Source organism: Mytilus galloprovincialis, chromosome 1, assembly GCF_965363235.1.
Source record: "Mytilus galloprovincialis chromosome 1, xbMytGall1.hap1.1, whole genome shotgun sequence".
NCBI classification, from domain to species: domain Eukaryota; kingdom Metazoa; phylum Mollusca; class Bivalvia; order Mytilida; family Mytilidae; genus Mytilus; species Mytilus galloprovincialis.
The window spans coordinates 70,490,192-70,562,280 of NC_134838.1; the positions used below are offsets into that span (position 1 = coordinate 70,490,192).

At 32.4% G+C, this 72,089-nt stretch overlaps 2 protein-coding genes across 2 annotated transcripts; one reads left to right on the forward strand and one right to left on the reverse strand.

The window, feature by feature from the left end:
• Positions 1-6,187: 6,187 nt before the first annotated feature.
• LOC143082834 (ataxin-10-like) lies at positions 6,188-36,737 on the reverse strand. The gene is made up of 9 exons (XM_076258724.1): positions 36,477-36,737; positions 34,370-34,726; positions 30,413-30,580; positions 28,308-28,385; positions 27,361-27,508; positions 22,337-22,445; positions 20,959-21,134; positions 9,254-9,317; positions 6,188-6,487 (listed from the first exon to the last, which is right to left on the reverse strand). The coding sequence occupies exons 1-9, from the start codon at positions 36,599-36,601 to the stop codon at positions 6,300-6,302; spliced, it is 1,413 nt and encodes a 470-aa protein (XP_076114839.1). The 5' UTR covers positions 36,602-36,737; the 3' UTR covers positions 6,188-6,299.
• A 9,895-nt stretch (positions 36,738-46,632) lies between these two features.
• Positions 46,633-57,286, forward strand: LOC143082835 (3-hydroxyacyl-CoA dehydrogenase type-2-like). Its single transcript, XM_076258739.1, has 5 exons — positions 46,633-46,754; positions 51,798-51,962; positions 52,269-52,433; positions 55,906-56,143; positions 57,013-57,286. The coding sequence occupies exons 1-5, from the start codon at positions 46,734-46,736 to the stop codon at positions 57,201-57,203; spliced, it is 780 nt and encodes a 259-aa protein (XP_076114854.1). The 5' UTR covers positions 46,633-46,733; the 3' UTR covers positions 57,204-57,286.
• The last annotated feature ends 14,803 nt before the right edge of the window (positions 57,287-72,089 follow it).

The following is a 72,089-nucleotide window of genomic DNA, read 5'->3' on the forward strand; positions in this document are numbered from 1 at the left end:
GACTGTATTTAGACTTGCAAAATAAAATTATCTGAGACAGCAAATTAAATTCTTTTAATATGATAAAGAATAGAAAAACAGCGTCTCAAATGAAAAAGATAATTATCAAACTTGTACATCTTTTGTTGGCTTTTATTATGTCAAGTCATGCCTCTTTAACTTTCATATATAAATCAAACGTTTTAATTCTTAAATCCCATAACTATAAAGACATTATGGTCATACAAAGTATTTTTTTATAAATTATGTTTATTATTCTATAGTGTAAAATCCTTGCAGTATCGTTTGAAATGTGTGTGGTATTTGTTTTTTTGCAAATAAAGGTCATGTTACTATCTGTACAACACCTCCGTAAAATCTCTCTAGTTTCTGATCGAGGTGTCTTTTCCTTGTCACATAAATGTCAATGGATATCACACATGTTCTAATTATACTTGCCAAAGTCATCAAATATAGATGGATATATCCTACCATGAAAATTGATATATTTAATCATATAATATCAAATATACTAATAAATATATCTAAATGATGACTTTTAAAACTACAACATTTATCAGAAAAGTGTTAAAACAGCACGGTCCTCTTAACATTTAAAAATGTTAATGCACTTTATAAAAGGATGAATTATTTAACTAGAAAAAAATAGCTAGCTTTTTCATGCAGGAAATATTCAAACCATTGTTAGAATAATGATTATAAGTAATAACCAAACGAATCTAATAGAAAGACGAAAATCTTACTTCTGATGTGTGAACGACAATTTTTTCAACTAGAGTTATCTTTCTTTTCTTCTTTTTACAGCTGTAATGTCCATTTTCTTTCAAAGACACCAAACACATAGACTTCAATTAACGTTTGGTCGACATTTCTCAGTTATTTCTTGGTAGTTAATTATTTGGTGTGTAATCTATCTAAGAAGTCGGATGTAAAATTCAAGTGGAAAATACATTAGGTTCGTGTTGCTTAGTCTTTAGTTTTCTATGTTGTGTCTTCTGTACTATTATTTGTCTGCTTGTCTTTTTATTTTTTAGCCATGGCGTTGTCAGTTATTATCTATCTATGAGTTTGGCTCTCCCTCTGGTATTTTTCGTCCCTCTTTTTTAAGATAGATTTATTTGTATAAAGATGATAATTTTACTTTGTTCAGCTCGGAATTTCGAGACGATTTCATTTATATTTATATGCAGCAATATTTCACTAGCACCTATACTTACCATTGATTCTTATTTCCAGAGCTTGCATTGCCTATCATTATTTCCTGGATTTATTGTTACTCCTATTATGAATGCATCAAATCAAGGGTTCCAGGACTTCAAATTGAAGTAATCCCTTCGAAAATATTACGGACGCGATCACGAGTTGGTTGACTGTCATTGAATATCTGTCTCACAGATGACAAACTGATATGGTCTATTTCCCGTCCTCTTTTTCCCAAATGCGACCTACAGATTTATATGTTTCACTGAGTTTTATTTACTTAAGCATCATGACTAGTGCCACATGTGGGGCAGCTTCTGAATTCCCTTCCGAATCACTTGCGATTACCCCGGTGTTTGATTGGGTTCGTATTTCTGCTTATTTGAGTTGGATTATATTGTTTACTTTCATTTTTAATATCATTGACGATCATTTTAAATTGGCGGTAGTGTCCCACCAACTTAATAACGTTTCTCAAGGGGAATCAAAACAAATATTTTCAATGTTAGAAGAACTTAATCCTTTACTTGATTTTTTGGAAGATACATATTATAGTTATATAAAACAAATAATGTTTTTTAAATGTGCTGTCCTATAAATCAACATATTTTGAATCTCTACCTGATTTTTGTGTAAATACTTTTAAGTCTAGTGATAATGGTAGTTTGACGACCGTGTGAGATAAACAACAATAACTCTTTACTAAATGACATCATTAATTCATCAATATATCATCAAACCTAGAGTCAAGATGTTATTGGCGTATAAAAAATAGACACAAAAAGATGCAGTTAAAATAAGTTTAAGTATAATTTTAACAGATAATGCAAAAGTCAAAAAGAACAATCAGACAGAAAATATCAGAGGACCCTCAAAACTCATGCGTCGAAGAAAAACTGCAAATGCTATAGCATTAAACGGAAAACGACGAAAGACGAACATATCCAGAAAACAACAGAAAATTAAAGATTTAGCAACACTTACCCATCAAAAACAGGGGTGAACTTGGTTGGTTCGGTCGAGTAAGCAGGTACTGCTGCAATTTCGGCACCAGTCCAGTTCATTATGCCGATAATGTCCCATTTTGGTGATGTAATAATGGAGGAAAAGAAAACAGGATCGTGTAAATGACAAATTAAACACATTCTTTGTCATTTGTCATACAGATATTCAATAACACTCAATGTGAACGTGGTTGTAAAACTTTGAGGGGACAATTTTAATTTAATCACTTGGAACGCTTGCTTCAACAGCTTCTCTACTAGTACCAAGATCTACCAACACTCCATATTAATGGACATCTTGTAAGTAAATAAAAGTTCTTGAATATCGTAATGAAAAGTTTCTGAATCAATTTCTTTTTTTCGTAAGGTTTGTTCTTAATCGACCTTCATTGCCAGTTTCTGGATGAAGTGAAGATACGAAGCAGACGTAACTGTATCTGTAGTATACAATATTTCAAGTTCAATGGAATAGATACGTTTAGCAAAGTCACCAAACTTTAGATTATTTTGTGATGGAACGTGAAATTACTACTCGCTTTTTTTTATTCTTCCTGAGAAGCTTCAGTACAAATTCGGTCTCATATGAATTAAGGATGTTCGCTTGTCATGTTTTGGAATTTTTGTCAGATTTTCGGAATCCTCTGGTTTTATCCATTTGAATGCCTTGAAAATTTTGCTCATAGACCCCCATTTTTCTTTTTATAAATCTTTTACAAGCCATTTGTTAGTCTTATAAAATTTTATATATTTTCTAATAGTTTTTGAGAACTTATACTTGTCATAAAGCTATGAAAAATCAAGAGAGAACATTTTCCCGCCAAAATTTCAATGGCTAATATCTCGAAAACGTTATATTTTTTTTTTTTTTGTTGCTTTTTTGCTTCCTTTATTTATCCCCTATAAATACTTACTAGTGTTATGGAAAGTTATTTATTTTAAAACTTAGCAGCGAACTTCCTTAAGGAAGTCAACAAAAAGAGGGTCACTTACTTCCCGTGAAATGTCGATTGTTGGTTGAAAAACACATCCTTCAAACGTGACAACGTATTGTACGAATAAAAGTATGAAGCATCTTGATGTTTGCAATTTTAGAGCCTTTTCTGTTTGAATCAGTGTTTTTTTATAAAGTGTTGTCCCTTCCAACAAGATATTTGAATCTAAGACGGTATTTTTTCTTCTTCATGATATTCGAAAGTTGGACTAATTCTTTCAACTTTCAACCTGTCTTAAAGTTGCGAATGGGGTGTATTAGTGTAAAGGGTCAATGTTTTATACTATAGCAAGGCAATAATATCCTACTGATTCACACCTCCCATAGAGTATGTCGTTTCAGTTCCTCTGAAACCTGGCTTTGATTGCTGATAAGATAGATGCTTTATAGTTTGAAAAAGGTTTTGTGGAGCACCTAGCAGACCAAGCAACATAACGTTGATTGTAAGAATAATTATGTAATGTTGGTATCCAGATCAAGCTTAGGATGAAATCCCAAAGAAACAAAGAAGAAAACTTATGACTGTTCAGGTTTAGTTCTGGTTAGTGGTTTGGGTGTAAATGTTGCATTTTCCAAATAAATTGTCAATGCCCATAGTTTCATCTTCAATATGATGTTAAACGGGGCTTTATCGGTGGGAAAACGACGAATATGAAACGTAACAATAACAAACATTACACAAGAATTAAACTAAAAATTAACCGATACCAATCGAATCAAAATCTAGGGTTCTCTCAATTGCCCCGAAAAGGTCAACACATGACAAATAAAATTGACACATGTCATGTTGAAATAGCAGTTGTCCGTTTCTATGAATGTTTGAGTTTGTTTATGTTGCATTTCAGTATTTCTATTGTTCCGATGTTTTGCTCTTATATTTGTTTTGTTTCTCACGATCTTGGTTTGTGACCCTCATTTATGTTATGCTCCCTCATGCTAAGCTCTCAAGAAAATTGGTGCCGTTAATTTTATTATTTCAATCGATTTATGACTATTAAACAGCAGTATACTACTTTTGCCTTTACTGTAGACTTTTTTTATAATACTCCTGTTAAAATGTTTAATTAAGGAATGACTGTAATATTTTTTCTGTCTATGAAGAAATAACATAAAAAATTTGGTGCACACTGAATAACGCGCGTTGCGGGTTATTTAACAGTGTGCACCACATTTTTTATGTTATTTCGAATAGACAGAAAAAATATTACAGTCATTTCTTATAATTTAATACTAAATTCCATTTCAAACCGTAGAAAACCATGAAAAAACGTTGATTACGTCACGGTCACATGACTAAATTATGTATATGGGCTCATAACAAAATAACGTCAGCCAATCAGAAGACGCGTTACATCCAAAATTAAATTATTGCCTGATGAATCGTATCTAACCCTAAGACAACAACAAGTTCCTAATTCCATAATATATGCAGTATCTCAAACCCTACAATATTGATTGATTGTCGAATACTAAATGGAACTACTGTTTAAATGGTGCAAAAGCAGTGACTATCTTTCAAGGAAACTATTATAGGAATTTCAAGCCCTGGAACATCGTATCATTTTGTGAAATACATTCTATGTACAGGCGTGCTGGAATCCTTTCGAATGCTGCCAACATTTTCGAAGACTTACATGTATACAATGTATTGGCATTGCCATGGAAACAGTAAATTCTATAACTAGTAGTCTAGCTAAACAGTTAGTGCGTTCAAGTGTTGATTTGAAAAGTTACATCAACATCAAAACAAAACAAAATGAAAAAAAAAAGTATAATGGATAGCGGAATATTGTGCTACAAGAAATTCTAGTATACCAGGTGTCATTTGTTGGAATTTTTATTTTTATTTATTTTTTTCGCTTTTTGACATTCATGCTGGAAATTTTAATAGAACTCAGCATGAATCTGGATTCGAGCGTCACTGATGAGTCTTTTGTATGCGAAACACGCGTCTGGCGTATATACAAAATTTAGTCCTGGTATCTATGATGAGTTTATTGATAATTATGATAAAAACAGGATTGTGTCCAAAGTACACGGATGCCCCACTCGCACTATCCTTTTCCATGTTCCATGGACCGTGAAATTGGGTAATTATCTAATTTGGCATTAAAATTAAAAAGATCATTTCATAAGCAACAAGTGTATTAAGTGTCAAGTTGATTGGACTTCAGCTTCATCAAAAACTACCTTGACCAAAAACTTTAACCTGAAACTCCCACTTTCATTTTCTATGTTCAGTGGACCGTGAAATTGGGGTCAAAAGTCTAATTTGGCTTAAAAATTAGAAAGATCATCTCATAAGCAACAAGTGTACTAAGTTTCAAGTTGATTGGACTTCAGCTTCATCAAAAACTACTTTGACCAAAAACTTTAACCTGGACGGACGAACGGAGCCACAGACCAGAAAACATAATGCCCCTCTACTATCGTAGGTGGGGCATAAAAATTAAGCCATATATGAACACGGATATCTTTCATTTATCGAAGTTACTATCCAAGGTTCAAGCCCTTGCCCACACATATCATTCAGACTTTGAATTTGCCATAAGCAAAATGACAAATAAATTGCAAACCTAATGACTTTTTGTAGTTTCTGAGTTGTGGACATAAAAAGTCGCTTTTTTAATTAGTAATATAGATTTGTTTTCTTTCGAAATGATGCACAATTTAGTTCAAAATGCTCTACCATATATGAATAATCTAAATGTAGTGAAATATGTCACTTTTTTCAAAATAAACTTGAAAAGGTTTTAAACAAATGGAACGATTTGGGGTTTTTGCTGTGTTATAGCAATGCTGTACATAGTTCTGAACATCTCTATCTCTGACTGACCTATATTTAAAGAAGGTAACGCGTTCATAATCTTCATCGCTGTTTGGTCGAGAGGTATGTATACTATGATGGACAATGCAACTAACAACGAAGGAAGGTGAATTTTAAAGACTGCTTCAATAATGAAAGGTGCTTTTCGAAGACATAAAATTTGCATTTTTCCCGTTTATATACAACTATTTAATTATAAAATATGTCAGCACAACATTACATTCTATTTCACATTAAAATGTCGAATGCTTATTTTTTAATGGCAATGAAACTTTCTTTACTCATTTTCAGGTGGTGGTTTGACAATTATCTTATTATCTTTTACTTCTGCTTTTATTCCATATTTCTTTAACATATCCGATTCTTCCGCTAAACCTTCAAATTTAAGGCCTGCTAAAATTCCTTTATTTTCATTGTTGTCTTTGCAAATGTTATGAATTGCTAGCACTGACCACTGCTGAATATCTGTAAATATTAAGGACAATAAAACCTTGAAAATTGTTACATCAAAAATATTTTATAAAATACATTGAGTTATTTCTTCTACCTACTTGGAAAACGAAATGATTTTCTTTAAATTTTTGACAATACACAAGAAATACTCATAACTAGTAATAAAACAAGAACGTGCCCATAGTACACGGATGCCCAACTCGCACTATCATTTCAATGTACAATGCACCATAAAATTAGGGTCAAAAGTTTCAAGTTGATTGGACTTCAGTTTCATCATAAACTACCTTGACCAAAAACTTGAACCAAAAACTTTAACCTGTAGCGGGACAGACAGGTGGACAAACGGACATGAAGCCCATTTATGGGACACAAAATCCATAACTTAGTAGTTGTCAGCAGATCTTTTGTTCAAATAAACGAAGACATCAAGATTTCAACCACAAAATATAAATTTGACAACGAATAACAAACATTTGAATAGTGAATACAATAATTTTGATTATTTTCTTCCTTCACCTATTAATTGACACAAAAATTACCAAACAGCCTAAAAGTAACAATCAACAGAGAAAAGGGTCACGACCTAATGTCCAACATTTCATTCCGTTTTCTTAAACATTCTAAAACGCCTTTTAAATATATTACACCATTGATACTATTGGATTTTGCTCATAATAAAGAAAGGCAATTATTTTTAATAAAAGTGTTTTGAATATGAAGCATTTTCAATAAAAGGTTCAATGTAAATCGAAATGGAATAATTTAAATGTCTCATTCAGTAGGATATAACAGTTTACCAAAGTTAAAATTGATAACACAATAATATCTGCAAATTGAATTTAACATGTACATGTAAATTTCGATTTTGTATCCTTTTTATTGTGTGAGAACCTTTTCATTAAAGTAAAAGCAATTACAACAGATATGGGAAAACGTATACGTATGAATTAAAGATGTCGCATTGAGGGGTAAACGTGAAATAGAAATCAAACTAAAAAGCACATAAACCCGTCACTAACAAAAATATGTGTCTAGAAGTTACGTCTTTAATGATAGATAAGAACAACATGCACACAAAACTCATCAAAGATATCAGACTTCTACTGTGGTAAGTTAAACGAGCTTTCCGTCTACACATGACTCGTATGTGGCGCTCGAATCAAAGTAGTTAAAATGTCAAATCAAATATAACGTTAAAGAGCATTAAAACAGAAAATTCCAATAATTCCAAATACGCCTAAGTTTAATCAAATCAGCAAACGTTGAAGAGATAAACAATATACAAGTTTTGAGACAACCAAGACAATGAACATTACCGAAAATTCATAATACACGCATACTCATCAGGTGTCAGAATTAACCGCTGATTGGACCAGACATTTCTAACAGGACAATGGGATTTATTTTATTACATTGTAACTTTAAGATAAATATATGAGCAGTACAACAAAAACTTTACATTAAGCAACTTATGTGAAGATTTCGTCAAAGCAAACAAAATGCGTCTGTAAAGTCCCAAGCGAAGATTGAGAAAGTCGAATCCGACTCGATATATATATATCACGGGTTATTGGGTGGATTTGTTCTGCACAATCTTTGATATTGCGAGTACCGTTTTGTTATTGTTATTTCTGTTCGTGTTTTTTTTTTTTGTTGCCATGATGTTGAAGTTTTATTGGACTTTAATTTGGGGTGCCCCGCTTCTCGGTTTTATAACTATTTTGATCTGAGCATCACTGAAGAGTCTTATGTAAACGAAACACTCGTCTCACGTACTAAATCATAAGCCTAGTACCTTTCTTAAAGACAATATAAACCAACACATTTGATGGCTGCTTTTCACGGTCCTATGTACATGTACTAATATCTTTAAACAGTCAGAGACGAAAGAGTTCTACTTATTCTTAACCTATTGTACTTCTGTAACTGATTATTACTATCCATTACCATTTATCTTTGTTTTGAATATAAAGACCAGTCAGGGGATGTTTTCACAAAATAATTTTCGTCAATAATTCACACTTAAATGTAAATGACTTATGTTTTTTCTTCAAAACATTGTTGGTGAAAAAAAGCTGGCCTGTATCTATTATTTACTGTTCGTGACCGAGGCTGATCAACAAGCCTTCCATTAAAACGTCCTTGATCAAATCCTTTAACCTTAAGTGGGACAGACGGGCGAACAAACGGACGGACGGACGAACGAACGGACCACAAATCGTAAAATACAATGTCCCTAGCTGAGATATAAATGGCTTTTAAAATTGTAAATACTGAACACGGTGGCTATCTTGTTTTCATTTGGAACCCATTGAGCTCACTATTATAAATACAGACGAAGACGAAAATAAATTTCATATTTCACAACTTAGTCCATTTTGTAAATCAATTATTATGCCCTTTTTAGTTCGCTCTGGTTGAAACTTATAAATGTATCTGTGGTGTACGTACCATATGTATTCCTAAAGATTTTCCAATTACTTTTACATGAATTAATCGAAGCCCGACTCAAAGCCTGTACAAAAATATTTGCTTGCAATATTTCTCATTTAGCATGTTTTTTTTTGTTTTTGTTTTTTTATCTTTTTTGAATTTAAATTTGCGTAATTTTTCACCTTTTGTATTTTTTGGAAATTTAATGACCACTCTTTTCGAAGACAAATTGTAGCCATAGATGTTGTTATTGCTGATAATATTATGTCTGAAGTAGCAATTTGTGTATTAACAAAAGTACTTGACTGTGTATGTCTTGAATCTATACTTTTAAAAGGATACATGGATTCCTTCCATCAATGCTTGTTTGGTCTAACACTAATGGTATACCATTCATTTCTCGAATCTGGAAAGAAAAGTATACACAAGAAATATAATAATTTATCGAACAAATGACGCCCCTAAGTCTTTGATCTATCTAGGAGAATACAGACCTACATCAAAACTATGTTTACACAATTATTAACAGCCAACTGTTAAAAAATCAAGAATAGATACTTGACAATTCTTAAATTTAATGACAGGTCTCATTGTAAATTTCAATTACAAAGTAGGGAATAAGTCCGTGATATTTGTATTTTGTCTCAAATGTAATCACGAAAGAAGCCTTATAAACTAATTATTTTAAACTTAACTTTGTTATCTTTTCAAATAACCAAAAAACACATTGTTGAAATGTCCCAAGACATATTGCAATGTTCAATCAAGAAATATTTATCCCTGACATGCAAGTCAAAGATTTCACCCCTTTTCTTTAATGAGATGACTTCGAACTGATCATTAAATGAATGTTGTTTTATTATATGCACAATCTGCTTTTATGGGCGTGTCTAGATGGGAGTTGTTTTTATTCTCAAAAGTACAGAGAAACCTCACATTGTGTTGGATTGAAGAGGAACATTTACAAGACACACCAATTTAATGACTTCAGACGTAATTCTGTTATTTCGTGTATAACAAAGTTTTGTTGATTGGGAGAAACTGGTAATTCGTCGATAATTAACTTCTTACTTTTGCAAATGCAATTAACACTTTATAAATTGTGTGCATCCGAAGCGCCTTTCAAAATTGACTTCTTCGGGAACCCTCAAACAAAATTATTTGAAGGCAATGGACAAACATGGCTACAAATTCAAAACACTAAATTTCTTATCCTTTTGGAACCCGAGTTCTCTTTACATGTCCTGTTTACTGTTATGTGTTACTACAAAGTGATTACCTATTTCAAAGATGAATTATTCGTTGTTATATTTGCATAAAAATACACAAAACATTTGATTGTCTGAATCGACATGTACAAGCAATACAAGCAATGCAATTTTTTTCATTAATGGTCTAGGAACAATCGAATCGACTGTATTGCTTAAATTTGCTTTAGATTATGAAGCGGTTGATAATGACATTTGCCTGCTGAAGGTAATATGAATTTACTTCTATTATTTATGATTACAATAGTTATCAAATGTACCAGGATTATAATTTAGTACGCCAGACGCACGTTTCGTCTACATTAGACTCATCACTGACGCTCCGAAAAACGTGAAAGAAGAAACAAAGGTTGAAATAAAAAAATATCAAACTTCTTTAAAAACATTATGTTAACACCATTGTCAAAAGAAAAAGGTTGGAAAGACAAACAACAGCAACAAATTTTTCAACAAAAATCTAAAGACTGGTCCCATCAAATAGAAGGGTATGCAATACTGTAACTTCCATATTGTTACTCTTGCTCAAACATATTGATGACCACTATCCATTTTAACTCATCTTCTAATAGAAGATTGGTGTATATTTCTTGTTTAACCCCCTAAGTCATCATGCAATACAAAAACCAGCGGTACTTGTATTTTTTTCAATTCTAACAGGATTTTCTTGAACGATTGCTTAACTATATATTAACCAGATGCTCTGCAGGGCGCAGCTTTATACGACCGCAGAGGTTGAACCCTGAACGGTTGGGGCAAGTATGGACACAACATTCAAGCTGGATTCAGCTCTAAATTTGGATTGTGATTAAATAGTTGACACAGCATAGGTTTCTGACACAGAATGAACGTGGTTTAATGAACTTATTTTTTTTTTTGCCTTTGAGCAATTCACTATGCTGTTGAATATTAATCCTCAGAAAGAAATTTTCTTTTTATTTATGAAATCTGAAATGAGAAAAATTGAACAACAATGATTTAAGTTGATTCAACTACTATTCTGGACAAAGAAAGATAACTCCAATTGTGCAATTAGATATTTCTTGCTATTGCGCAATACTGTGCAATTGAAAATACTTGCTATTGTACAATACTGTGCAATTGAAGATTTCTTGCTATTGCTGAATACTGTGCAATTGAAACTTTCTTGTTATTGCACAATACTTAATATAATAATTTTGGATCCTGATTTGGACCAACTTGAAAACTGGGCCCATAATCAAAAAGCTAGGTACATGCTTAGATTCAGCATATCACAAAAGCCGAAGAATTCAATTTTTGTTAAAATCAAACTTAGTTTAATTTTGGACCCTTTGGACTTTAATGTAGACCAAGTTGAAAACGGGACCCAAAATTAACAATCTACATACACAGTTAGATTTGGCATATCAAAGAACACCAATTATTCAATTTTTAATGAACAAAGTTTAATTTTGGACCCCGATTTGGACCAACTTGAAAACTTGGCCAATAATCAAAAATCTAAGTACATTTTTAGATTCAGCATATCAAAGAACCCCAAGGATTCAATTTTTGTTAAAATCAAACTAAGTTTAATTTTGGACCCTTTGGACCTTAATGTTGACCAATTTGAAAACGGGACCAAAAATTAAGAATCTACATACACAGTTAGATTCGGTATAAAAAAGAACCCTAATTATTCAATTTCTGATGAAATCAAATAAAGTTTAATTTTGGACCCTTTGGGCCCCTTATTCCTAAACTGTTGGGACAAAAACTCCCAAAATCAATCCCAACCTTCCTTTTATGGTCCAAATCTAGTGTTTAAATTTCGTAGATTTCTATTTACTTATACTAAAGCTATGGTGCGAAAACCAAGAAAAATGCTTATTTGGGCCCTTTTTTGGTCCCTAATTCCTAAACTGTTAGAACCAAAACTCCCAAAATCAATCCCAACCTTCCTTTTATGATCCAAATCTAGTGTTTAAATTTCGTAGATTTCTATTTACTTATACTAAAGCTATGGTGCGAAAACCAAGAAAAATGCTTATTTGGGCCCTTTTTTGGCCCCTAATTACTAAACTATTAAGACCAAAACTCCCAAAATCAATCCCAACCTTCCTATTGAGGTCATAAACCTTGTGTTTAAATTTCATAGATTTCTGTTTACTTAAACTAAAGTTATAGTGCGAAAACCAAAAGTATTCGGACGACGACGACGACGACGACGCTGACGCCAACGCCAACGTGATACCAATATACGCCAAACAATTTTCAATTTTTGCGGTCGTATAAAAAGTAGAGGCAAGTCAGAAATTGAAATATAAAATAGCAGAAATTACAACAAAACCTGAAAAAAAAACCTGAAAATTGAAGCATAAGCAACATGATTTTTCAATAACTGTGGTTGAACTCCGGTTATCCTTGTAAGTTAGTAACCCTCTACATAAAAATGTTACGATGAATAAAGGCAACAATAGCATATACCGCTGTTCAAAACTCATTTATTGATTGACAGAAAACAAATCTGGGTTACAAACTAAACCCAAGGGAAACACGTGTCAACTATAAGAGGGGAAACAAAGGAACAACAGAAACACTGAGTGCAACAAAAACAACCAGGTGCTTCGCAGGGCGCAGCTTTATACGACCCCAGTGGCTGAACCCTGAACAGTTGGGGCAAATTTGGTCACAATATTCAAGCTTGATACTGTCTGAATTTGGATTGAGATCAAATTTTTTACATAATATAGGTTTTTGTCACAAAATTAATATGGTAAAAATCTAACAAATCTATTGCACAATACTGTGCAATTGAAGATGTATTCTTGAAACTTTTCAAAATTCGAAATTTGAAAAATTTTGAAAAAAAAAGGAATCCCTTAACAAAATGGTAAACAACCCCCCACCCAAACTTATGAAAAAACCCCTTGGAGCAATAACCCTGAAACTCAATCCCATGCTTTCCTTTGTAGTATTGAAACTTGTTGTACTATTTCAGAGAGATCCATACACTTAAACACAAGTTATTGTCATGATTGTTTGGAAACTAGAAACATGCTTCTTTTTGGCCCTTTTTGGACCCTTATTCCTACATATTTTGGGCAATTAAGCCAAAACTTAATCCCAGCCTCCCCTTTGTTATATGGTACATTGTGGACAATGTCAGAGAGATCCATACAGTTACACACCAGATATTGTCTGGAAACTATAAAAAATGCTTGTTTTGGCCCCCTTTTGTCCCTTAATTCCAAAACCCCTAAAATGAATCCAAACCTTCTACTTGTGGTTTTAAACATTGCGGTATAATTTCAGAGCAATTTAAATACTTGTACACAAGCTATTATCCTGAAACTAGAAAAATCCTTGTTTTGGGCCCCTTTTGGGCCCCTAATTCCTACGGTTGGGACCATCATCCCCAAAATCGACCCCAATCTTCCTTTTGTGGTATTGAACCTTCTGAGAAAATTTCATAAAGATCTATTCACTTAAACTAAAGTTATTATCAGGAAACCAATGTGTCTTCGGACGACGACGACGACATCATACCATTATACGATCCCAAAAAAAATTGGGGTCGTATAAAAATGTGAGACACTTTTGAATATCGTATCAACTGGAAGTTGTATAATCAATACGCTGGAGCTGCTATAATGTTGCTAAACAAATATGGAATGTTTACAAAGGCAAAGGTGGAGTTATCAGTAGCTTTGAACCTGGACGCTTGATTCTTCACAAAATATATATTAATAGTTTGGAGAAGTTTCATGGATCTTTTAGCAAATAAGTTCAGAAATGTTCTTTATCTTTATCAATTAACCATGCAAATGAGGTCAAAGACGTTTAACCTTCTGGAAGGAATAGCTTTATACACATGGTTAACAATGTCAAAATAACGTAATAACGCATCACCATTTGTGATTTATAGACTGTTAGACAATAGACAATTAAATGTATAACCAAAAAACAAAAAAAAAAAAATAACATACGGAATACACAGTTTGGTTTACAAAGTTTATAACTAAATTAAACATGCAGCTAGTTTTAAAATGCCAGATCATTTTTTAATCTGACACGGTTTACTATTTTCAATTTGTTTCAAACTTTCTTAATCTAAGAGAGGTTTTTCATCTAGTGTACTATTATTTTTCATATCTACCACCGTAAAATCTTTGTGTATTTTATTTATAATTAAAGTATTGTTGAAGTCAATTGGCATATTTCAAAATCAGACGTATTTTTCATAAATAGTGTTTTGCTTCTCTTCGCTAGTTCTAAATCTGTATTTAGTTAGTATACTCTCATAGTCTACATGACGTGCAAAGCCTGTCGTAGATGAGTTACAACCACAAAATAAACAGTCAATGACATTACGTTGTGGCTGTCAAAATTAACTCATCAAACTGTCGTGTGGACTTAAACCATAACATGATATTTCAAACAGAATATTCGATACTGCAAAGTATGAATAGCTAAAGTTTTTGATAATATTTATTCGGTCGAAGTTCTTCAAGAGCTTCAACATTTTTAACATGATATTTATTAAAAAAAAATAAAATCAGTAAATTAGAAGACAGATTAGGGAATATCACCGTTTACTGTTAACAGACGATGACAGATCATAGTGACAGGTCCATACCATTATAACACATCACCAAAAATAGTTGCGGTAATATAAAATGATAGATTTCCATTGATAGGTATACTTTTGATGACAAAGCAAAATATTACTCTATTATATTTCGCACTTTTTGTTATAAACTCTTAGACTGAAAAAAACACACACACATATCACGGATTGTCTATAAATGTTAGATGATAAAACACGCTTGTTAACGTAAGGCAAAGCATTACGACCTTGTCTTGCCACTACAATGTATGATTTGTTACCCATAAATATGTCATAAATTTCTTATTTTGTGCATATCTTTACACGGTGTCATCTGTCAATTTCACTTGTCATGACGTGATTGTTCTAACTATTGTACAAAATTAAAAGATTTATATAACTGATTATGTAATAGATATGCTGGGTTCCATTATTTCATAATAATATTATATCGGCCCTTAAATGGATAGATACATCTTTCCCTAAAATGAATAGATATATCTGCCCTTAAATGGATAGATATATCTTCAACGTCCAGTAAGTAATCTTTTCAAAGCTATTCAAGAAATTCTACGTTGTACCATAATGAAGCATCTATACCAAAATCCATACGACTGAACAGGATAAGCTCACAGTGAGATAGTTCACAATAATTCAAACAGGAAAATTATGTGCAATGATGTCCGACTATTCATTCCTTTTTCACTTCAAGCGTTTAAACAAAATCAGTAGATACAATAAACAATAAACAACCAAAACGTCAAATATTAGAAGGACAAACAACAAGATGGCCAAATTATTATTATTTTATATATGCCTGGGCAAATATTTTTTTCTCTAAAAGTTAAATAGAAATTTTGTAGAAAATGATGAAATTAGTAATGATGCCAGCATTACTAACTACATCGCTACAAAAAACAAGTAAGATGCGCTCCATTTAAAACAATGTGAAGTTTAAAACAATACTACAGTTTTAGCACTGAAAATAATTTCAATAACGTAGTGCAAAAGCGGTCTAACACTATCAGTATGTAGAGCTAGTGGTACCATCGGAGACAAAACGTCCATCAGCAGTGACTTCTACAAAAACGTTGTTAAAATCAGCAAATATATCAAAGATTGAGCATATGACAGTGATATTGTTTGCCTTAAATTACTGAAGAATAAAGGCTTTTTCCCCTGGAGAAGAATCCCAATTTGAAAAAAAAATGGCTTAAAATTATTCCCCAAAAGACAACTTTTTTCCCAAAACAGTGCAGTCTCAGTAGTAATTGTACATGAATACAAACTGAAAAACACACTCATTTATACATTTTTCATCCCTAAAATGACTATATGTGCAGATTTGAGGGTTTATTTATGTATCATCAATGACAATAAGGGGTCATATTTCAAATGAGGGTTTACCTCTTGAAAAGGGGTCTGCAAATTGAAGTTCCAGCCAAATTCATGGTTTATTATGAATTTCCCAATATGATAAAAATGACGCATATTTTCCCAATAAAAAAGGGTAGAGGTAGTTTTAAAAAAAAGCCAACAATATCACTGTATGAATCCAATCAAAAACTGAAAACAAATTTAAGTACTCGGGAATGGTAAACTATTACTGCTTCACTAGTGGGATCACGTTGTGATACGCATGACGAGATATATTTTTTTTCTAAAACTCATCAAAGATACCAGGCTTATAGCTTAGTACGCAATAAAATTAAAAACCAAATAAATTACATAGTAAAGACCACTGCGGGCCACAAATTAAATGGGAAAGGCTAGCGGCATTGTGGCGAGGGAAAATATATGTTTCATACGTAGGTGCTGCCAGAAAGTTGCTACATGAAAACAGGAAAGATCGCAATACTTGTAATGTTCTTTTGTTGTCGGAATCTGTTTATAATAAACTCATTAAAGATGCCAGGCTTACAGTTGTGTTCTCCAGAGGCTACAAACGACTCATCAGTTACGGTCAAATCGAAGAAGTTGAAAAGACAAAAACAAAAAGTACTGTTTTTTTTTTAATATTTATATTTTCAAATGATCATACAGGACATTAATTGACACTGAATTTCTATCGATGTAAAGCTATGTAATGTCTTTCAGTCACAAATTGACAAGTTTTTTATTTTGTTTTTTCTCAGATGTAAAATTTTAGGTCAATGTGAAATAGCAATTCGTATCAACAATGGCTTAATTGAATAGAAATGCAGTTAAAGCATTTATTAACATTGTAAAATTAATCCGATTTTTTTTCAAATTCCATGTGGTTTCTTAAAAAATTTTGGCATAGAAAAAAAAGAAATTTCTATCGTACCTCTTCAATATTAATTACTTATACCTGCTTGTACGATAAGCTGTTATTTAATTGACAATATTACATTCTATACAATATACTGACATGATTAGTTAATGCAGTATAGGTGTTAGGTACACAAAAGAAACTTAACACTTTTGATAAATCATTAGTCTGAAAATAATCATAATGAATTGTGTCAAAAATGCTTTATCAATACTTCCATGTCGGGTGTAACCTTTCTGACCGAAGGGGGTTAACTCTGACAAATCTGCAAAGTCACTTCGTGATATACACAAGCTTTATTGCAAAGAGAAGCTTGAACAATTTTATCTGGCAAAATGCAAGAATACCAAAGTATTTTTATTAAAAGATTAATTTTATTCTTTACATTAGTAAACAATAACAAACCACAGAAACAGGTGTACTTATTCCATGGATGACAAGTAGACAGACATAAATAATGATTTCATTTTGAAATCACTACCCTCAGTAATGTGCCAGGGAACGATCTATGAGAAAAGGGTTATTGTGTTTTTTATTCATCTTTTATAATTTACTTGTTACGTTCTTTAATGAATAATGCAAGTATAATAGTGATATAAATCATTATTTTGGCATCTTTTAAATATCAAGTATGATAGTTGAATTTCCGTGATTTTTAACTGAGCTTCGACGTAAATCGTTCAATTATTTACCACCCGTTTTATCATGATTATTTACCAAATTTTGTGTACACTTCATATTCATAAGACTTGTAATACGAATAAAAGAATAACAAAGTGCACCAATTCGTGTTGTCAATTCTTCAGCGTATTACTATTGGAGCCACAAACCATAATATCTTGTGTTTTTCCTCGGTTTTAGTTTGTAACCTGGATTTGTTTTCTCTCAATCAATGTATGACTTTTGAACACCGGTATATTACTGTTTCCTTCATTTAGTTGTAAACCGAACCTCATTGTCAATGGCTATGTGTAAGTCAATATATGCAACATAACATACTATCTCTGTAATTCTTTTTCATGTTCGAAAACATCGATCCAATCACAACTTTTTTATGTATTATGCATTAAAAAAATTCTCTGTGCTCCACATGTGGCACCTCTGTGTTGCTTGTGTAAGTACATATTAAATCGTGTTAGTCTAATTCGATCACAAGGAAACGAACACAGGATTGCGTTTACAACAAATGGGCAGACAGACAGACGGACAGGACTAAATTGCTGGACTGACGGATGGACAGACACACAGATGGAGTGAAAAACATAAAGTCCTCTGCGACTCCGTCGATATAGAATGGGACTTAAAATCGTCGGGAATAGTTCTTCTCAACCAACCCTCATTATCAATTTTCTAGATGTAGTCCTGATATGAAACGGACTTGAACGAATACATGTGGTCAACGTGGTCACCACACTTAGAATTATTGAGTGAGAGGACACCATCTATATAGCAGAAAGTGAAGTTTTAAGATGGTGCTAGCTTTTTTTTTCATTCTTCATAAGAAGTCGGCGAGAAGAGGAGCACAGTTGGTTATCATGAGAATGTTGATTGTTTTTTTGAAAGCCCGTCAATCCAAACATAACAAATATGCTAAAATAAAACAATTAAGCTTTTACTTACTAGTATATCAGTTACATAGAATACTTTGTTCGAATCAGAGTGATTTTTTTACATAGTACAATCTAGCCCTCCAATCAAGATTGCCCATTCTTTTTTTCTATGAAACAAAGTAGGACCAATTCATCAAATTGTCTTTTGGTTTGGAATAGGGAATACGTGTTTTATGTTTAGAAAAGTAATTTTTAATACTAAAGCAAGAGAAAGAGACTTAACAGATCTCTGGATTTTTTTTAATATCAACATCTAATTCACGATGACCATAGAAAAGGATGATTCACAGTTAGTTACAGCTATAATTGCTGATAAATTTTACGTTAATTTTTTAGAATGAGGTTTTGTGGAGCACATGGAAGTACTAGTAATTTAACTTTGATTGTAAAGTCATGTATTTGATTTAGGTATCTAACACATTAGAAAGATCCAGTTCTTTTTCTTTGGTTGAAATTCTAAAAGGACCAACAAAGAACAAACATGTGAGTATTCAGGATTTCCTCCTTGATAAGAGTAGTGTGGCTATTTGTTGAGTTTCCAAGTGGAGTGTCAATACCTAATTCTCTTTATCAAGCAGTTTCTGTACAGTGATTTACACATAAAAACAAACGTGATAGCAGCTTTATCTGTGGAGAAGACAGACATTTGCCATGGAGAGTGGACAGGTGGATTGAATTTGGGTCTTTAAAGATCGATGTAGCATGTTCATTCATAGACCGATACGGTTTTTTTTTACTTGTAATGTGAATAAAGGACCTCACAGCCTTAACCCATTTAGAGTAGCTATGTCTTTTTTTCGCGTTTATTCCATTGCCTGGCATAATCCCTGACTGTATCCGTCAGTATTTGAAGTTGTGTTTCTCTTAGTTCTTTGTTAACTAAAATCCATAATGCATATTTAACTTATAAGATAAGGTACATTAACCTTGATTTACTACCATGGTGCTATATCATCTGTAATTGCGCATTAATTTGTGTTTAGAAATTGGTCATGAGTCATATTGCTATTTTGGGAAATTGTGAGTGAAAAAGATAGATTTTGACAACATTTTTTTCATTTTTAATCTTGATATACTTGATGAATGGTCCAGGGTTTTTTTTGTTATCATTTTTAATAACAACATACTTGATGAATGTTGATTAACAAATGTGTACAACATTTAATAGTATTTTTTTTTTTATATTGTTGATTAATGGTATTTTATTACTTATCTTTTTTTCACTTTTCAGTAACTTAGTAGGATGGATGTTATAACAGTGAACTGCATTTGCATTGTAGGGTCAATGGAAAGCATTGTAATTTGCTGTCAACAATCAACGCTTACTTTTGTCAATATCATTTCAAGATGTTTTTTCCAAGAAGACTAGTTCTGTTTCTTTTATTTGGGTTTTATAAAGGCTTATAAATATATCATTGATATGGTCATATTTAGAAATTAACTGATTGCAGAACTTTTTTAAATACTAAGGATTTTTTACCCCAGAAATATGTTACCTTAGAAGTATTTGGCAAAACCTCTAAGAACTTTGGGTCCTCAATACTTTTCAACTTCTCTCTTTAATTGGACTTTTTAACTTTTTTATTTCATCATCACTGAAGAGTTTGCTTTTTTTCAAACAAAACATGTGTCGTGCATACAAAGAATAAGGGTTCAATAAGGCCCAGAAAAGGCCTATATTTCTAGCTTAAACTTCAAATTCAGATTTATTGATAAATAGCTATGCTGAATCATAGCTAAATACAATGACTGGATAGGAAGTGTGTTTATATTTTTAATTTATATACTTGCTACTCATACATTACTTCACAAAAAAACACTCATTTAATTCATTAAAAAACATGTAACTTTCAATTGTTTTCTATCAAAAAACATATAGAACACATGCCTCCACAAAAAAAGATCTTGTTACAAAATATTTTTTATGAACTTTTACATATTTGACTCGAATATTTAGTTTGAAGTCACTAGCCCTCTGTTTCCTGTACCTTGATTTGGGTAAAATTGACGAATTTGACAGAAATCTCTAATTTTGACCCATTTGGGATATAAAAATCAATGCTTAAAACAAATTAAGTTTATCAAGTGTCTTTTCGTCAATTTCAAACATTTTTCCATCTGAAACAATGAACATAATTATCATGGTCAAATATGGCCCTTACCAAACTTACTCCTTTTAATCCTGGTATCTGTGATGAGTTCAAAAGGAGATCAATTGTCTTCCCCTCAAGACGTGTCATCTGGATACAACATTTACATTATTAAAATGCTCAAAAATCATTTTTTTTTATTTATAAATGTATACTTACAAGATCTTGATTTGGTTTACATTCGTAAGCCATGTTTCCTATAAGTTTGACCAAGTCTCTCTTTAAACAATATCCTGCATGATCTTGATCAATATTGCCCAACTTAATTATTTTATCTACTCTGCTGAATAAATTATCTCCTTGTAGCCCTATCTTATGGATACCTTCCAGCAAATCTGAAATATATGTTATTCAATATTTAAATTTTTGTGATACTGTTTACGCTACTATGAGTATGCCATGTCTTTAATGTTTGATATTATCTTTTTTTCTTTTTTTGCAAAGGGTTTTCAAATTTACAATTTGACTGCATTCCTGTTGGAAACCACAATCCTCAATATGCAATAAATGAGCTAACTCATTAGGCTGGTTCTTTGTATATCTCTTATTATTAGCACCATGTTTTATTTTGGAATTCTGACAAATAATTGAACATACAAAGTACGAATTATGGAAAGGTTTTCTCTCAAAATTAAGTTTGGAACACCAAGTTTTACAATATAAGAAAGGATATCACACTATTCCAAATAAAAATTTGTAAGGGTTCCGCTGAACCCAGTGCCTCGCCTACTTTTGCTGTCAATTGCAGGCTAAACAAAATTTTTAAAAACTTTAACCTCAGAGTGAATGTGTTGTTTCCTGGCAGCAAAACTAAGTTCATTTAAAGATAAATTACTTATAAAAAGATTTTTTTTTAACAAAATTTACTCCTGGTTACTATCTTATAATCATAAACAAGCTTCTGTCTAAGTTTGGTACAAATCCAGGATAGTTTAAGAGAGTAATTGAAATTTTAAAAACTTTAACTACAGAGTGAATGAAATATTTCCCAGCAGAAAACTAAGTCCATTAATAAGTAAAATACGGAAAAAATGGAATTTTATTTTTACAAAATTTCCTTCTGGATACTATCTTATCATCATAAACAAGATTCTGTCAAAGTTTGGTACAAATCCAGGTTAGTTTTAGAAAGTTATTAAAATTTTAAAAACTTTTACCACAGAGTGAATGTAATGTGCAGAATAATAAGTCCATTTATAAGTTAAATACAGAAAAAATGGAATTTTATTTTTACAAAATTTACATCTGGATACTATCTTATGATCATAAACGACACCACCTAGGACATCGCTGACGACGGAATGTAGGCTCGACAAAAATGTTATCTTATACTATATTTTTTTGTACCTGCACAGTATGGCAATTTGCAGATTATGAAAGTTAGAACTGTTAGAGTAGAACCAACCATTTGTTTTCACAATTTCAGAGTCATGACTTTGTTATTTCTGAATAAATTGTCTTAACAGTGCATGTATTGGTACATAGAGTTGAAACATTTTTAAATTTATAATAATAATGCTTAATGTCTGATGCTTACAAATAATACAGGAAAGCAAGTCTTTGTCTGTATTTACTTCTGGATATACATTGTGATGTGATGTTGCAATTCCAAGAATTTCTATTTCTTTCACTATGACAACAGGATTCTGAAATTATAAATTTTATGAGAAAATGAAGTGTTTACACTTGTTGAGTGTTGATAATACACTTGACTTTCATATAATCCTCTCTAGTTTCTCAAAACTTATTTTACAAAAGAGGGGCAAAAGATACGAGAGGGAGAGTCAAACTCATAAATGGAAAATAAACTGACAACACTATGGCTAAAAATGAAAAAGACAAACAATAGTACACATGAAACAACATAGAAAACTAAAGAATAAACAACACAAACCCCACCAAAAACTAAGGGTGATCTCAGGTGCTCTGGAAGAGTAAGCAGATCCTGCTCCACATGTGGCACCCATCATGTTGCTTATGTGATAACAAATCCGTTAAATAGTCTAATTCGGTAAGTCAAATTCATGACAGGGAAGGGGATTGTAGTTACATCGTAAGGAATAGATCCGAGATCATTTGTGAAACGATTATTCCATAACGGTCAACCAATTTGTGATGGCGTCTGTAAAATTTACGAAGTGATGATTTCAACTTCACAATTTGGAACTCTTGATTTAATAGCTTCCTTGTGAGCAACAACCCTATATCAAGAAAATCATGATAGGAAATGCAAGCACAGGAATATCGTATCAATTGGGAGATATATACACCATATGCAGGTGCTGCTGGAATGTTGCTACTAAGAAATGGAAAGATCACAATTGGAAAGTTAATATCATCTCTTTTGTCGTAAAGTTTTATTTTCAACCGACCCACATTGTCAATTTCTAGACGTAAGTCAAGATATGAGGCCAACTTAGCTGCATACTTTGTATCCTTTATCTCTAGTTCAATGGGATAGATGCATTCAACATAGTCACCAAATTTTGAATTATTTAGTGAAGAACATCATCTATATAGTGGAAAGTAGAGTTAAAGGATATTGCTAACTTCTTATCTTTCTTTCTAAGAAGTTTCTTTATGAAGTCAGACTCATAATAATAGGGAAACAAGTTGGCAAAAAGAGGGGCACAATTTGTTCCCATTGGAATGCTGATAGTCTGTTGATAAACACGTCCTCTGAACGTAACAAATATGTTGTCAATCAAGAAATCAAGCATCTTGATAATGTCAGTTTTAGAGAATTTTTTGTTTGAATCAGAGCTGTGATCCTTTACAAAGTAGGATTTATCCCTTCCCAAGACAAGATACTTGTATCTACGTTGGTCATTCTTTTTTATGAAGCAAAGAAATACCAACACTTTCAATTTGTCTTTTAGTTTGGAATGTAGAATACTTGTGTAAAGTGTAGAAAAGTCAAATGTTTTAATACTATTACAAGATGAAAGAGAGTAAGATTGTATGTATTCTAAAAGATCTTTGGAATTTTCAAGTATCCACATCTGATTCACGACTCCTCTTGAATAGGCAGTTTCACAATAACTTTGAAGCCTGTCTTTGATTGCTGATAAAATTGATGTTAATAATTTCGAAAGAGGTTTCATGGAGAACTTGGAAGACCCAGCAATATACTGTTGTTTGTAAGGACACTTATGCAATTTCGTTATCTAATACAGTGATGGAAGATCCAGTATATCAACTATTGCAAAACTACTTTCAAAATTAACTTTTGAAGTTACGCACCCACTGTTTACCCTGAACTTCCTTTTATAAATTTAAGTTAAGTTTATCTTCCTTTCTTTACGATTGAACATTTAGGATTGAACATTTTAAAACCATATTGATAGATTATATAATTTTCAATAAAAAAAAGTTTTCTTGATATTAAAGTATGTTAATTCAAAAACATATCATTTTGTAATCTATAAATTGCATTATTTTGTTTGTACTATCAAAGGTAGTTGGAAACCATGGAAGATATTAATAAACTCTTCATAAATACCAAGTTTGAAATTTAATATTTGCGCCATACGCACTTTTCCTCTACAAAAAGTCTTTCAAAAATTCAAAGTTATGTAAACAGTTAATTTATAATTATGACCATATCAATGATAATTCATGTCAACACAGAGATTGAATTTCATGCAATCTTTACTTCAAAAATTATATATCTACAAAAATTCTGACAAAAACTCATTAACTTGGATTTATTGATTGGTTGATTGATTGATTCTTGGTTGCTTAACTTGGAAGTTTTTCCAATTATATTACACAAGAAAATATGGAGGTCCAACGTTATAGACAACATACCACACACAGCATAGGTGTCTGTCACAGATAGAATGTGGTCTTAGAATTTAAAATTTTTGAAAAATTGGTCATTTACAAATTGTGGTCCAATTTCAAAATTCTAAATACATGGCTAGATCCTTCACATCAAAGAACACCAATAATTCTACTTTTGCTGAAATCAAACATTGTTTAATTTTGGATCCTGTGGATCTTAAACTGGGCCCAAAACCCAAAAATCTAGATTCACTGTTAGATTCATTATATTAAGAACCCCAAGAAATAAAATATGTCAACAAATTATCATAGTTATAGAAAAGTATTGTTTATGGCTCCTTTTTTATCCTCAATTCCTAAATAGTAAGGGACATGACCCCATACAGCAATCCCAACCTCACTTTTTTTGGTATTGGAAGCTTGTTCCTAAAAGAGTTCCATAGATTTATACTTTTTAGTTATATTATATACAGACACCAGAAAGTACTTTTTGGGACCCCTTTTTGGTCCTTTATACTAAACAATTAAGGGCATCATCCCAAAAATAAGTTCTAGTCTTCTTTTTCAGATATGGAACCTCAATTTCATAGAGATTCATGGACTTAATATACTCAAATTTTTGTCTTCAGATGATCAGGACATTACCAAATAAACTCCTTACAGATATCAGGATTAAAATTCTACATTTACGCCAGATGTGCGTTTCATCTAAAAAGAAAATACAATGTATGGCTGCTAATTGTTGAAAAATTAAATATCTTGCTCTCTTCCAGCCAGATTTGCTGATTCTTTTTAACATATTATGCAAAGTAATTCATTAGTTAGCAGTCAATAGAAAGACATCCCTCTGTACCATTCAGCCAAGATTCTCTATCTTTGCCATGAATATATCAAGTTCTAAATTAGGACATTGATGACTTTAACTATTGAAAGTTGTGTGATCGAGCTGAGATTAATAAATTTCATTTGTATAACAGAAAAATTACATCAAATCAAAAATATTTCAGATGTAAACGACAGAGAAATAGAAAAAAGAAAACGTTAATTATCCTTTTTGTTAATTTTAATTCCGAGCACATTTTGCACATTGTCATTTATGAGAAGTGCATTCAAATGATATCTCGAAAAATAAACAAACTTCCTGCATTGCCAGGTGTTGTGCGGTACTGCTAAAAATGCGGAAACCATAAACTAGTACATCACTCATTTCAAAATCAACTAAAAATACTATTTTTTCCTATCTGTTTTGGTCTACTAACATACTTCTACTATTGTGTGGGCTTGACTTTTAAACTTTTAAAAAAACCAGCAAAACATCCCTTCTCATCATAAACATAATAAAATTACATAAAACCATCTCTGTCATATTTTTATATTTCTGATCACATGCTGATTTTACATTTCAAATAATTGCATGTTTTGTGCTATAAATAGATCAGTCTTAACAATAATGGGAATTTATATGTCATTGATTTAAATCAATACACATAAATCTAATAAAAAAATAATGAAATTCTTAATTAAAAAATCTACATGATATGTCATTACACCTTAAATTGATATAAAATATCATATACATCTGTTCATACATACATATTTTTTTACATTAATAAACTGACTTTATATAACTGCATACTTGAAAAGTATTTAATGAATTATGTAAATTTTACAATTCATTTTAGAAATGTTTTAAATTAATAGCTTTTTCAAAAAGTACATTGTTTTGATACTTTTGTGGATGGTGGCCACCTGTTTATCTTTACTATAAAACTATGAGTTTCATAGGTAAAACACTTAACAAATGCATTACTATTGCACAATTAAAGAAAAGGTATAGGTGAGAAAAACACAATATTTACACCATCTGGCATTCTGACTGTCAATAACGATTCGTAGGTTGTATTGCTAAAATTTACCTTTGAAACAATGTCTTTAAACTACAGTGGGAAATAGCAATGTAAGAATTTATACAATTTGATTTTCAACTTACAATTTCAGGGAGCATCAGTTGGACTTTATTATAATCTTACTTACAAAAGGGATTGCTCAAAACAATGTTATATATATATATATTTATACTAAATATGAATAACAGATTGATGGACAAAGGACAATCTTCATTGTTGTATCCTCTGCTCTATTTCAATGCTTGGGACAACCAGCAAAAGAAATTTTATAACTTGTAACAAAATTAAAGAAATTCCAAAGGCCATGCATGAAAATATGCTGAATATACACATTTGATATCAGAAAACAAAAAGAATACCTCAGTATGCAAAAGTGTGTACCTGATGCAAAACAACAATACAACCATAGCATGATTTATTAATACCCTTAATAAATAATGCAAAAACACATCCTTATGACCCTTAGCGTGACAATAATTAGAACAATCGGTCCTGACAATCAATCACAAATAATACCACCGTAAACCAACTTTTTTTTGCAGATATTTTATTTTGATTTTCAGCCTTTCTAGTCCATTTCATGCTGATTCAATTTTCAAATAAATATGTAGTTCAATAGGTAAGATTTTACATACATGTGTAACATATTTGCGGTGATTTTTATTCTCATTATTTTCTTCTTGCAAAAGACGCGAAAAATAAATCGCTGGCAAAAATTAGTAAATGTATATGAATTCATGATATGTTTTGGAAGTAATTTGCAATTGGTAAATAAGCCAGGTTAGTTCAAGTTAGAAAATTTGATACATGTATGAATTTGTCCTGCTATATTCTTTTAGCATGTATCCTTGATATACTGTTTAAATACCTGATTTTGATGTTTCTCTAACAGAGACAGGATTATATAGGATTGAGATTTCACATCTTCAGCAATAAATTGTAGATTGCTTTTTGAAGGGTTTAAATCATTCTCAGTTTTATCTAGATGGTCCAACATCACTTCATACACCAATAACCTAGAAATCAAAGTAAACATCATCAAAAAGGGGTCATTTCATTGTTTTATAAGTTTTTGGCTTTGTTTATCTAGTATAGCATGCAAAATAAAATGCTCCCCATGGCGCAGCTTGATACAAAGACAGAGGTCGAACCCTGAACAGTTGGGGCAAGTATGGACACAACATTTCAGCTTGATACAGCTCTAAATTTGGATTGTGATCAAATAGTTGACACAGTATAGGTTTCAGACACAGAATGAATGTGGTCTAAGAACTTAAAAATCTAAATTGGACATTTACCTTTTATGGTCCAATATCCAAAATCTAAATACATGGTTAGATTCAGCATATCAAAGAACCCCAAGAATTCAATTTTTGATGAAATCAAAAAAATTTCAATTTTGGACCCTTTAGACCACAAAGTGGACCAATTTGATATGGGGTCCAAACATCAAAAATATAAGTACATGGTTAGATTCAACATATCAAAGAACCCCATATATTCAATTTTTGTTGAAATCAAACAAATTTAATTTTGGACCCCAATTTGGACCAACTTGAAAACTGGGCCTATAATCAAAAATCTAAGTACATGCTCAGATTCAGCATATCAAAGACCCCAATGTATTCAAATTTTTGTAAACAAAAATTCCATATATGTATTTATGTTCAGATTAGAAATCCAATGGTAACTAAATCACATTTGTTCTAAATATGATTCCACCTTTCTGAATAAAGAAAGACAACTCCAAACAAAAAATAAGTCTGTGAAGGGGTACAGTATATCTATATGTATGGGTAACAAGAAGTTACATACTTCTCTGTGTCTTTTAATAATGGAAACACTTTGGAAAAAATGCTGTCAACTTTGCACATACTCTCTATGAGAAATAGTCTGGAATATAAAATAATATTGTATTAAGAAGTATCTGCTCTATTAAAAGCAAGCTGAGTTTATCATACAAACATGACATTTACCATGTATACAATATTTGTTAATATTTTTACAAAATAATTTCATTTGAAATAATTATGTAAGCATTTCAAATTGTTATCCATGAAAGTTTCAAAATCCTTTTAAAACCACTGTCAAAACCATAATTAAAGAAGTAGGTCCAGTAAGACCCCTTTTTGACCCCAAAAGCAGTTTTACAAAATTGTTAAAATGTAAACTTTTAGTTATTTATTGGAAAGTAGAAGGCTTCTGCTGCATAAATATGGGCTGTTTTTTGACATTACAATGTACATATACATCGGTTACATGTACTAGCATCATTAAGTCATGCTAAATTACTGAAATCTTCACAATTTTAGCATTTTAGTTAAATTTTAGACGGTTTCCGTCTTAAATGTAAGTGGCCGCATTTGTGTTCATTATTAATATTGAAATGTAAGTTGTATTTGAGGATATTAAATAACATATATAAAGGTTGAGGATGAACACGGATGCGGCCACTTTCATTTTTGACAAAAACCATCTGAAAAGTGACATTTTTTGGCATATTTGATAGATTTTTCATATTCAAGCTTGAATCTGAGCGTTTTTAATGAGTAAATCAGTTAAATTCTTTCACATTAATTGAATCAACTGAAATAAACATTTAAGTGTTTAAAAAAGTGTCGTTAATCATTCGTCAGATGAACCTGAAATTTGAGGCCAAAATCGGCCCTTACCAGACCTACTCCTTTATTGTTGGCTTTTGTTTTTATTGCAACTTTGTGTTCCTTTTGTTATTTTGATTTCCCCTTATAGTTGATGTGTTTCCCTCTTTTTCAGTTTGTAACCCAGATTTGTTTTCTCTCAATCGATTTATGACTTTTGAACACTGGATTACTACTGTTGCCTTTTTTAAGGACTAATCAGGAATTTTAAAACAGTAACATAAAATAGAGTGCAAAGTTCTACTGGTTCATTTATCTTTTTTATAAAGTGCTTAGAAGTTATGTATCATTTCAACTGTATCTAGTCATGAATCAAACAATAATACAGTACATAGAAGGCAAAACAGTTTACAGTCACTCTTGACGGTAATTTTTCACTTGTGGTTCACTGTATATTCATCTTTGTTTATATTTTTATGTATATCATATGTATATGACAGGGTTAGCAATCAAAATGTAATCACCTTATTCCCAAGCAAAAAAAATACAGTTTCACAGTCTTAGTTTCAGAGTTTGGTGTACATCCCTTTTTGTCCTTTTTCAATTGTACGTTATTGCTTATAATTAATGGCCAGCTGTCAAAGCCCATCTGCAGGTGCCGAATTTTCTCACTGTGCTGAAGACCATTGATGGCCTTGGGCTGTTATTTTGCTCTTTGGTCAGTTTGTTGTCTCTTTGACCATGTTGACACCTAATCAATTTCCACTCTCATTTTTTTACTGAAACTAACACCTCAACAAGAGTGGTTTAAAATGGAATCACTTTACAAATGTATGTGTAATACACCTACCCCCATTCACAATCACTTTACAAATGTATGTGTAATACACCTACCCCCATTCACAATCACTTTACAAATGTATGTGTAATACACCTACCCCCATTCACAATCACTTTACAATGTATGTGTAATACACCTACCCCCATTCACAATCACTTTACAATGTATGTGTAATAAACCTACCCCCATTCACAATCACTTTACAAATGTATGTGTAATACACCTACCCCCATTCACAATCACTTTACAATGTATGTGTAATACACCTACCCCCATTCACAATCACTTTACAATGTATGTGTAATAAACCTACCCCCATTCACAATCACTTTACAAATGTATGTGTAATACACCTACCCCCATTCACAATCACTTTACAAATGTATGTATAATACACCTACCCCCTTTCACAATCACAAATGTATGTGTAATACACCTACCCCCATTCACAATCACAAATGTATGTGTAATACACCTACCCCCATTCACAATCACACTCTACTGTCAAGCTGATCACATTTGTCAACATCTGTATTGTATTTGAACTGGTCCACATATCCTGGTTGTCCAGGTTACCAGATATACAAGTATGTGCAACCATGCAGGTATACATGCTCAGCTTCTCATCTGATATATCAAACAGCTTGCTGAAAGTTACAGTTGTACATTTTAAAATTATCAAATATACTTGAGAACATAAGTTTTCATGGCTTGTCACATTATAACTGTATTGTAAATTCAGAAAGAAAAAAAAATATTATAGCGAAGGCATAGGTTTCTCAAAACTAAAAGCTTGCATTTAAATATTGCATGTAATGGTGTTTCCTGAACTCGCAATTATTTATCTTGCATTTTTGTCCTTTGCCTAATAATCACAATGATAAATGCACCCAATTAATTGCTTACTATATAGTAATAAAACAATAAACTACATGTACCTATTGTATTCTGGCTGTACATGTATGCACACCAGCTATTTTTCTATTATTTCATCATGTGAATTCAATGTCAAATATGTAATACTTTTAAATCAATTTCATTCATGATTCAAGCTTTTATCATAAAAAAGTTGCTAACTTTTATGTCATTTAGTCTTTGGTGGATAGTTGTCTCATTGGTAATTATACCACACCTTCTTACGATGTCTTATTTTCATATTACTATGTACAAATGTAGCTTCTTTTTTCTTAAGTAGAAAGTTTTTGAGGAAAAAAAAGTGATTTTCTAACTTCTATTACAAGCTATAGGTATACAAATGCTGCATATAACCCTCCAGGACTGGTGTTACAAAATTAATTGGACTAGAAATAACCAGATGCTCCACAGGGTGCAGCTTTATACGACTGCAGACGTCAAACACTGAACAATTTGGGCAAGTATGGAAACAACATTCAAGCTTGATACAGCTCTGAATTTGGATTGTGATTAAATAGTTGACACAGCATAGGTTTCTGACACAGAATGAATGTGGTCTTATTTGAACCTAAAATTACTTTTTTTTTTGCTTTTGAGCAATACACTATGCTGTTGAATATTAATCCCCTCAAAAAGAGTTTGCAATAACTACATCATAAAATATTAAAATATGAAATGACATAAAGTCATGTTTAAAATTAATATTAGTTAATAGTAACTTCTAACATGTCTAAATATAAAATTACAGCTAAACATCTCAAGACAATCATCATTTCTTAGTACAAAATGTTCAAGCAGTGTAAAGGAGGTAATCAAATATATATATATATAAAATGACTGAATAAATAGTCAACGATCAATCTTACAGGGCGATGGATCATGTAATATGATTCTGTACACTACAAAATATAATATATACATGTATATTAGTTTCCAGTAACTCCGGCTTTAGTACTTGCTTTACAGTTCGAAATTCTTTTTAAAATACCAGTGTAAATTACAGGGCTTCATTCATTCGGGATGGATGTATAAGTACGTAGCCACGTTCAATTATTTAACCTCATTAGATCAAACTTAATTTTCTAATCATTATTAGACTGCTATTCGTTTGGGAGGCTTAAATATGTAGTTTCTGTTGCAATTGCCCTACCATTGTCAAATTTGAAATATTATACAAACTTGGATCAGTTAGGACATTTTTGATTTTTTTGTTTGAGGACTGCCCTCAATGCAGTTATAACATCTAAACTGTCACAACCTTTGGAAATTTAGAGTTGTGCCAGTTCACATCGAAAATAACTATTTTCATTTGGCATATCTTTGTTATCTTTGCGCCGTGTTTGGAAATTTTAAAATTGTATCAGGGTCTGTGGTGTTCGCTTAATTTGTATAAATTTCGAGATTTAGAAAAAGTTTCTCAGTTTGAATATTTTGACATGATTCATTTGACATCGTGCTATTATTGAAGAAGGATATCTGTTATCCGAAATATCTAATATATGTTCATTTGATAGTTATTTAATGGTGATGTTGTACCCTTTTTGACTTGTTATATATATATATATATATATAAGTACGTCTGAGTCAGTGACAACCCTACAACAGATGTATCCATCGGATCGCCATCAATGATGGTGATACATGGCTGTGTACATAATGTATATACAACTCGTCTAAACATCAACCCAACAATGTTAGATCTGTAAATTTGCTTTCGCAAATTTTTGGTTCTTCCCTCGCCGGGATTCGAACCCATGCTACTGTGATATCGTGACACCAAATCGCCTGCACTGCAGCCGTCCCGCTAGACCACACGACCACCTAGGCTCTCAATAAAGAGCTTTCGGTGGGCATGTGTTACCTTTCCACGTCAGTTTTAATCTAGCGGCGTACTACAGTACATGATATATAAGGCATGAAGATGTTATTGTTACAGATCAGCTAAATTATCTATAGTAAAGGATCCTACAAATTAATGTAAGATACAGTCACAGAAAATAATTATATTCATAAGTACGTCCTTATGAATATAATTATTTTCTGTGACTGTATCTTACATTAATTTGTAGGATCCTTTACTATAGATAATTTAGCTGATCTGTAACAATAACATCTTCATGCCTTATATATCATGTACTGTAGTACGCCGCTAGATTAAAACTGACGTGGAAAGGTAACACATGCCCACCGAAAGCTCTTTATTGAGAGCCTAGGTGGTCGTGTGGTCTAGCGGGACGGCTGCAGTGCAGGCGATTTGGTGTCACGATATCACAGTAGCATGGGTTCGAATCCCGGCGAGGGAAGAACCAAAAATTTGCGAAAGCAAATTTACAGATCTAACATTGTTGGGTTGATGTTTAGACGAGTTGTATATATATATATATATATATACACAACAGTATTCTTTAAATGGAATTGGCTTACCTCCCTTACACTGCTTTTAAAATGTCTAAATTGTTCTTTAACCAGAAAAACCCTTGTTTTCCCCTTTTTTGCCCCTGATTGCTAAATGATTTGAGCCATAACCCCACATAACCATTCCTTTGTAGCATGGAAACTTATGGTTTAATTTCAGAGCGATTTATTCACGGATTTGGCTATACTTTTTGGACCTTTTGGATTATAGCTCTTCATCTTTTATATAAGCTTTTGATTTCAAATATTTTGGCCACAAGCATCACTGAAGAGACATGTATTGTAGAAATGTGCATCTGGTGCAGGAAAATTGGTACCGTTAATGTTATTATTACACTCAAACACAAGTAATTGACTGGAAACTACAAAAATGCTTGTTTGGGCCCCTTTCTTGGCCCCTAATTCCTAAGCCTTTGGGACCATATCCCCAAAATCAATCCAAACCTTCTACCTGTGGTATTAAAGATTGTGATACAATTTCAGACCAATTGAAATACTTATACACAAGTTAATATCCTGAAAGTAGAAAAATGCTTGTTTTGGGTCCTTTTTGGGCCCCTTATTCCAAAACGGTTTGGACCATCATCCCAAAAATCAATCCCAACCTTCCTTTTGTGGTATTGAACCTTCTTATCAAATTTCAGAGAGATCCATTCACTTAAACAAAAGTTATTGTCGGGACACCAAATGTGTCTTCAGATAACGTAGACATCATACCATTATACGATCACAAAAAAAATTTTGTAGTCGTATAACAACTAAATGTATGGTATATTATTATTTTGTTATAGTCATTGTAATATCATTTTGATGGGATTCATGTTTCTCAGTCTTTAGTGTTCTACAGTTGAATGTTGTCTTGTGTACTAATACATGTATTTGTCTGTTTGTCTTTTCTTTTTTAGCCATGGGGTTGTCAGTTTATTTTTATCTAGGAGTTTGAATGTCTTTCTGGTATCTTTCTCCCCTCTTCTACATGTTCTAGGAAAGATAATGTTTATGACAGCCACAAAACACTATCCGACAAAAATTGACATTTTGAAATTGATCATGGCAAATGCAGTTCCCTTTCTGGTTGAGAACTTAAATGCAAAACTAATTCTTACTTGAGTTCTTCCACAAATATTTTCCAGATTAAACACTGATTTGTTACATGTCCAACACTACAATTTCCTAAAAATTGTACAATACATCTCAATGTCACAATAATGTCTGAATCTTTACTGTGTTTAAATTGCTTCAACAATGCCTGTATAGAATTTTTTGAAGCTGTGAATAAATGTTCATGGTCGCTAAGTAAATCTTGGTTTTGTTCACACTGTACACACATATTTCTGAGTGTTCTGTATACTTCTGTTAAACAGTTATTAGTAGAATGCACTTCTATTTGATTTTCTTTACCATGATTACATAGATGTATCAAATCCACTAGTGTTGAGAGGTTCTCAGCAGTAAGTTTAGCTCTGAAAAATATAAACTTAAGATCTACACAAAATAAAACATTATAGAATCATCTATGCGCCTAGACCTAAGCCAGGAGCGTCTGGTTTTTGTTAGTTTTGTATATTTTATAAATTTTGATTAATTTTTATGTTTCTGAGTCAAGTGCAATGAAGTGTGACCTCCATTTTTGCTCACCTAGTAAACATTTTTGTTTAAAGGCCAGCTAGAGTATGCTTCCTGGTCTGGAAGTTTTTCTCTAACTCACTGTTGAAGATCCTTTGATGGCCTTTTTTTTTGCTCTTTGGTTGGGTTGTTGTCACTGAAGAATGACAACTCCCCCTACTGCCAAATAGCCTCACACCAAATTGCCCCACTTTTGATTACCAACTCACCCTACTTTCTAAAAAAATTATCTGCTCTGGTTAACCAAATTGCCCTATTTATGAAAAAAAAAAATTGTGATACTTTAAAAAATCAAAAACTAGAACAGTTTAATAAAGTGATGCCACCAAAATTCCAACTTGATCTGTGTTTTGTGGTAATTAGCATTGTGTATAATGCCCCAGTCACAATAGACCATGATCGCATCACGCTCACCGCAATCTAAAATAAATTCAGATTGTGGTGAGGTTGAGGTATGAAAATGTAGATTTTGGTTGTTTTCACAATGCTACTATGTCCTCATAATGATTCTACAACGATTCCACTACGATTTTATCATGTTTTCACCACCCTTATTCTGCGACCTCACTACCATTATCACAATCTTACTACACTCATCATGTTCTCACTGTGACTTTATCCGATTGCAACAAGATTTTACCACGCTTTTTCTGCGATCATAGTAAGCTTTGACCATGATCATTCTATGATCTTACCACATTCATATTCCGTACTACATTGTATGGTCTTGAACAGCGTAGTATTAACGTGGTATAGTCGCAGTTACGCAGTAGAAGCGTTGTTGCATCACGGGGAGAACATGATGGTCGTAGAGAGGTCACAGTAACATCACTCTGAGATTGTACATGTTGTAGCGCAATCTCTCTTACTAGAATCGCGCTTTCGCTATGCTCTTGCTACGATGTTACAGCAACCCTTGCGATCCAACCAAGAACTTACTGTGCTCTTGCTACACTTCTACTACTGACTACAATCTGATTTCGTCATGTCCACAGGATTGTTTTGAACATTTTCAAGTTGGCCACAATCATCACGATCATGAGACCTCACCACGACTGTACCATGACCGTACTGTGATCTACACGACCTTACTGTAATCTACACAATTGCACTACAATCGTCAAAATTTGCAAATTTTTAAAGCGACCGTTGCAATCCAACCACGAACTTACTGCACTCCTGCATAACTTCTACTACGATCTGAATTCGTCACGACCACAGGATTGTTTTTGGTACATTTTCAAGTTGGCCACAATCATCACGATCATGAGACCTCACCATGAACGTACCACGACCTTACTGTGATCTACATGATTGCACTACAATCGTCAAAATTAGCATTTTTTAAGAGATTGTAGTGCGCTTGTGGCCTAGTGTGACTGCAGTATTAGTTTCATAATATTTGGTTGAGGCAAATTAAAGTTAGGAAACAGAAACCTATTTTAGGGCCTACGGACAGACAGACAGACAGATGAATGGACTGACAAGGGTAAAACTTTATGCCCCCACTGGTATAAAAAGGGGGTTCATGGTCCCAAATGATTTGTGTGATGCCGCCTCGTATTAAGATATATAACAGATTCAAACCTTTCTGATTCACCAAGCATGCAATCCTTTAGTTGAACTAACAGTTCATTTAGATGTTGCCATTCTGAAAAGCTTTCTGGCGAACTGGAACAAGCTGATTTGACTGCGGAAAAGGTATTTTCCATTTTAGAGGCAGTATTTCTTTTCGGGCTTTCAATGTTTCATTCTTACTCTTTTCCCTTGTTGTGTTTTACAGTTTCAAGATTGCGCAATCCTTCCGAAATTTCAGTATCTGGTACCCTTGATAAATATCAAATGATAAACCAGTCCAGATCTAGAACCTAATCAGTAGTCCCGAACCCGTAACAGAGTTTTCGAGAAATATGTTGAATTTGTTATAGTATTCTATGCAAAATATATGGTAGCTTGCGCCAGGGACTGTATATACCATAATGTATTATATGTCTCTGTATATACTAATATAGTTAATAAAGAAAGTCACTGCTTGTGCGTCTTAACATTCGACTGCAGATTTTGATAAAACTCTCGTAAAAGAATCTGGGTCACTGCAAATTCAAATTTCATATAATAACTTCGTTTTTTCGATAAAATACATTGAAATAATGAAATCAAATGCGGCTACTTTATATGGTTTATACTGTGGAATTTATAGTTTTTCTTTAATGAGGAAATATTTAACTATAGAATTGATTACGATTGAAAGAATTGTTTTTCTTAAACACTCCTGAACTATTTGATAAAATTCTTTGTTGCTGGATGAACAAAAAAAAAAAAATCCTGAAAAATTCAGTATATTTAACTGCCCTTCTTTCTAAAGGAAAAAAACAATACACAGATAGACTTTTTGTTATTTTCTAAGTTTTATTGTAAACATTTTATTATTGTTTAAATTAGTTTAGAATTGTTTAAAATTTTGAACACACACGGTGATCCGCCATCAGCAGCACCAGATAGTCCCTAAATAACCCATATATAATGTGAAAAATAAGATATCACAAAACAATTAACCTGGTTTCGGTCTATTGACATAAAAATTGGTTCTGAATGTCACGGGGGTAGTCAGCATTTTTAAATTAAATTTATCCTACATCGACACAGCAATCCGCAAAGTGTTTACAACCAATAACCTATCAATAAAAAAGCATGTCAACCTATGTATACTCCAACATCGCTTAATGATAAATCAGTGAATTCAATATACTATTGACTTATAATGGTTAACTTTTTTGCAAATTGTGACTTGGACGGAGAGTTGTCTTACTGACACTCTCACTGTATACCACATCTTCTTAATAATCCTATCAAAGAAAATTCATACGGCAACGTCAGCAACAAGTAATGGTGAAACGATTTCGTTCAATGCAAAGAACAAATTAGACATTAAAATAAGTATACAAAGGAATCCATTCAATCCAAACCAGCAATATAGTATTATATTTTTTTGGTAAATAAACTAGTTAAATAAACTTAAATCAGTATGCATTCACTAACTTATACTCTAACTGCGTTTTGCTGCAATTTTTTGTATAATGTTTTAGAGACTGTTCACGGTGTGTTTTTCTTTTTATGCCCCATCTATGATAGTAGAGGGGCATTATGTTTTCTGGTCTGTGCCTCCGTCCGTCCGTCTGTTCGTTCGTCTGTCCGTCCGTCCGTCCGTCCGTTCGTTCGTACCGCTTCAGGTTAAAGTTTTTGGTCAAGGTATTTTTTGATGAAGTTGAAGTCACATCAACTTGAAACTTAGTACACAAAAAAAAGTCATGTTCCCTATGATATGATCATTCTAATTCTAATTCCAAATTAAAGTTTTAACCCCAATTTCACGGTCCACTGAACATCGAAAATGATAGTGGGAGTGGGGCATCCGTGTACTATGGACACATTCTTGTTCTTTATATTTTGCCATGGTGATGTCCGTCTTATGTTTGCCTAAGCATTTTGACATTCCCTCAACATCATCTTTTTGTAAGTTACAATTGGATCGTGAATTTCATAATTGCACATGGTTGAGTTTGGTCCGTATTTATGAGTGAAAGTTTGTCCGACAAAATATAGAGTTTTTTACTACAATGAAATTTATAATATACATGTATAATTATGCGAGCATAAACGAAGTTCATGAAGTGTCCTAGTAAAATATGAGAAGGTACAGGTAAAATGTACTACGGAAGGGCAAGATGTACATTTTTCGTAATTTAATAATTTGTTTCTATAATATTCGAATATCTAAAACGAAAGTTCAAATTCGAAACATTGTTCTGCTCGTCTTAAACAATGACGTCCTTCAACAATGAGCAAATCCCATACCGCATAGTCAGCTATAAAAGGTCCCGACATGACAATGTAAAGTAATTCAAACGAGAAAACTAACGGCCTAATTCATGTAAAATGAACGAAAAACAATTATGTAACATATAAACAAACGACAACCACTGAATTATAGGCACCTGAATTGGGATAGGCACATACATAGAGAATGTGGCGGGGATGAACATGTAAGCGGAATCCCAACCCTCCCCTAACCTGGGACAGTGGTATAACAGCATAGGCGGATCCAGGGGGCCTGGGGGGCCCGGGCCCCCCCTTTCGTGGGAAAAATTTGGTTGATTATATAGGGAATCATTGAAGCATGACTGGAGCGGGCCCCCCCTTAGGTCAGTCAGCGGGCCCCCCCTTAGGAAAAGTTCTGGATCCGCCACTGAGTTACAGTACAACATAAAAACGAACTACAATAAAAGTCTGTTGAAAAAGCTTAACTCATTAGATGGATAAAAAAAATATGTTCTTCGAGGTACACTGGCCATATACATTTGGATCAATGTAAGTGAGTTGTAAAAAATGTATGGCTTCATAAAGACACCCCCCCCCTTTTTCCCTCCAAAAAAAATCAACAAAAAACACTTGTCAAAGATTTTGTGCGAGAAGATATTTAGATGAAATTTTCTCTTAAACGTTTCAGATTTCTCTAAACAAATGAAATTTATCCACATGAACTCATTCCTTCATCATTAAACAGTTGTCGCGACTGATGTTCTTTTTAAAGGGGCACTAGCTGTCAAATTCATGTTCACCGATTTCACTCAAATTATCGTATTTGATTTATAAGTTAACAATGTAAAACATCTATCCAAACTAATGAAAGTCTTAAATAAACAGTTTACAGGTCGAGAGCTCGAAACTATGTGGCTTCGTTTTGTGTGTATTTTAGACTAGACGCCATCTAATTAACTATCGAGTTGACCTCCGAACACCTCTGATGACCATATAAGCGATACAAACATCAATGTAGATCTAAATAGATTAAGCAAATCGTGCAATTAAATCTTCCATGGTCTGTTAAATCTTATATTATAGATTAGAAATAAATGTTTATCTCCTTTTTTACCTGTATAAGAATGTTTTTAGTCAATCGAATAAATTACCTTTGTTTCATTTTCAATGTAGACATTATTTTCCTTTAAATAACTTTACACGAACAATTCATGCGTTATCCATCTCTAACTAAGGGGTTAAATTGAAGTTCCCATGAAATACGGATGTAATGAGGTCGAGTTATTCGGTCTCACTAATTAGCGACAAGAAGAATTTTAGCGACAAGAAGCGTCAAGAAGCCGGACAAGAAGAAGAATATTAGCGACAAGAAACGACAAGAAAACATTTTTTTTTTTTATTAAAATAACTTATTCCAAATAAATATTATTCATCATCAATGTTTTTCTAGTAGTAAACTTTCCTTTCAACGATGCTGATGACTCATTATTAAACAGAAGACAACCACTGTATATCAGATTCCTGACTTAGGACAGGGGCAAATATTTGCAGCTGGAAATTAAATGTTTTAATGGTACAAAACCTTCTCCCTTTTCTGAAACAATAGTATAACATCACTATGTTTGTATAATTTATTCGTCTTTAGTGTCTTAAACTATCTGCTAATGGCAGTGAATATACTCATTTATATATGCAAAATAAATGATTGAAATGCCAATGTGACCAGTTTTGATATAAACACGAGAATAAAGAAATATGGTCGGCAAATCAAATATTACAAAAATAAAGACTAGGTCCACTTCCCCGTCCCCTTTTATGCTCAAAATCAAAAGAGAACTTTTACGTTATAAATAAATCTAAATTTCACAAATAGGGTAAAGATGGGGAAGTTCGGACACTTCGTAATTTGTCTCAAATGCGTTTTAATTTAAGAGAAGTTAGAACCCCCAAAGTTTCAAACGACCAATCATCATGATAGAAGAGGATTTTCCCGACCTAAAATAGCTATTGGCACATACTTACCTGTGATTGGTGGACCAATCCATAACGATTATCTGAAGATCGTGGCCATTGGGGAAATTCGGACAACAATGGGGAAATTCGGACGTATAAATGGGGAACTTCGGACACTACTCAAATTAAAGACACGTGTTATAATTGAAACTACAATATGGACTATTGACTTTTTTTAGGATAGTTTTAATGAATATACGTTTTTGTGATTTATAACATGTTTGATTATTAAATTTTTTTTTTTTTATCGTATTATGATTAAAAAGTGAACAAAATAGTTCAGTTCCAAATGAAATACAACAAAGGCGTTTCAATTGTTCGTCGTCGTCGTTGAATGTTTTTTGTGTCAGTTTGTACTCAATCTTCCCGGCTATATGCTCTTTTTATTACTTCTCTTTAAATATTTTCGTTTTATTTATAATATTGTCTGATTAACCGTAGCAGATGCAGTAAAAGCGCTACAAAACGATTTTCGATTTATAATGTGAATTTATTTTTTGTGTTTTTTTTTTATCTTTAAACTATATATATAATTCGTCTAAATAACAGCACAACAATGTTAGATCTGTAGAAGCAAATTTTTGTTCTTCCCTGGCCGGGATTCGAACTCGTGCCACTGAGATAACGTAGCACAATATAGACCACTTAACCACCTAGGCTCAACAAAAATCAAGCTTTCTGTGGATGAGTGTTACCTTTCCTCGTGCAAGCCGATTAGGTGCCACGATATCTCATTAGCATGGATTCGAATCCCGGCCAGGGAAGAACAAAAATTGGCTTCTGCAAATTTACAGATTTAATATTGTTGGGCTGTTATTCAGTAGACGAATATATATATAGAATGTTGTAAGTATTTTGAAAGTGTAAGTATACGTGTATTTGTGATCACTGATGTATGTATGTATACACAGGTTTTGCTGCTGAATCCCAAATTATTGGTATGTTTGTTGCTCACCAAATTTTGTCATCACTGTCATATACATCTTATCCGGAAATAATACAAACAGAAACACTGTTCAACGGTAGTGATAGAGAGATTTGTATGCTTAGATAAATTCATATAAATCTTATTATGTTGGAACATTTATAGCTGACTATACAAGAGTTGTCTCATTGGTACTTACACCACATCTTTTTTTATGTATACAGTATGGGTTTTGCTCATTGTTTGCGATGACATATTTAGACTGTGTCCACTTAGCTACTTTATTTACCTATGGTACCTATTATATATATGCTGGTATATAAAGTAACACATGCCCACCGAAAACTCTTTTTTTGAGAGCCCAGGTGGTCGTGTGGTCTAGCGGGACGGCTGCAGTGCAGGCGATTTGGTGTCACGATATCACAGAAGCATGAGTTCGAATCCCGGCGAGGGAAGAACCAAAAATTTGCGAAAGCAAATTTACAGATCTAACATTGTTGGGTTGATGTTTAGACGAGTAGTATATGCTGGTATATAAATATATACATATATGTACAGTGATGATGAAATACCTTAGAAAAGTAGAGAGAACCAGGCCAAGCTATAGGTATATACGAATTCTTCAGTCAGGCTCGGGCTTTTGGATTAGCAGATAATATTAAATAAAATGAAGTTTAAAATTTATAATTTGTTACGGTATTTAAAATTAAAGTATTGTGCTTATATTTTTTCTACGCCAGAGACACGATTTTCGGCCATACCAGACTCATCAGTGTCGCTTGAATCAAAAATAATGAAAGGCCAAATAAAGTACAAAGTTGAAGAGCATTGAGGATTGTAATGTTAGAAATGCATTTACTAAACTGGTTCAGCCAAACAGCTTTATCGTAACTGTTTATAACTAGAGTCATTTGTTTGATGCGGCTCTGTTTTAACTGAGTACATCATATACGCTACAATTCACTTCATTTTCTTGATAAATACGTCAATTGCCTTTTTCTTTCTGTTTTCTGCGTTGGCCTTCTTCTTAGTATCATTCTCTTCCTTCTTTTGTTTTTGCAGGCGTTTTTCAACAATGCAATCATCGGACGTCAAGACACGGTGACCGGTTTGTTTCTTTTTTCTTTTTTGCGGTTTCTCATTTATACTTGCATGTGAAGCGACCGTAAAAATGTTGTTAATTTCTGAATTCCAATCAACAACTTTTAATGGGGATTGCATCATTGTTGAAGACCATAGAGGGTCATCTCGCCTTTGTTTAATTGCACCATGTTGAATTGGTTCAACTGTGTGATCCTGAAGCAAATTGTGCCTGATGTTATCTCCAGAGTTGTCAGGGGGGAGAGTAAGCGGCAAATCAATTACTTCCGGTTCAGTACTTTTTCCAATTAATACGGAGAGATTAAAAATTTCTTCCACCTCTTCCCTTTCTTTTTCATCAAGTATTGAATCCTGGTTTTCAACCGCGATCTGAGAGAGGAGCTCGAGATTAATTTCGGGGTTAACACCATCATATGGCGGTAGATCTGTGGTACTGGTATTTGTAGGGTTAGGGTCAATATCATGCTGTTCCTCCTCGGATCTTGTCTCTGTGGTGGTAATTTCTCGGGTAATTTCAGGTTCGGGATATTCAATGTTTGTAGGCTCGGCAGGCATGTAAGCCTCAAGTGGAATAGCAGACGGGTTGAAAGGAAATATACCACACGCTCTAAAACCGCTCACAATATTTCTGTGGCTGAATGCTAGTTTAAACGCATCATTGCTAAGTTTTGGCCAATTCCATTTCATTACCAGATTGCTTGGTGATTGCATGGTAAAATCGTCACATGCAGAATTGTAATGTTTTTTAAAGGGTCCAAATACGGTGCGGTCTAGCGGACACAAGAAATGTGTAGTATGGGGAGGTAGTGCTAGTATCCTAATATTTTCCCTCATACCTTCTTCCAGTAAATCCAACGCCTCATGTGACCTGTGTTGGTCTACTATTAACAGTTGTGGTCGTGTTGGACCACAGTTCTGTAGAAAAACCTCACGGAACCATTTAAGGCATCCTGCATCATCAATCCATGCATTCTTTTGAAATGCCCACACGGCGTTTTCATGCCCTTCTGACTTGTTAAATCCATTTAATGATTTTTCTGTTTTCCCCTTTACAACATTCATTGGGGGCATTGCAATACCTGCGGCACTAATGCAGGCGACAACCGTAACTGATTCCCTTGAGTTGGAAACTAATCCCGGGACCGATTTAACCCCTTTTCTAGAACACTTTTTAGCAGGTGTGTGTTCCATGTTTGAATTAGTTTCGTCCATGTTCCAAATGGCATTTGGCGAATCTCTTAAATTTAGCTCAGTTAAGGTGTTATCCAGATCTTTAAAGTAGTTATCAACTACTGGCTTATTTAAATTTCTAGCCCTTGTACTTGCTAGTTTTTCTGGCTTTCGAAGGACTAGTTCCGGATTTCTTTGTCTGAATCCGTCCCACCAAGCTTGACCCGGAATGCCTTTTTTAAATGGAGTTTTAAGCTTCATTGTACGAGCTAATTGCCCTGCCTTTCTCATAAGCTGCTTTCTCGATACCCCGAACCCTTGTTGTGACACCAATTGGGCTTTCGCAACAATCTGTTTTTCAACATCCAGTTCAAAAACTGTGCTTCTACCACTTTTCCTGCCAGTTGCAATTTTTCCAGACACATGATCCCCAAGGGTAGATTTTTTAACACCATAATGATCAGCTGCTTTTCTGATCGACATCTGATTTGAACGGACTGCCTCAATCGCTCTTTGAAGCATTGGTGACTGTTTCTGATACAACCCTTTAACTTTTCTAGCCATCCTATAACAGAGAGAAAAAAGGAATGATTCCTTTGGCTATAAACAAAGAAAAATTTCCCTTTTTCATCTCTGTTATTGTTACCATCGAACACAAGCTTAACTTTTGGCAATATAACATAACTTCCTAGCGAGAGAACTTTAGATTATATGCAAAGACAGATGAATACATGTATACACCATGTAGAAGACTGCAAGATTTGTTGAGGTGGAACATAGTTTATTAAGCTTGACCAAAACTATAGCATGACACAACGCTAATGAGTGCTTTGTCGTTTTTATCTTGCTGTATATCCTTTTAGTTTTTCTTTCATTGTTTAGTTTTTATAAATCACAGGGTATTGACTACAAGTTAGAAATAAACCCCGTCCATCGTCTACGTGCATTTTTCAGTTAAGACAACCAAAGACATATAATAAATGTATTATATGTCTCTGCCAACATCCACACGTAATATCCACACCTAGAGGGGTGCCGAGTGTTGACGTAGACGATTAACGGACTTCATATCTAATCTGTAGTTGAGTACCTGTGGTAAAAATCAGGTGGTTAGTTTCTTGTTTAATTTGTTTTACATTTGTCATTTCGGGGTCTTTAGTAGCTGACTGTACAGTATGCTGTTTGCTCATTGTTGATGGCCATACGATGACCTAAAGTTGCTAATTTCTATGTCATATTGTCTTTGGTTGTAATTAGTCTCATTGACAAGCATACCACATCTACTTTTCATAATTAGTAATAATAGAAATGTATAGTTATTATAGCCTTGATATAACTCATTCTAAATGCAACGAAAATACTGTGCTTTTAAGTTTCAAAGTCGGAAATACATATTATCTAGAGGTATGCTTGGAGTTATATAAGAGAAACAAACAAAAAAATAAAGTCAAGAATTATTCATTTTTTTTTTGTGGTTTCAGCATAGTTTAAGTTCAAAAAATACTCCATGTTTCCTTAAATGGTTAGTAGCATTATCAATTTCAACACTCGATGTTTTGCATCCAATTGAGCATCTTTGCTGAGGCCCAGTCCTTCTTTGTTTAACAATAGCGTCTTCTTTTGGTTTGAGAAGCCAATTGTTTGACAATCCCAAATCTATAATTTTTGAAATAATTTGGGCATCTTCCCTCTTCATGTATGCTTTTTTGTTCGGCCCATCCAAAACACAAACTGCATTTGCATCTTTTGGGTTGTTCGATTCTCTACATAGCTTATACCCTGCGCCAACGGCTAGTTGCCTTGATCCCCAGTGGTGCATTCCAACACACCAAAGATTATGAATAATAAGCATCTTCATCCTAAAATGACAAGGTTGATGTTCGATGGTAACAATATTTTCAACAGAGATGAGAAAAAGAACAATACTTATATAATGTTCCTCCATTTTAATTATAATGTTAAATATATCAAGACTAGTCAAAACAAGTTACATAGAATCTTCTGATAATGTTTTAGAGTGGGTAAATATTGTGTATATTGTTTTAAAGTGTGTAAATATTGTGTATCATTGTTTTTGGAATGTGTAGATTTTGTGCACATTGTTTAAAATTGTGGTTATATCGTGTTTAAGTAAGATATTCATTTTGAAAATTAATAGAAATCGTTGTCCGAATTTCCCCTTTCATTATGGAAGTTGTATGGGGAAATACGGACAGCTAAAAAAGACTGAAATATCATTTATTTTTTACTAAATCTCAATATTCTAACAAGTAGTGAATTCCCAAAGGGTTTTTACAAACGTTTGCTCAGAAAAACACATGAATAATGTATTACCTGTTTATAAATACTGGGTAATAGAGATTCTTGTCGTTTGTATTTGCCGCCACAGAAACTTTCTTTTCCAATGTTGACGGAAGTGATCCAGGAAGTACCGAAGTATGTCACGTGGTAATTCTGCATACCGTAAACAAATTCCGAGGACAGCATAAAATAATTATTTATTTATATATATACGAATGCATTTATATATAAGATTGGTACTTTTTTATTGTTATCATATCTAAAATGCTTAATTTATAAAAATGTCCGAAATTCCCCGTTGTCCGATTTTCCCCATCTTTACCCTATAAACTGCATGTAAATTTATTAACATTTTGCGTATTATATTTAAAAACTGGTTACTAGGTCGGAAATGGTTTATTTATTTTGTCCTTCAAAACAGAAACAAGAAGTAAATTTTAAGATGTAACCGGATTGGATAAAAAAAAGTTCTGTAAACACATGTGAAGTAAACTTCGGACTTGCAAATTACAAATATGCCGATTAAAAATTTAAAGGTGAATGCAGTGATGACAACACATGTTTATTGCTGAAAATGACAAAACGTATTCCCTATGTTGCACATTTATCCACTTTGCAAACTCTTACACATTTGCTTACTTACGAATACCGTGGTCACGAAAACTTGACATTCCCATGTCATTGATCAAAAGTCTGAACAGTGACATTGTCAAGAGTTTTATTAACAGTGTGCATGTATTCTTTTAAAAAGCCATCCAGCCACTTACATATGGAAAACATAGAACATTTATGTTGTGCAAATCGTATAATTTTTCCCCATAATAATCTAACATGCCTGACCCAATGGCAATGATTTAGGAAGCCATGAACATATAAAATATTGATGCGACTAGATACTACCTGATTATAATTTAATTCTGGATGTAACATGTCTTCTGATTGGCTGACTTCGTTTTGTTTATCAGCCTATAGACATAATTTTGTCATGTGACCGTGACGCCATCAGCGTATTTTTATGATTTACTCCAGTTTAAAATGGAATTAAGAATTAAATTATAAGAAATGATTGTAATATTTTTTCTGCCTTTCAAAATAGCTACGCACTTTATTCAGTATGCACCACATTTTTTATGTTATTTCTTCATAGACAGAAAAAATATTACAGTCATTCCTTAAGGGCATACGATACAGTTACAGGGGAGGTAATGACGTTGCTAATGTGAATTGTTATTTTCGCAACATCAAACTATGACTTATCGGGAAAAGATTCAGTTTTCGACTTATTTTTATCATTCAAACTTATGTAACTTGAAAATGAGTTCATGGACCCCTCTGTTTTAAAGTGCCATTTGGTTTGATTACGTGAGAAGATTGTGTGCCTATTTTCATGAAAATGTAAATAGTGCAATTTTTTTTAATTTGATAAGGCCAGGATTTTTTAAGTTGTTGGTTTACGGATCCGCCGACCCCATTTTGACGATTTCCAGAATAAAAATAAAATTTGACTTTTCATGCTTTTTTATTTCCGCCGAGCCTAACAAATACATTATCCCTGAAAAATAATTAAAGTCTTCTTTTTTGATGAAATGAAATGCATTAATCACTAACCATGCTAACAAAGTTGATAACACTTTCTGTTGTGAAAAATAAAACTTCCAGTTTACGTTTCTAAAAATAGACAATTCAATAATAACTGACCTTGAAATGTCGTTTGCGCAAATAATTTTGCGGAACGAAATCTGTGTTTAAAATTAATTACACAATAAGTTTGTTTCCCTTATTTGTTATCAGTCTGTAAGATGCATGATCTCATAGAAATAGACTTGTCCAAATGTGGACAGGTGGAAGGCACCAAGTAAAAGTTCTGAATATCAACAAATCATTTAGAATTTTCTTGTTTCATAGATAATAAAAGAAATATCGTCCATTTTGGATAAAAAACGGGAATGCATGACACCAGATTAACCCGATATTCTCGTTTTTCCAGTTGACGAGTCTATTACGTTTTTGACACGTGTGTTGAAACTTATTTTGGTACGATTTTTTTTTACATTTTTCTTTATCAGTTTTCGTGCTTTGAAGATCATTACTCACCAAGTTTTCTGGAATTGATTAAGAGCTATATACGCTTACTTGTTTTTATGACCCACCTACGATAGTAGAGGGGCATTATGTTTTCTGGTCTGTGCCTCCGTTCATCTGTGCGTCCGTCTGTGCGTCCGTCCGTCCGTTCGCTTCAGGTTAAAGTTTTTGGTCGAGGTAGTTTTTGATGAAGCTGAAGTCCAATCAACTTGAAACTTAATACACATGTTCCCCATGATATGATCTTTCTAATTTTAATGCCAAATTATAGTTTTGACCCCAATTTCATGGTCCACTGAACATAGAAAATGATAGTGCAAAGTTCAGGTTAAAGTTTTTGGTCAAGGTAGTTTTTGATGAAGTTAAAGTTACATCAACTTGAAACTTAGTACACATGTTCCCTATGATATGATCTTTCTAATTTTAATTCCAAATTAAAGTTTTGACCCCCATTTCACGGTCCACTGAACATAGAAAATGATAGTGGTAGTGGGGCATCCGTGTACTATGGACACATTCTTGTTCTTGTTTGTGAAATGACCATTTAATTTCGTCTTTGTCCGTGCACACACCCCTTTTTTACGGGAAATTATTAGACAATGTCATGCGATATTTATTACAGCTGAGCAAGAATATTTCATCGAACTAAACTTTTTAAAGAATAATGACAAAATAGCATAACAAAAATTTTGTTAGAAAGGTGAAATATATATTTATTTTGCATATTTTTCTGTCTTGAAAGATCTTGAAAGATATTTTTTTTTCTTTTTTTTTCCCGACCGACTGACCCGACTTTTTCATGGGGAAAATCCGTAAACCAACAAATTAAAAAACCGTGGCCTAAATATACAGCAAAAAATGATGATTTTTTTTTACATTCATGAACATTTGATAAATATGAGTTATTTCTGAATAAAAAATGTATAATTTTTTAGGATAATTATAAAATACAGAAATTACAAATTATTTAACAAAAAACAATTTGTGTTTATCTTTTAAAACAAAAAAGTTATGTCTTTCTTTCGAAAGGGAAAATACGGCCACAAATCCGAATTTTGATCAAATATACAAAATTTCGACCTTGTTTTACTCAAAAAGTAGCACATGAAGGTATATTTTTTGTTACATATTTGATTTAATCAGGTAAAAAATAGTCTATATGGAAATTTTTATCATAATGTAAATACGGGATCAAAACTGTATTGTACATGTATGCCCTTCAATAGTTATCCTCGTGTTATGTGTTTTCGTACTAATAACTTTTTTCACTGCTTACGGTTTTCACTGTTGAGTCTTTAAACACATGTGTACTAAAATTCTAAAAGCATGTTCTGTCGAATGTTTTTAGGTATCTAGATTTTTTTGTCAAGGCTTATTACAAATTTTTACTGTTTCCAATTATTTTGTGATTTTGGTATGCCAAAAAACAGTGTCATATGTTTTCCTATAAATTGAAAACTAGATCAGTACACAGACAGGAAATTAAAATTTTGAAATGAGTATTTTCTAAAGTTGTGGTTCTGGTAATTTCTTGAATCATGAAAAAAGTTATTTAATTCTTTTCAGTACTAAAACTAACTAATAAATAGTTTTTGGTTGATGTGTCATGTGCTGAATTTGCAACATTATGATTTTTTTCCAAATTGGCACTTGTTTTTGTAGTACAAAGGTCATTATTTTTTTTAATTAAAAATGCAGTTTTTGAAAATTTGAAATTAAATGTAAAACGTTAAGTCTGTTTTCATCTTTATGTATTAATGATGAATAAAAAGAATTGTCAATAGAATATCAAATGAATGAAGTTCATGAACAACCATTTATCATTAGAACCCTGTTAATTTTAATTTATAAAAACAACCAAAAGAACACGACAGTCAGATGTCTTGAAGATCATGTGTCTTACAGACAACGGCATAGCTGTACTTCATGTAACACTTCAGAATTTTTCTCAACAACCATTATAGTGATGCATATTTTTTACATCAAATAAAAATGGCCAAACGGGTCAGTTTTATTAAATTTGTTCTAACGTCTTTTAAAGTGACTTTGAATATGTTTTAAATTTGCCAAGTTGTAGTGTTGTTGTTGTTCCAAATATAGAAACCAAAAATCATGTCACAACATATGTGTGTGCAAACAAAACTGATGAAATATGGATGATACAAAGACATATGACATAGGAAAACATATGACACAATGATATGCGGAACAGATTCTCAGGTCAGCCAGGAATCGCAATAAGGTGTATAAGAGTGTAGCTCAAATAATTATGAAGCCTAGAAATGTTCAATGAACTTCACATCTTTTATAAGATTGTATGTAGACATTGACAAATCTATGAAATCAAATATCCACAGAAATGATTTTTTTTTTTAATCCTTGAAAATTGGAAATCACGAAAATAAATGAATCCACAGTATATACATGCTGATTTGTTAACCCTTTTGTTTGCATATTATGGACTGTAAAAAGATAATCAAAATTGTAAATAGGAAAAATGATCAGCAGGGTTTGAGATGACCAACAAATCAAAATAACTATAGTCATGAATTATGTTCTACGTTTTTCAATGGTGTAAATGCACATAGATCCATGTGAGGGGTACAGACTCTTTAATGCCTCTTCTCTTTAAATAGTATTGATTTGCTAACCTCTTTCAATTGTGTAATCATGGTAATGGTAGCATATTCATCTCATATCCATGTGATCCTTCAACCTTGTTAGATGCCTGCTCAGGTATTGTGTAGTTAAACTACATCATGTAAATGTAGTGTTGTAAATTTAATTCCAGACATGGAAAAGATTACTTCAATGTCATAATTCTTGCATTGTCATCCTGGAAGTTACCAGATACTCCACACAGTCTTTCAAAATGCAGAATTGAATCATAGCTTGTTTAAAGTTTTTGAAATTGACAATGTCATGCGTAAAAATATCTTTCATAGTTTAAATGTTGTTTAGAGTTATCTTTCTTCTGCTTTCCAGTTACTGGTAATTATTTTATTGAACTCTCAAATTTTTTTGTGCAGTGTGCTAACATAGACCTAGCAGAAAGGCTACATTAAATTGTTCAATCAAATGTTAATTTGCTTGATTTGATACATGATTACATGATACTAGTTTAGTAAATTATTAAACAAGATTTAAAAAAAATAATGAAAAAAATAACTTTTTGCAATATTTGACAAAATGTTAGATGTTGAAAATTCATTCTTATGACAAAAAAAATGTTATATTGACCAACCATTATAAGTTATGGTTTCCTTCAGTGTGTGTCTAAGAGGTTTAAAATATAAGTCAAAGACATGCTGTCATGCAACAGAATGATTCCTTTCCTGATACAAGATTAACCTGGCCACATGCTTTAACTTATCTGTCTAAATAAACTTTCAATTGGAAAGTCATAAGTGAGCACTGAAGATTCATATGAGCATTTAGTTTTACAAAATGATTGAACCATTGAATAACATTATAAAGTGAATTTCGTTTTGTTTTAGGGTCTAGTGGGATTAGTTACAGGAGGGGCATCAGGACTTGGGAAAGCCACTGTAGAGAGATTTGTACGACAAGGTGCTAGAGTTATACTATGTGATCTTGAGAAATCAGCTGGTAAAGATGTAGCAGACAATTTAGGTGACAACTGTATATTCTCCCCAACAAATGTAAGTTGTGAACACAATGGAATAGTTTGTTAAAAGATCAACTAAGGCAAAAGAAAATTATATTTCTGTTTATGGTAACCAGATTGATCCTATTTTTGAGTATGGACCCTAAGTCATTTTATTCCCAATCAGACAGAGGTGGTAAAAACACATGTATTTTTCAAGTCATGGGTTCTCCGACTTTTCTGTCATATATGTGAATAGGCAATTTTTAAAACCTTCTTCTGTGAGACCTTAGAAATTAATTCATTAATGGCCAACTTTGTATAATATTTTCTCATAAACGTAGATATGATTTTGTTTCAGGTGACATCAGAAGCTGATGTGAAAAAGGCTTTAGAAATAGCTAAAGATAAATTTGGTAAACTTGACGTTGCTGTTAACTGTGCAGGAATTGGAATAGCCTTTAAAACATACAACTTCAACAAAAAACTACCTCATAATCTGGAAGATTTTGCAGAGGTTATAACAGTGAGTAATATAATCGTATACACAGTTATATATTCAGGGGTGTGGAAATGCCATGCCCGACTCGCCCGACTCGTACATTTGAACAACCGGACAAGTAATTATTTTTGTCTTGGTTGCCCTTGGACAAGTAAAAAATATACAAGACAAAGTTCAAATCCAACAAAAACATAAAATTAATTTCAAAACGTATAAAGATTTTTGATTTATGTAAAAGTAACCAATGTTCAGCAAGTAAAAACATCAATGTTCATGACGATAAATTTACATGAAACCGGAATTAGATCGATTACCAAAATAATTAAAATTAGTATGCGAACCCGAGTCGCGTAACATTGCATTGGCTTTGTCCATTGACCCGGGATCGTCGATTAGGTTTTATCCATCATTTAACGGAAGTGTCACTTCTTTAAATTTTGTATCGAGATTCAGATTGATAAATACTTAATAAAAAGGTGGACAAACAAGACAAAAAGAGTCATGAGTCGAGTAGAAAACCTTAAATGCAAATGGAGGACACAGTGTATTTAAAAAAAAACGAAAGCGAGAATTTCAGACATCGTGGATATCAGATTGCCCCTGGCTATCTATGGAAATTCGGAAAATAAATTAAGTTTTTGTCCTGTTTATAGATGAAGTCTTATGTATAGATGAAATGTCAACATTATTTGTTGTCAAAGTGGAAAATAAAAGGGACGCATTAATTGCCCATCAAGACAATGATAAATAATCAAGAAAAAAAGTGTGTTAGTTGAGAGAAGCACCACAAAATCAATAGTTTATCTATTATTTAGTTTACATTTCTTCAATCAGTGTCCTCAAATTTAGTATATGTACCTACTGACTACAATTTTTATTCAAAAACTGCTGCAAAATTGTCCTTTACATGTCATTTCATTGGTTGGATTGCTGTTAGGTTTCTGTCCCTTTGATGTCAACCCATTTCTATATACTTTCCAATGTTTTACACATATAAACAAATGTATGTCATTTGTGATGCACAACAGTGCTGATTAAGAATCATATATTAGCTAAAAAGAAATACTTTATTATTTATCGGGATCATCAGGGCAAGTAATTTTTTTTCCGGACAAGTAAAATTTTAGGTTTCACTTGCCCGGGGACAAGTGCTCACAACAAATATTTCCACACCCCTGATATTTGTGGCTTTCAGAAAGCGAGGCAAAAGATACCAAAGGGAATTTTAAACTCATAAATCGAAAAAAAAAATGAACCGACAATGCCATGGCAAAAAAGGCTACAAATTACAAAAAGATGAACAACAGTACTCGAAACACAGCAATGACAAATTCAGACTAAGCAACATGAACTCCATAAAAACCAGGGAAGATCTCAGAAATTTACACTGTAAAAGTCAATGTTCTGGTCTTTAGCTTTTTCCTGCTGATTTAGGACATTTGTTGGACATCCATTTCATTTAAGATGTTACTGGTTGGGTTGGTCATCTTCTTTTCAATATGTTGCGCTATTCTGGCAATTTATTTCATATGGGTCAGGATCCCTAATAGACCTTGAGATGAGGAACTCAGATGACGTAATTAAAAAAAAATATTAGTCCGCCATACAATTGTGGATGCTGTGATTTTAAAAATGGACATAAATGAACAATAAGAACTGTTTTATAGAGCTGATGTGATGAGAAAAGAAAGATGTAGATTTGACCTGAAATAAATTATTAGAAAGGACAATTTTTTTATTGAATTTTATGATCAGAATTTTGGGATTATTTCATGAGGAGAGTGACATTTTTCACCATCTTCCGGGGTCCAGCAATTTGCGAAAAAAGTAATCTCACTTGCCACCCCGAAAATTTAACCAGACATGTATAAATGTATCAGCTTCGATATGAGCCATCATACATGTTCAAGTAAACGATATGGACTGAGCAACGGAGGAAAACGTTACCATTACGGCCTATGGAGAATTAATTGTAAATGTATACCCAAATTATATTGGGTCAGGATCCCTAATAGACCTTGAGATGAGGAACTCAGATGACGTAATTAAAAAAAAATATTAGTCCGCCATACAATTGTGGATGCTGTGATTTTAAAAATGGACATAAATGAACAATAAGAACTGTTTTATAGAGCTGATGTGATGAGAAAAGAAAGATGTAGATTTGACCTGAAATAAATTATTAGAAAGGACAATTTTTTTATTGAATTTTATGATCAGAATTTTGGGATTATTTCATGAGGAGAGTGACATTTTTCACCATCTTCCGGGGTCCAGCAATTTGCGAAAAAAGTAATCTCACTTGCCACCCCGAAAATTTAACCAGACATGTATAAATGTATCAGCTTCGATATGAGCCATCATACATGTTCAAGTAAACGATATGGACTGAGCAACGGAGGAAAACGTTACCATTACGGCCTATGGAGAATTAATTGTAAATGTATACCCATATAAAGCATTCAGCCCTGTAATTTCTTTTAATTAATGAAGGATTTGCACAGTGAGAAGTGCTGACCTGAATATCAAAATCTTACATCTTAACAGACTAAATACCACAAAATAGGCTTTTTAAAAGTTTTGAAACTTTTAATATGCAACATTTAAAAAAGACACATCAAATTTTAAATAAAATCATTAGGTGTATTTCCTGGTTGACAACCAAATGACATGCATATATAAATATCTTTAATAAAAATATCAAAATAAAAATATAAATAATATTTTAAAATTACATGGTATGAAGACATTAACGAGATTTAAATTGACTGGGAAAACAGCTGTTCTCAGGGTCATTAAATAGTACATAGATATAAAATCAATCATCTGGTTACAGTTTTATATAATGATATTTATTTATGGTATTTTTTTGGACCACATGCAAAATTATTGTATCAATAGTTTTATGAGTAGATTGTCATTATCCATTGTTATCATCATGGAATTGAAATACAAAAGTGTTTATTGGGCTATTTTCATTAAATGACCCATGGAAATATCACAAATAATTACATGGCAGAGGGGGGTCTGAGATTTAACAGTTATTGAATAATTACCATCTTGGATTATTGGATAATTGTAAATTTGGTTTTTAGTACTTTTTAATATTGCAGATTACCATAGATTTAAAAGATAGATTTTCTGTTAATATCTAAATTTAAAAATGTTTTTCCAAGTTAACATGATTACTCTCAAATATATAAATGTAACAATTTATCAAACTAATTACTATTGAGTGGATTTTGAATTGATGTTCAAATATTGCAACTATGATAATATTTATCCTTCAACAAATCAGATAGTGAAGAATTCCTTGAATACAGCTTTAAAATATGCAAGTTTGCCCTCCCATTGCAGGTTCAGTTTCCAGGGAAATAAATGAATGTACAATACATGAAGTAGATACAATACTTTAAGTACATCACAGTACTTAACACATTCTTACTAAGTTGAGTGATATTTTTAAACATTAATTTCTTCACTGTGTCTTTTTCAGGTCAATACTGTTGGCAGCTTCAACGTGATAAGATTGGCAGTTGGACTGATTGGGGAGAATGAACCTGACGCAGATGGACAGAGGGGTGTGGTCATTAACACGTCAAGTGTGGCAGCATTTGATGGTCAGATGGGTCAAGCCGCTTACTCAGCTAGTAAGGGTGCCATTGTAGGAATGACTTTACCTATAGCCAGAGATTTAGCTAATCAGGGCATCAGATGTTGTACTATAGCTCCAGGTAAATAAAAAGTAGTGACAGTAGCTTTATTGATCCATCTTGACTGGATTGTGCAAAAAGAACGCCAAATCTCAATCTGTAATCTAATCAGTCCAATACCTGCATATTGGCCTTTGAATGCTTTCACTCAGCTGTTTAGGCCCATTTAGTTTTTAAAAATGAACTTAACATTTTAAATTACATCCATCTCAAATTCTCAATCCAAATCTTTGAAAGCCAAGGATGTGTTAGAGAAGAACAATAGAAGCCAAGGATACCAAAGGGACATTCAAACTCATGAGTTCTTAAAATCGACTTAAACACTATAGCCAAATGCATCTTAGGTCAACTTTGCCTTAAGGAGTTAGAACTTACACTGTTTTAACACTCACAGACAAACTTTGATTTCCAAACTTTTGGTGTCCAGTGAATCAGATGAAGGAACATAAGTCATTGACACTGTTATCATTATAATGTTCAACAGTAAAAGCTTTCAGAAAAGAATTGCTTCTGATGTTAGCTTATGGACACTGATTCTTATTTCATTTTTCACAAAAGAAATGCTTCTGAGTTATGATGTCAGCTTATGATTCCAATTTAGCACCTAACTTCTTGTTGACCTTTTCTCAAAACATTTTGTGCTGTTTTCAGTTGCACAAAAATAAAGGTTAATATTGATTTTGATGATTATGGCACCTTCAGTCTGTTTCATTGGAACATCAGTTCTAGTTGTAAAATGAGGCATTAGACAAATACCAAAATAGTTGGAGCTAAGAATGGAACTAATATTGTCATCTATATGAAACCCTGATTTAAGTGGGTCATCAGTGATGTGTGTATCACAACTGGTGACTGTCATTAAAAGTAACAAATGATATTTTTCTTTTCAGGTTTATTTAACACACCTTTACTTGCCAGTTTACCAGAAAAGGTTCAGACTTATTTAGCATCAACAATTCCTTTTCCAAAACGTTTGGGCGATCCAGATGAATATGCCCACATGGTACAAACAATCGTAGAAAACCCATATCTAAATGGTGAGGTCATAAGAGTGGATGGTTCAATAAGGATGATGGCATAATTTGTGAAGGAAACTGAACAAACTTTGATTAAAAATGTGTATTGTGATATTTTATAATTGAAATGAAGACATAATATTTGTTAGTGTGCTGTTTTAATTAACCATGCCATATAATACCCTCCTTCCTCACATGATTATTTTAAGATCAGAGTTTTGGTATTTAGATGAACCAGCAAACAAAAACTGGTGAACAAGTACTTTGACTGTTTCTTCGTTTGTCAATGAATTTACCTTCATTTGATAGTCATTAATGCTGTTTGCAGGACAGATCAGATATTTGACGTAAAAGGGGCATAATTGTCCGTAATGGTAAAAGTAATGTCAAGGTTAGTGTTGATTTTATGCCAAATATGGTATTCATTCCAATCAAATGGGAAGTAAATACCCACCTTCTGAATCTGCCACTGGTTTCAGCTAGTAAACAAAACTTGAGAACTTATGAAATATACTTATATGAATTCTAATCAATCATGGACTGTTTTCCGCTCTTTGGTCTGGTTGTTGTTTCTTTGACACATTCTCAATTTTAAAAAGACAATTCCACATTTGATATATTTGAGTTGTCTTCTGGTATATCATCTCTCAAATGGCTGGGTTTCAATATTGTGACTAAATTCGGATATTTCTAGAAAAAAAGAAACAAAAAATCCTTTTATCAAGTCCATAAGGGCAGGTGTGCAACTTCAACATATGCGCAGTTTTCCAGTAAGGTTTCAGGAATCTATGTCTTTTACTTTAGGAGGACTTGATACCACAAGAACAGTAACCACTTTTCCACACCCACCTGCCCTACTATATGCTCACCAGCTGATATCACCATGCTATAAGCATTAACTTGAGTTATTTTTTAATCGAAAAATTCTAATTTAATAAAAGATTGAATATGTTTTAATGCTTGATCCTGAAATGTTTCAATAAGAACTGATATTGTCCAATTCATTCACCATACAAGTCAATACTGGATCCTTAAATGTTTCAATTAGAACTGCTGGTGTCCTTCGATTATTTTCACCATACATTTCGATACTGGAGTCTGAAATATTCCAATAAGAACTGCTTGTGACCTTCTTTCACTAAACAACTCAATACTGGGTCCTGAAAGGTTTCAATAAGAACTACTATTGTCCTTCTTACACCCTACAACTCAATTCTGGATCATGAAAGGTTTAAATAAGAACTACTGGTGTCCTTCTTTTACAATACGACTCAATACTGGATCCTGAAATGTTTCAATAAGAATTGCTAGTGTCATTCGTTCACCCAACAACTCGATACTGGATCCTGAAATGTTTGAAGAAGAACTTTTGAGACAAATGCCTGACGTCTTTCACCATTGAATCTCAATACTGGATCCTGAAATGTTTCAAGAAGAACTGTTTTTCCCCTTTTTACACCATACATCTCAGTACTGGATCCTGAAATATTTCAAGAACTGTTGGTGTCCTTCATACACCATAAATTTCAATACTGGATCCTGAAATGTTTCAAGAAGAACTTCAGTACTGGATCCTGAAACGTTTCTAGAAGTACTGTCGGTGTCCTTACACCATACAACTCAGTACTGGATCCTGAAATGTTTCAAGAAGAACTGCGTGTGTCCTTACACAATACAACTCAATACTGGGTTTTTGAAATGTTTCAAGAAGAACTGTATGGTCCTTCTTACACCATACAACTCGGTACTGGATCCTGAAATGTTTCAAGAAGAACTGTTGGTGTCCTGTCACCATACAACTCAATACTTGATTCTGAAATGTTTCAAGAAGAACTGTATGGTTCTTCTTACACCATACAACTCAGTACTGGATCCTGAAATGTTTCAAGAACGGTTGGTGTCCTTTCACCATACAACTTGATACTTGATCCTGAAATGTTTTAATAAGAACTGCTGGTGTTCTTCTTTCACCAAAAACTCAAAACTGGATCCTGAAATGTTTAAATAAGAAATGCTTGTGTCGTTTTTACACCATACATTTCGATACCGGATCCTTAAATGTTTCAAGAAGAACTTCTGGTCTCCTTACACAATACAACTCAATACTGGGTCTTGAAATGTTTCAAGAAGAACTGTTTGTGTCTTTCGTACACCATACAACTCAGTACTGGATCCTGAAATGTTTCAAGAAGAACTGCTGGTGTTCTTCTTTCGCTATACAACTCAGTACTGGATCCTGAAATGTTTCAATAAGAACTGCTGGTGTTCTCCTTACACCATACATTTCAATACTGGATCCTGAAATGTTTCAAGAGGAACTGCTGTTGTCCTTCTTACACCATACAACTAATACTGCGTCTTGGAATGTTTCAAGAAGAACTATTTGTGTCTTTCGTACACCATACATCACCATGCTATAAGCATTAACTTGAGTTATTTTTTGATCGAAAAATTCTAATTTAATATAAGGTTGAATATGTTTTAATTCTGGATCCTGAAATGTTTCAATAAGAACTGATATTGTCCAATTCATTCACCATACAAGTCAATACTGGATCCTTAAATGTTTCAATTAGAACTGCTGGTGTCTTTCGAATATTTTCACCATTCATTTCGATACTGGGTCCTGAAAGGTTTCAATAAAAACTACTATTGTCCTTCTTACACCCTACAACTCAATTCTGGATCCTGAAAGGTTTAAATAAGAACTACTGGTGTCCTTCTTACACTATACAACTCAATACTGGATCCTGAAATGTTTTAATAAGAATTGCTAGTGTCATTCGTTCACCCTACAACTCGATACTGGATCCTGAAATGTTTGAAGAAGAACTTTTGAGACAAATGCCTGACGTCTTTCACCATTCAATCTCAATACTGGATCCTGAAATGTTTCAAGAAGAACTGTTTTTGCCCTTCTTACACCATACATCTCAGTACTGGATCCTGAAATGTTTCAAGAAGAACTTCAGTACTGGATCCTGAAACGTTTCTAGAAGAACTGTCTGTGTCCTTCTTACACCATACAACTCAATACTGGATCCTGATATGTTTCAAGAAGAACTGCGTGTGTCCTTACACAATACAACTCAATACTGGGTTTTGAAATGTTTCAAGAAGAACTGTATGGTCCTTCTTACGTTTCGGTGTTATGTCGTTGTTCTCCTCTTATATTTAATGCGTTTCCCTCGGTTTTAGTTTGTTACCCCGATTTTGTTTTTTGTCCATGGATTTATGAGTTTTGAACAGCGGTATACTACTGTTGCCTTTATTTACACCATACAACTCCGTACTGGATCCTGAAATGTTTCAAGAAGAACTGTTGGTGTCCTGTCACCATACAACTCAATACTTGATCCTGAAATGTTTCAAGAAGAACTGTATGGTTCTTCTTACACCATACAACTCAGTACTGGATCCTGAAATGTTTCAAGAAGAACTGTTGGTGTCCTTCTTTCATCTTACAACTTAATAGTTGATCCTGAAAGGTTTTAATAAGAACTGCTGATGTTCTTCTTTCACCAAAAACTCAATACTGGATCCTGAAATGTTTAAATAAGAAATGCTTGTGTCGTTTTTACACCATACATTTCGATACTGGATACTTAAATGTTTCAAGAAGAACTTCTGGTCTCCTTACACAATACAACTCAATACTGGGTCTTGAAATGTTTCAAGAAGAACTGTTTGTGTCTTTCGTACACCATACAACTCAGTACTGGATCCTGAAATGTTTCAAGAAGAACTGCTGGTGTTCTTCTTTCGCTATACAACTCAGTACTGGATCCTGAAATGTTTCAATAAGAACTGCTGTTGTCCTTCTTACACCATACAACTAATACTGAATCTTGAAATGTTTCAAGAAGAACTGTTTGTGTCTTTCGTACACCCTACAACCCAATACTGGATCTTAAAAAGTTAAAAGAATAACTGCTGGTGTCCTTCTTTCGCTATACAACTCAGTACTAGATCCTAAATGTTTCAATAAGAACTACTGGTGTTCTCCTTACACAATACAACTAAATACTGGGTCTTGGAATGTTTCAAGAAGAACTATTTGTGTCTTTCGTACACCATACATCACCATGATAAAGCATTAACTTGAGTTATTTTTTGATCGAAAAATTCTAATTTAATAAAAGATTGAATATGTTTTAATGCTGGATCCTGAAATGTTTCAATAAGAACTGATATTGTCCAATTCATTCACCATACAAGTCAATACTGGATCCTTAAATGTTTCAATTATAGAACTGCTGGTGTCCTTCGAATATTTTCACCATACATTTCGATACTGGGTCCTGAAAGGTTTAAATAAGAACTACTGGTGTCCTTCTTACACAATACAACTCAATACTGGATCCTGAAATGTTTTAATAAGAATTGCTAGTGTCATTCGTTCACCCTACAACTCGATACTGGATCCTGAAATGTTTGAAGAAGAACTTTTGAGACAAATGCCTGACGTCTTTCACCATTTAATCTCAATACTGGATCCTGAAATGTTTCAAGAAGAACTGTTTTTGACCTTCTTACACCATACATCCCAGTACTGGATCCTGAAATGTTTCAAGAAGAACTTCAGTACTGGATCCTGAAACGTTTCTAGAAGAACTGTCTGTGTCCTTCTTACACCATACAACTCAATACTGGATCCTGAAATATTTCAAGAAGAACTGCGCGTGTCCTTACACAATACAACTCAATACTGGGTTTTGAAATGTTTCAAGAAGAACTATATGGTCCTTCTTACACCATACAACTCCGTACTGGATCCTGAAATGTTTCAAGAAGAACTGTTGGTGTCCTGTCACCATACAACTCAATACTTGATCCTGAAATGTTTCAAGAAGAACTGTATGGTTCTTCTTACACCATACAACTCAGTACTGGATCCTGAAATGTTTCAAGAAGAACTGTTGGTGTCCTTCTTTCACCTTACAACTTAATAGTTGATCCTGAAATGATTTAATAAGAACTGCTGGTGTTCTTCTTTCACCAAAAACTCAATACTGGATCCTGAAATGTTTAAATAAAAAATGCTTGTGTCCATTTTACACCATACATTTCGATACTGGATACTTAAATGTTTCAAGAAGAACTTCTGGTCTCCTTACACAATACAACTCAATACTGGGTCTTGAAATGTTTCAAAAAGAACTGTTTGTGTCTTTCGTACACCATACAACTCAGTACTGGATCCTGAAATGTTTCAATAAGAACTGCTGGTGTTCTCCTTACACCATACATTTCAATACTGGATCCTGAAATGTTTCAAGAGGAACTGCTGTTGTCCTTCTTACACCATACAACTAATACTGAATCTTGAAAAGTTTCAAGAAGAACTGTTTGTGTCTTTCGTACACCATACAACCCAATACTGGATCTTAAAATGTTTCAAGAATAACTGCTGGTGTCCTTCTTTCGCTATACAACTCAGTACTGGATCCTGAAATGTTTCATTAAGAACTGCTGGTGTTCTCCTTACACAATACAACTAAAAACTGGGTTTTGAAATGTTTCAAGAAGAACTATTTGTGTCTTTCGTACACCATACAACTCAATACAGGATCTTAAAATGCTTCAAGAAGAACTGCTGGTGTCATTCTTTTGCTATACAACTCAGTACTGGATCCTGAAATGTTTCAATAAGAACTGCTGGTGTTCTCCTTGTAGAATAAAACGCAGTACTGGATCCTGAAATGTTTCAAGAACTACTGGTGTCCTTCTTACACCATACAACTTAATACTGGATCTTGAAATGTTTCAAGAAGAACTGTTGGTGTCCTTACACAATGCAACGCAATACTAGACCCTGAAATGTTTCAATAAGAACTGTTGGTGTCCTTCTTTCACCATACTTTTCAATACTGAATCATGAAATTGCTGGTGTCATTTCACTATACATTTCAATACTAGGTCCTAGAATGTTTCAATAAGAACTGTTCATGTCCTTCTTATACCCTACAACTCAATACTGGATCCAGAAATGTTTCAATAAGAACTGTTGGTGTCTTTGCTTCTTACACGAAACATTTCAATACCTGGTCCTGCAGGACATTAATAACCCGCGGAGATTAAAATCACAATTTTATAGCGAACCCTATGATAGTTTTCCATAGATTCACCTGCAAGTTACCTGTCGATTTAAACTTTTGGCAGTTCTATTGTCCTATCTAACAAATACAACAGGTATTGTTCTCTGTATAGTTTATTCACCAGGACCTTTAAATTTCTTCTAGGAGAAATATATCACTCATTGATTAATATACCTGAACAAAAAATTGAACTGTCAATGATGAAAAAATACTTATACCAATACTAAAAAGGACTCACAAAACTGCATGTGGTGTTGTATTTATTCAATACCAAAAACTCGTTTTTAATTTGATCAATATTAATAATGATTTAAAAATTAAAAGTTGATTTCTGATCAAATATTCAATAAATATTTTTGTGTGTTTGATAAATAAAAATTTGAATATTATTATTTTTAAATTAAGGTCTTCATAAACATAGTCTATAAATTAACAACAACAAAAACATGCAAATTCATTGGAAAATACTAAAAAATGTGTCTAAAATAAACTTTTTATTATTAAATCAGATTTTATATTGAACAGATTGAAAATATATTAATGATATATTGAATAAATACAATATTGCATTCAGTTTATGTGAGTTTATAGAAGTATTTCAATAAAAAAAACAGATAATTTTTTGGTCAGGTAAATTAATCAATGAGTGATATATTTCTCCTAGAAGAAATTTAAAGGTCTGAGTGAATAAACTATACAGAGAACAATACCTGTTGTATTTGTTAGATGGGACAATAGAACTGCCAAAAGTTTAAATCGACAGGTAACTTGCAGGTGAATCTATGGAAAACTATCATAGGGTTCGCTATAAAAAAATACAATCAGTCAAATATCGTCATTTAGGATCATCCAAACGTTTTAAAAACAATGTCGCTTATCTACAAATATGCCTATGTGACAAAGAAAAAACAGTTTTAAGTAATATGGGTAAACATTGAAATATAAAAATGGCATTGCATTAACAGGTGAGCGATTCTGGGTTTTAGTAGCCTCTTATTTGCAAATATCTTGTAAAGCATGATACATAGAGAGAAGTTATAAGTAGCCAGATAAGATCTACAAAAATCATCATTATCAAAACGTTCCTTTGAAAGTAATTACTCTTAAATGACAATTTTTACACATTTTATGCATTTTTTATATTTCTTGAAAACCTCAAACAACTTTATCAGCTAGAGAAGAACTACAACGAAACAAATATAACGTATTGCAATTAATTTTGAAAATAAATATTAAAGCTTAATATTTTTGTCAGGTGAGCCATTCAGGTTCTAAGGACCTAATTGTTTTTTTAAATCATGAACTTTTGTGTTACCACTGTCCTTAGCTTTTATTCTTATCTGATATTTAAATATATTTTTGTTAGATATTTATTTTATTTGGTTCATTTGTTGACACATTAATTTCAATATCTTATAAAACACGGATGTCAAGTTGGTTCAATATTCAACATTCAAGTTTTTTTGGTTTTTGGTTTTTTATTTCTTGCATCCATTTTCAACATTCAACATTCGATTTCATTATTCGATTTTCTACTTTCAACATTCGTTTTCAACATTCAACATTCGTTTTAAACATTCAACATTCGATTTTCACCTTTCAACATTCGTTTTCAACATTCAACATTCGTTTTCAACATTCAACATTTGTTTTCAACATTCGATTTTCAACTTTCAACATTCGCTTTCAACATTCAACATTCGTTTTCAACATTCAACATTAGTTTTCAACATTCATCATTCGTTTTCAGCACTCTATTTTCTACTTTCAACATTCGTTTTCAACATTCAACATTCGTTTTCAACATTCAACATTCGTTTTCGACATTCGTTGTTTTGTGTATCCATTGTTGTTTTACTGTCACATCCGATAATCCCTAAGCAATGACTCTGAATTCTTAATATACAAACTAAAATTTGCAGTAAATCAATATGCTGAATTAACTGAAATGTTTGTGAAAATAATCAAACGTTCCTCCTAATTGATTCCCTTACGAAACCCCAGTTTGCATAATTATTTTGACGGCAATACAATTGCTTAAAGTGAAAGGTGTCTTATCTCGTATCTTAAACAGGAGAGTTGTGTTTTAAGGCTTTTTACATAAAGTTGTTATGTAGTATTATCAAGATGGGAACGCTAAACGCTTTCATTATGGTCATTAAAAAGTTTAAAGATGCACTTTAAATGATTTTTTACACGTGTACCTTGTAAAAGTGTTGTACAGATCAAAGATGCTTCCAGGTCAAATGCTATCAATCACATGGCTTAATCAATTCAACAAGAGGCTCTGAATACCGTAGAGAAATGCTCAGAAAATAATCAGTAAAAGAGGAAAGGTACATCGAAAGGTTTTGATTTTTTAACAGATTGTGGACCAAGATTATTTTCTACAATGAATTAATTATTGAATTTAAACGATTTCAGTATAACATGCAGTTCATGGCGATAGGACAATGAAAATCAGGCGTTGCATAAAAAAGGAAAAATGTTGTTTTGCAATACATTGGCATAATAAAATGTTTACACAGAATGTAGTTTTTGACGATTGGCCCAAAACTGGCTTCACTGAATTATTTATTGAGTTGTACTAAAAAAAATAGCAGAAATGTCTAATTTTTTCAACATTTTGACGTTTTAAAAATTTCGATATTAAATAAACATCCTTACTGTTATAATTGTCACAGATATATCATTTCAACTAATAATGAACACTATTTCAACTAAACTTGTATTTTGTTCATTGATCATTGTTAAGATTAGAAGTTGTTGTGACAACTGTACATTTTAACTCTGTAAATATTTTTTGGGAACTGTTTTCCTTTGACTTTGGTCGAAACCAATAGTCTTTGAACTGCTAAATGCACTTCAAAAAAATAAAATTTTATTGTATTACTTTGATTTAAGCATAAGTTTCGATATTAAATAAGTTCAAACTGTACATTTTAACTCTGTAAATAGTTTTTGGGAACTGTTTTCCTTTGACTTTGGTCGAAACCAATAGTCTTTGAACTGCTAAATGCACTTCAAAAAAATAAAATTTTATTGTATTACTTTGATTTAAGCATAAGTTTCGATATTAAATAAGTTCAAACTGTACATTTTAACTCTGTAAATAGTTTTTGGGAACTGTTTTCCTTTGACTTTGGTCGAAACCAATAGTCTTTGAACTGCTAAATGCACTTCAAAAAAAATAAAATTTTATTGTATTACTTTGATTTAAGCATAAGTTTCGATATTAAATAAGTTCAAATTGTACATTTTAACTCTGTAAATAGTTTTTGGGAACTGTTTTCCTTTGACTTTGGTCGAAACCAATAGTCTTTGAACTGCTACATGCACTTCAAAAATTTTTTTTTTTATTGTATTACTTTGATTTTTTTACATGCACTTCAAAAAAATAAAATTTTATTGTATTACTTTGATTTAAGCATAAGTTCTATCTGGTAAAACTTATCCAAGCAACGTATGTCAATGATACATGTATTATACCATTTCGCAAATGTCTGGTTAAACGGGAAACTCATGAAAATGTTACAATTAATACAAAAATCAGTGTTCGCATCTCATAACTGTTTATTGTTGAGTAAAATCCACATTCGATCGTGTCACACGAACGGAAGACAAATAAACCAGATCAAGATGTGATACCTTAATTATTAATTCTTAAAACTAGTCTGAACTTTTCTATGAATAATATGATTTTAATATCTTTGCTGTTGTATGAAAATAAAATATAAAAATTCACTATATACAGTCAGAAAAAAACACTTTTGTTTGGTTTAAACAGTATTTCATTCAAAATAAATTGATTTGGACTGAGCAACAGGGTTCGTCTATGCCAGCACTCACTAATAATACCCCCACCCCCAAATAACAATATACTATATATTACATTCAAACCAGACAACAAATAACGTGACAAACAAAATGTTAACAGAAACTTATTTATTTATTTCAAAACTGCAATAACTGACATACAGAATGCTTCAAAGTTTATTCTTATATGACGCCCTTATTACGCCGTGTTCTAATTAGCGCAAACTATGTTTGCCACTTGCGCAAAAGGAGAAAGGTTCTCGAAGGGTTGAAATTGACCCTAAATTGTTTATGCATTTTAAATCGAGCCCAAAAATTTAAAATTTCACATAGAAATAATTTTGATAATACTTTTAAAAAGCAATAATTTGTTGTTACCGTCCTTTAAAATGTATGAAGATTTGACCCTTTAAATAAACATTATTTGTATTTAAGGTAAATTTTGGTATTTTTTGTTCAATAATTTTAACTGTTTTTTGTCATTATTAAGCTTGACCGCCATCCAAGATTCACTGAGAACATTTTTATATTGATGTAATCTATATCAAAATTAGAATCTTTTGGTAACAAAACATTTTAGATCGTATACGTGGCGGCCAAGGTTTTCCTAAAGCCTTTAGGTCTGAAAATTGCACAACATAATCATATTTTGAAAAAAAAAATGTCCAAAATGGGTCTACTTTGGAGAATCTTATGCATTCTTATGAAAAAAACTTATTTATTAAGCATTAAGGTATTTAAAATAGATCCATTACTAACCAAATAGTGACGTTTTTTGGTGCACGTGTTTTATGATAAAGTTTATATTTTAGGCCATTTTGTGCCATAAGTGAACATTGTCCCTTAATGTTTGTATTCTCGTTATTTTCATTTTATAATAAAAGATATACATTTTAGCAAATTACATATACACGTTTATTATATATTGTTGATCAAACAGTGGGACACCCTTAAAATGACGTTAAAGGAATCGAAATGAACGAAGCTTTTTATTACATTATATAAAAAGCACAAACTTATCTATATAATGATTTCTTTTGTTTATTTCCTTTCGATTGATATGCAGAACATGGATATCCATTGAGTAGGAAAAGAGCTTGAATCGGAATAACCGGCTATCTATCACACTTTTCAAAAAAGACACCAATGTGATCAAAACCCGCTTCTGAAATGAAAAGGGAAATATGATGCACGCTCACTGGAACAGTAATGAGATGATTCAAAGTATGGCGCGGAATCAAGGTAATAATTATTGAGTTTAGCATATGCTGAAATGAATTTAACATATGCTGAAAAGAATTCAGCACATGCTAAAGGAAAATTAAGCATATGATATGATCAACTCAATAATTATGACCTTGATCATTGATAATAACTAATACCTTATATATAAATACGGGGATATAGTATGACTGCAAATGAGACAACTATCCACCAAATATGAAATGAAATGTATATAAGCAATTAGGGGCAACTGTACGACCTTCAACTAGGAGAAAAAAATCATACCGCATAGTCGGCTATAAAAGGCTTTTTTTATATAAATAAGGCCGTTAGTTTTCTCGTTTGAATTGTTTTACATTGTCATTTCGGGGCCTTTTATAGCTGACTATGCGGTATGGGCTTTGCTCATTGTTGAAGGTCGTACGGTGACCTATAGTTGTTAATTTTTATGTCATTTTGGTCTCTTGTGGACGGTTGTCATTGGCAATAATACCACATCTTATTTTTTTATATTTTATTGCGAAAACTATCTCGATTTTGCATTAACGATTCTTATAACTTTAATGCATTAAAGGCTGCTAAAACAAATATACTTACAGGGCCAAATTTAACCTTTGACATTTTTGGCTGTTCTATTGAGATTTAGTTTTTGGCGATATAATTCCCTAAGCTATTCATATCTAATTGGCTTTCTAAATGTATGTTGCCGATCTTTCGAGCTAGCGTACGCTTAAATTTTACTTGTAAGTCGATATATGCATTCCCTTTTAAAACGTATTGGTGGAAATAAAGATTCTTCTATCAATTTATTGCCATTTATTGTAATGAAATAAAAGATGAGTGATGAAATTTCCCAATTTATTCATTAGTTATTCAGTTTGGTTTTTATTTAATATTTAAGAACGGTTGCATCATAATTGTCTTATACATCCTAGTGTCAATTTATGAACGTTTTAATATCACGTTTAAGTTTGAAATGTATGCATATCGTGCAGACAATGTTAAAAATGATGAACAATATTGGGTTGTTTTTGCTTAAACAAAATTTATATTATCGCATAAATCTTTTTAGAAAAATTGTGCTTGCTTACTGTGACGCTGAATGCACTTGCGTTTTTATTTAAGATCCATTTGGCAATTCCACCATATGTCGAATTTTACAAAATTATTCATTACGACACATAAATGCAATTTAATCTGTGAAGAAATACCACGGAGTAATAAGATTCGAACGCGTTTCAAAAAATTTGTCGAAAACCTGAAGACGGCTATGATTAGATAATTATATTTCAAGAGAGTTCCAGGTCGAAGATCTTTCATAAAAATTACAAATTAACGGCGATATCATCAGTACTTTGACAAAATTTATCAATAATCATCAACATTTGAATTTTAAAGACATTCGTAGATTTAAAATTATGTTGATTAAATTGTAAAAAAAATCAGTTATACTTTAATTTGATTTGATGTATGATCTCTTGGCATGGTAGGCAAAGGAAACAAATTTCTTTAGAAGGTTTTCTTGTGTTTGATATCGCGCGACAAATTTTAGTCGTCTGCTTTCATTAAAGTACCGGAAATGATCAAAGTAAAGAGGCCTTTGTAAGCAAAATGTAGATTATGATATTAATCGGCTATAATCCGAAAGATTTTGGTCAACCCAATTAACCCAATGACTTCTTTTAATTTTCCGTTAAAATTAAATTACGTTTACTTTAGAGTGTAGTTTACACAATTTCAATGATCCTTTTGTTAATGCAATAATATTATCGACCACCAAGTTTTTAATTGACGATAATGCATGCATGGATTTTTTGTTTTCCATGATTCCAAATGAAATATTTCATTTTTTAACTGTTTAATCGATGAAAAAGTAAATAATTTAAAGATTTCGTCAGATAATACATTGAGTAAACAATCTTTAGCAATAAATATTCTTTACTTTATTTATTCAAAAAGTAAATATATTTCTAAAATTTACAAAACATTCAGTCCTGCAGCTATAGAAAATTCTTTTAGTAAAAAATATATGACAGAAAAAATATTTAAGAAAATATCAACGATATAAGATTGTTTCAAATACGTAAATTATGTAATAACCATAAAAGTTGATTTGGTGATATTTATTATTTTTTTTTACATGTTTTTAACAGTAATTATTGAAACGCCTGTCTCCCGATTATGATCCTATAATGACAGATATCGTTTTCATTTTAATTTGAAATTTATTGCAAAATAAAATAACGATAAACAAACGAATGCTAGAAAAAGACAGTGCAGAGGGGTAACTGGTTTCAAATGGCGTACACCAAAATTTATGAATTCTCCATTATTTACGGTATCAAACCGACTAAGAAGAGTTTATTCTCTATTTTTCCCCATTGCAACCAATCAGTATTGATTACTTTAATTTCATACTTTCAAAGACCTTTTTTTTTTTAAATATTCATGCTGGAATTCGTGAGTAACTGATTTTGTCAGAGTACCGTTTCCTACGTTAGTTTTTATTTTATTTTCTTCTTTCGGTGTTTTGCATTTGCGCCAATCTTCACTACATTGTGTTTACTCAAGTTCGACACATTATTTATCTTATCTAAAGTTTTAAATTTTAATTTGAAATAACATCCAAAACAGATAGAAAAAATCAATGAATAAAAAAAAAAGAAAAATAACAACAAAATACAAATCAAATAAATAAATATTTTTTTTAAAATTGAAATTGAATGATTATCAATCATATGTTGCGTAGATGCAAATTGTTTGCTTTTTTAAGTATAGAAATTTTGAACTACATATGACTATCTTTTTTTAAAGTGTTAGTTAGCTTGAGCCTTTTTATCTAAAGTATTTCTTTTGATTTGCGCGAAAAATTATTTAGGGCAATTCCAAACTGATACTTTCACTCATTACTTTATGGAAATTATGGCCAATACCAATCTCGTATTACCAATGGACTTACGACTCTTGGGCCTGGTTTTCGAAAGTATCTTATGACTAAGACATGTCTTATGATGGTCTTATGACATGTCATAGTCGTAAGATATGTTTTCGAAAGTGTCCCAAGTTACGATTTGTCATAACTTTTGTCGTAAAATTAAGACCCCTCGCGACATGACTTATGATGGTCTTATGATTGTCAACTAAAATTTTAATCACTTTTCATGTATAATTTCATGTTAATTGCAATACAAATATGTTGTGTTTCTCAGTATGCTAAATAGTAAAGATTTTATTTTCTCAACTACTTGAATTAAAATTTGAATCTCCTGCGACATAAAATTTGGAATTCTTTTTTAACTCCTGGTTTTGTATAATGAATATACATATTATTTCGTTCCTAGTATATTTGACAGTTACTGTACTTTATTAACGGTGCACGGGTATTTCGTTAAGCGGGTACTCGATGTACCGAATCTAAGAAGTATTCACAGTTAAATAACAATGCATGTATGATAATACACGAAAGCGAAGTTCAAGATTTATGATATATTACAAACTAAATTTAAACAAATTATCAACTCATATTTCAATTCCTTTTTGCATAAAATTTCATGTTCATTATAATGAAAAAAAAAATAATTCGTAAATATTCAGAATTGTAATAATTAATATGCTCATACTTTTCATTTTCATTTTTATATTCATCACTTTTTAATCATTATTTAAAATAATAGAAAATAATGTTCCCTTATGACAGTCATAAGAGCATCATGATAGCTATGGCTCTCTTAAGACAGCTTTGATTTACATCCTATGACATATATCATATGATAGTCATAAGATCATCATAAAATATGTCCTAAGATATATCTT

What these genes read in the sequence shown, in the direction of transcription:
- LOC143082834 (XM_076258724.1), bottom strand. Translation starts at nt 36,601, where the DNA reads ATGGAAAATACCTTTTCCGCAGTCAAATCAGCTTGTTCCAGTTCGCCA. An exon ending in ATATTTGTGGAAGAACTCAA is followed by an intron (nt 30,581 to 34,369) that starts GTAAGAATTAGT and finishes TGTAACTTTCAG; the next exon opens with CAAGCTGTTTGATATATCAG. An exon ending in GAGTGTGATTGTGAATGGGG is followed by an intron (nt 28,386 to 30,412) that starts GTAGGTGTATTA and finishes TTTATATTCCAG; the next exon opens with ACTATTTCTCATAGAGAGTA.
- LOC143082835 (XM_076258739.1), top strand. Translation starts at nt 46,734, where the DNA reads ATGCCGATTAAAAATTTAAAG. An exon ending in GTATATTCTCCCCAACAAAT is followed by an intron (nt 51,963 to 52,268) that starts GTAAGTTGTGAA and finishes ATTTTGTTTCAG; the next exon opens with GTGACATCAGAAGCTGATGT. An exon ending in ATTTTGCAGAGGTTATAACA is followed by an intron (nt 52,434 to 55,905) that starts GTGAGTAATATA and finishes TGTCTTTTTCAG; the next exon opens with GTCAATACTGTTGGCAGCTT.